This window comes from Helianthus annuus, chromosome 5 (genome assembly GCF_002127325.2).
Source record: "Helianthus annuus cultivar XRQ/B chromosome 5, HanXRQr2.0-SUNRISE, whole genome shotgun sequence".
Classification (NCBI taxonomy): Eukaryota; Viridiplantae; Streptophyta; class Magnoliopsida; order Asterales; family Asteraceae; genus Helianthus; species Helianthus annuus.
The window spans coordinates 50,117,321-50,189,409 of NC_035437.2; the positions used below are offsets into that span (position 1 = coordinate 50,117,321).

A 72,089-nucleotide genomic window follows, 5' to 3' on the forward strand; every position below is an offset into this window, starting at 1 on the left:
TTAAGATTAAACTGTTCCGTACTAATGGTCTTCAGTCGCTTAGTCCGGACCTTGCCGTACCAGTGGTGGAATCCATTAAGAAGGAGGTGGAAAATTTTGTTTTAGACCGAGGTTTTTATATTGTTATTGCGGACTCCTCAAAAACCGAACAGGTAATGGTTATTTAATGAATTGGTTTATTTTAATATGTCCAGCCTATTAGCATGAACTAATGTAATCCCTGTTTTTAATTTACAGTCTCTTCCTTTATGGTATAATAAGTTTGATAACTTGAAGGGGTATCCGATTGGTCCTGTACTTATCACAAATGAAGATGGCAATGAGTGGACTGTTTCTGTTAAATCTACTTCCAATGGGTATTGTTTCTCGAATGGTTGGTCTGCTATGGTTCGTGATGTTGGTCTAGAGGATAAAGATGTTATTGTTTTCCATGTGGTTGATGCTCAGAAGCTAAAGTTCACTCATTTTAAGGCTGATGGTCTTTCCTGTGTTAAGAACAAGTTTTATGTTGAGATGTTATTTCCCGAGAACGCTAACTTGGTAATTTATACTTTTACTACTTATGATGAAGAACCAACTGACCTTTTTATTGACGATTGCATTTATTATTTATTTAGTGGTTGCCGAAAGAGTTTATGAACAGGTACTTCAAAGCGGACACATTGGACGATAACTTTTCAATTTGTTTTGGTAGTACATACATGTGGAGTGTTAAAGTGAACAGGCTCTGGGGATCCGACTACTTCACTCATGATTTTTCACAAATCACCAAAGATCTTCATCTCATATCAGGTGATGTGATCTTTTTTGAGTTGGTTGCGAGACGCATTTTCAACATTCTGCTTTTCCGTCCTAATGGAATACAGTCTGTTTTTCCTGAGTTTGCGAATAGTGTTGGTGTTGAAGAAGAGGAAGACACGGAACAAATGGATGTTAGTGAAGATTGCATATTAGACGAGGGAAATCAAGACATGGAAGATGACATTGTAGACGTTGATCATGTGCCAGTCTTTATTGCTGATCCTGTCCTGGAACCAGGCTTAGTTGACGTTCCACCGATTCCGGCCGTTGTTCATGAAGCCAACGTATACGAACTAAGATGGTGTCTATCTTTTCGTTTGGTAAGTTTTTCATAGTTGAAATGCTTTATTTTAATATTATGTAACTCTTTCAGGGTTGTTATTTTTGTTTAAATTTCTTTATTTTTCCTTACTTTAATGCAGCGGATCCCAAAGGACTTTGCAGCAAATGTAGATTTCTCGGTCCTTGATGACATGGTTGTTCAAACTGAAGACGGTTTTTCAATGACCCTCGGGATCCGGCAGGAAACAGCACGTGGGATACCTCGGTATGCTTTCAGAGGATGGCGGAACTTTATGATGCAGGCTGGGTTGGAAAATGTAGCTGAGTTTCTGCTGCGATATTTTAGGGATCAAAACACGTTGCAAATTCTTAATCCGGACAACTAAGCTATGTATTTATTGAAAGGTGTCGTTAGAAGTAAACATATAATATCGTTACCAACGCTATCCTATGTGTGGTAACAGTTTTGGAACAATTATTACTACATATGTTTTGTTTAGCAATGTTAATGTGAAACGAACATTTTGTTGATGTACTTTTGGGACGTGCTAAAGTGTCTCAAAATATTAGGCTTAACAAAGCACACTTTAAGGCTTCTACGTTTAAATTATTTTATGTGTTTAATTTTTTTGAAGCCACCCGCGAAGCTCGCGGGGTCTTAGGCTAGTATATATATATATAGGGTAAGGTTCATGCGAGAACCACCCTTATTGCGAGAACCAATGTGAACACAAAATAAAATCTAAAAAAATCAAAAAAGCACTCAATTTTTTTTTAAATCGCTATATTTCGTTACAAAAAAAAAAACCTCTTTTTTTGAGTAACAGTTATCCATGCACATGTGCATATGTATCATTACTTCGACAAATTCAGTAATACGTTATCAGAAATAGACAATTGCACTTTAATTTACAATATCATCCGTAATACACTACTTTTTACATTAACAATATTCAAAATGCACATATGCATCATTAGGGATAACCATGATATAACGTGTTTGATACAAAAAGTTTGTGATTTTGAATGGAGAAGTAGGCCCATATACATGTTTTTTGGTTAGTTATATCTAGTGGTTGATGGTTTGGTTATAGTTGTCAATTTATGATGTAATATGTTGATTGGATGGTATAGATGGTGTTTACATACATGTAATAAAGTGAAAATATTGGTAATGGTATTGTATTATGGATGGTAGGAGGTAATGGTATTGTATTATGGATGGTAGGAGGTAATGGTAGTGTATTATGGATGGTATGATAGATGAAAGGGAAAGTGTCTTCAAATTAGTGTTCCAAAACACCTTATTTCATGTTTATACATATAGATGCACATGTGCATTTCTAATATTGGTAATGTAAAAAGTATTGTATTACACATGGTAGTGTAAATGAAAGTGCAATTGTCTAATATTTGTAATGAATTACGGAATTTGTCAAAGAAATGACAAAAATGCACATGTGCATGTTTGTGTATTACGGATGGAATGATAGATGAAAGAGAAAGTAGTGTACCAACACACCTTATTTCATGTTGATACATATAAATGCACATGTGCATTTCTAATATTGTTAACGTAAAAAGTAGTGTATTACACGTGGTAGTGTAAATGAAAGTGTAATTGTCTAATATTTGTAATGGATTACGGAATTTGTCAAAGAAATGATACAAATGCACATGTGCATGGATAACTGTGACTCGAAATTTTTTTTTTGAAAATTTTTTATTATTATAAACGAAATATAGCGATTTTTTCCAAAAAAAAGTAAAAAAAAAAAAATTTTTGGGTGTTTTTTAGATTTTTTTAGGTATTTTTTGGTTGTGTTCACACTGGTTCTCGCAATAAAGGGTGGTTCCTAACGGATCCTTCTATATATATATATAGGAGAAGGATCCATTAGGAACCACCCTTTATTGCGAGAACCGCGAGAACGAGTGTGAACACAAACAGTAATACCTAAAAAAATCTAAAAAACACCAATTTTTTTACTATTTTTTTTTTGGAAAAATCGTTACATTTCATCAATAATAAAAAAAATTCAAAAAAAAAATTCGAGTAACAGTTATCCATGCACATGTGCATTTGTATCGTTTCTTTGACAAATTCCGTAATTCATTACAAATAACAGACAATTGCACTTTCATTTACACTAGCATTCATAATACACTACTTTTTACGTTAACAATAATAGAATTGCACATGTGCATCTATATGTATGAACTTGTTATAACATTAACAACACTAGAAATGCACATGTGCGTCTCTATATATATATGAACATGTTATAACATGTTTTAGTACACCACTTTGAATACACATCCTCTTTCATCTATCATACCATCGATATTACACTACCATTACCTCCTACCATCCGTAATACAATACCATTGCTTTTTACCATCCATAATACAATATTATTACCACTATTTCACTTTATTATATGTACATCAACACCCTTTATATCATCCAAACAACATATTACATCATAAAGTGACAAATATAATCAAACCATCAACCACTAGATATAACTAACCAAAACACATGTATATGGGCCTACTTCATCATTTAAAATCACAAACTTTTTGTACCAAAACACCTTATTTCATGTTGATACATATAGATGCACATGTGCATTTCTATTATTGGTAATGTAAAAAGTAGTGTATTACATATGGTAGTGTAAATAAAAGTGCATTTTTCTACTACTGGTAATATATTATGGAATTTATCCAAGAAATTATACATATGCACATGTGCATCCATAACTGTTACTCGAAAAAAAAAATGTTTTTTTTTGTAACAAAATATAGCGATTTTTATTAGAAAAATATTAAAAAAAAATTGTGGGTTTTTGGGTTTTTTTAGGTATTTTTTGTGTTCACATTGGTTCTCGCGGTTCTCGCAATAATGGTGGTTCTCAAATGAACCTTACCCTATATATATATATATATATATATATATATATATATATATATATATATATAGGGTCAGGATTTAGAGAAAACGGTAGAAAGTGTGAGAACGGTGAGAACGGTTAAGGATCGTCCGATCAAAACAATCTATGGACTAGATGACGCGATGGCGTTTTCGTAAATAACATAACTTTTATTGCTGTGGCGCGCTTCATTAAGGGTAAAAAAGTCTTTTGACTTCTCTACACAAAACGCCATCTAATGAAATAAAACGCCATTAAAATTACCGCCTTAACCTACAATAGCACACACCATCATAAATCTAAAAACGCCATTAGATATAAAACGCCAAACTTAATTATAATAAAATCCCGCCTAAAAAAACCGCCAAAAAACATCCTATATATACAACATCTCAGACATTCCATTAAAACACACAAAAACCCAAACACCATTTTTAATATATACCATTCGTCTTATAAACGCCAAAAAACCCAAACATCAAATATCCTCTAAACCAAAACGTTTATTTGAAATTCAGTTTGGTTGTCGGTATGGTTTTGCTCAATGTAATGGACAAAATCCTTAAGTGATGATATTGTCCATTTCATTGAGTAAAATCTTATTGACTTTATCCTCAATTTCCATATTTATAACGCCAAAACATAGAAAAACATTATTGAGGTTTGTTGTCAATAAAGTTTAGCTGTATGGGATGGACAACATTGTCATACATCTTTCTTAACTGAGGATTAACAATGTTGTCCATCACCATACAACAAAATATTATTGATTTAGCATGATCAAATTTAGAGTTTTAAGGTGCTTTTATTTAGTGGCATTCTTTTTCTCGGTAAAACATCAAAAAGTTAAAAAATCAAACATCGTTCATTGGAAATTCAAAGATTGTTGGCTCAAGGGTGTAAACTCAATAACATTTTGCTGCATGAGATGGACAAATATTCAAGAAAAGAGGTTGATTTCAAACTTTGTGCTTCCACACGGCGACAAAAAAACTACTTCAAAAAACAAAAATCAAAATAAATCATACGAAAGTCGAAACAGCCAGTGAAGATGCTTCAAAAGAAGAAATAGACTAATGATAGTGAAGATTTGGAAGATCAATTGTTTATATATATATTTTTTAATTTTCTATTTCAGTTGATTGTTATATAATAACAACGCCATAAGTAAAAAAAATGCCACATAGCCAAATGCTTGTCAAAACGCCTTCATGCCATAAAACGCCCCAGAAACTACCAAACTATAATAAAATTACTTTGGACAAGTATTATGAAAAAACCCAAAAATTAAAAAAAAATAAAAACCAAACTTGAAAATGTAACTAGAAACAGTAACTACAAAACAGTAAAACTGAAGAGACGAAAAAATTATTATATTAGAATCTAAAACGCCAAACTTGAAAGATGGGACGTGTTACAGACTTCAGAGATAAAAGCTTATAAAAAACAATAATTACAAAACAGTAACTGAAACAACGAATTCTTTATTATAATAATGCACTGCCTAACCTACGCGCCAAAAAGACATCCTATAAAATGATAAGTCTCAGCAACTTCCATTTGATCAAACCAAAAAAACAAATGCCATACCACTCACTGTAAAACGCCAAAAAATTAAGAAAAATCAAAGATGGCTAATATGCTTTCTTCGATATTCAGTATTGTTTAGGGCCGTTCAAATTGCTCGCCGCTCGCTCGATGCTCGTTCGAAAACTGTTCGGAAAATGCTTGTTTGATTTGACGCTAGGATGTAAACGAGCCGCTCTGCTCGGTTCGGTTTGTAAATGAGCCAAGCATGAGCAAAGGTCCGCTCGGCTCGGTTCGGCTCGAATTATTATTTTAATTAGTATATATATACATATACCTATACACATACATATATAAACATGTATACACACACACACACATATATATATATACAAACAAATATAAATTATCTATATATATTAATTTATAACATTGGGAGGAATAGTGATTTTTTTGTCTTTTTATGGTTTTGTCTTATGTGTGTGTGTTTGTAATAAAACTTTGATTTTTTATAATTTTGCCACAAAAATAAATGAGTTTATTTTTTGTTACTTTTGTTTTACGTTTTTTTCCCGGATTTGGTCGAAGTTCGGTTGGTACTTAGCACTGTGTTTGGTGGTCACATTCGGTCCCTTACATTTTTTTTACCCCCTCGACTTCTAATACGTGTCGGTATAAATTCTACTTTGACTACATTTTATGTCATGTGAGTCACTTGGTGCTAGAAACTCGTATTTTTATTCTATGTTTTTCTTGGTTTTGATCGTCATTTGGTTGCTACTTAACATCGTTTTATATCTCCCTACAATGCTGGTAGCACAGTTTGACGTCCCTCACCGCAACGCGGGAGAGCTAAGACTAGTTATACATAATACACACACACCTATATGTATACACACACTTACACATGCATATATACTTAAATATAAATTAAATTTATAATTTTATATGTACCACTCTGTTAGATTTTAGTCAACGATATACAAATTTACAACTATATCTATACGTACTAGCCCAACCACGCCAATAAAAAAATTAGCATTAAAACTAAAATATAACTCTGAACCGATAAAAAATAGTTTGTTCATCGCCTCAATGTTTCATGTCGTTACCCTAAGTTGATCGTCTCCTGCTCTCAACGTAATTGTTCGTGCAATATGATCGTCGCCTCGTCGGCCACAACATTGTTATTAATAAGAAAAATTTTGTGCCATTAATTGTGCATATTTTTAAAGACATAAAAAGTTGAGGCCCAACATTGTCACTATCTCTCTCAGCAAATTTAAATCGGGCGACACGGTTGTCCAAATTGCTCGAATTTCGCTCGATGCTCGCCTGGAATTTTTATTGCTCGAAAAATGCTCGATTGATTTGAGGCTCGGTTTTAAATGAGCCGCTCCGCTCGGTTCGGTTTCTAAACGAGCCAAGCACGAGCAAGGGATTGCTCGGCTCAGCTCGACTCATGAACAGCCCTAGTATTGTTCTTTGTGAAGTTTCATTGAATGGATTGTTGTTAGGTAAGGGGAGTAACTCAGTAAGATTTTGCTGCATGAGATGGAAAAATCTTCAAGAAAAAGATACTGATGACAGTCATATGTCGTTTTGTGTTCTTTATTCTTGAAGAAGGCTTAGATGAGGAGAAGAGATCAATGACACTGAAGAATGGAATGATTATAAAGATGAAGATCAGAACAAAAGCGAAAAACCCACCCACACGTCATAGATCTATGTCCCCAAACATCCACAAAAAGCCACTTCAACAGACGAGCAGGCAAAATAATCAAACCGATGGGTTTGTTAAGTTTTACATAAAACGTCATATATTTGGTAACAGTTCTTGTAGTATTAAAGAAGAGAAGTATTAAAGAAGAGAGAGACTGATGACAGTGAAGATTGCGAAGAGAGATCCGATTAGTATTTTTAATTTATTTTCTTCGCTTCTATTTTTTCCCTGGTTGTAATATTATTTTACAATTGTAAAACGCCAAGATACCACAAACGCCAAAATGTATGTAAAAAATAATAGAACAATAGGCCATCTTGTCTAAAACGCCTTGAAAAAACGCCATTCAGAGAGATATTCTGACCCCTTGGGGTTCTAATGGCATACAATTTGAAAAACGCCATAAACGCCAAAATATTAATACAATGAAACCATTAAAATGTCATATAGTTATTGAATTTGGTTAACGCCAAAAATCTTAAACCCCAAAAATAAAACACTATTGTGAAAAGCGGAACTGGAAAAGCGGAAGATAAAATGACAAAAAAGCCCATACGCCCTAACTATATCACGCGCCACGTGTTGGGCCTGGATGCGTTCTCACCGTTCTCACACTTTTGGGCGCTTTCTACTGATCCTGTTTCTCTCTCTCTCTCTCTATATATATATATATATATATATATATATTTATTTATATAGGGTAGGGATAGTGTACATTAATTCAGAAGTGTGAGAAGTGTATTATAACACTATATAACACCATATAAACACCGTATAACACTATGTAGCACCATATAACACCATATAACACTATGCAACACTATATAACACTATACATCTATCATAGACATGCTATCAGACAAAATATAGTGTTATATTTGTTATATAGTGTCATATAGTGTTACATAGTGTTATATGGTGTTACATAGTGTTATACGAAGTTTATATGGTGCTATATATAGTTATAATACACTTCTCACACTTCTTACACTTCTGGATTAATGTACAAGATCCTCTACCTACCTATATATATATATATATATATATATATGGTAACGTTCATACGAGAACCACATTTATTGCGAGAATCGCGAGAACCAATGTGAACACAACCTAAAATAGCTAAAAAAACTAACCCCCATCCCCCCCCCCCAAAAAAAAAAAAAAAAAAAAAACCTAACCCCCCCCCCCCCCCAAGCTAAAATGCTAAAAACTAAACCCCCAAAAAACCTAGAAAAATCTAAAAAAAACACACACTTATTTTTATATTTTTTACATTAAAATCGCTACTTTTAGTAGCCAAATTTTTTTTTATTTTTTGCTACTAAAAGTTGCGATTTTTTTTATAAAAGAATATTAAAAAAAAATTGTGTGTTTTTTAGCTATTTTTAGGCATTTTTGGTTGTGTTCACATTGGTTCTCGCGGTTCTCGCAATAAAGGGTGGTTCCTAACGGATCCTTTTCCTATATATATATATAGGGTCAGGATTTAGAGAGAATGGTGAAAAGTGTGAGAACGATTTTGGTGGTGACATGTGGCATTGATGTTAAATTACACTAAGGGGTAATATTGTAAAAAAAACCCACTCACATGAACTGGGTGTTCAAAATAAAACGCCATAAAAACACCCAATTCAGAAAAACGCCAAACACTCAAAAGCTATTTTATTAAGCTATAACTTACAACAGCTCAAAAAAAAACATTTTTTTAACCCATAAAACACTCAAAAGCTATTTTTTAAGTTATAATTTACAACAGCTCAAAAAAACCATTTTTTTTAACGCCATAAAAAAGCTATTTTTTGAGCTATAAATTACAACTCAAAAAACCATTTTTATGAGTCAGCTCCTAGTTAAAACGCCATAACTATTTTCAGGGTCCAAAGTGTAACTTATAGTGTGAACAAGTGTAAACAAGTGTGAACACAAGTATTTAATTAGTTTTTTTAGGCAGCTCCTAGTTAAAACGCCATAACAAAAAAAAAAAAAAAACTATATTTTCAGGGTCCAAAGTGTAACTTATAGTGTAAACAAGTGTGAACACAAGTATTTAATTAGTTCAAGCCAGCTCCTAGTTAAAACGCCATAACAAAAAAAAGCTATATTTTCAGGGTCCAAAGTATAACTTATAGTGTGAACAAGTGTAAACAAGTGTGAACACAAGTATTTAATTAGTTTCATCAGAAAAAAACGCCATGAAAATACCTAGTTAAAATGCCATAAAAACACCTAGTTTAGAAAAACGCCATGAAAATACCTAGTCTAAAACGCCATAAAACCCATTTAATTTTTTTCGAATAGTATCTCAATAGTATACTCATTGGAAAGATAAAAAAACGCTAAGTTTTATGGTGTAATTTTTTTCGAAAAATAATCATGTATAAAAAAGTTATTGTCGTTTAAATATGATGGGGGGAAATGACATATGATTAGCATGTGCACCTTTGTTTGGATCTTCCTATTTTACCCCTCCTGTTAGTTCCAAGACCCCTATTATTTACAAAAATGCCACCGCATCAATCTCAGCCACAAACCACTAAGATCTTGTGGCTGAGAATCGTTCTCACTGTTCTCACACTTTGAGACGTTCTCTCCTGATCTTGTTGCTATATATATATATATGTATGTATGTATATATATATATATATATATATATATATATATATATATATATACATAAGATAAGGATTCGTTAGGAACCACCCTTTATTGCGAGAACCAGTGTGAACACAATCAAAAATACCTAAAAATAATTAAAAAAAACCCAAAAAAATATAATTTTTATTAAAATCTATACATTTCTTCATTAAAAAAATTGAACACCAATTATTGTTGCACGTGTGCGTACGTCGTAGTTTATGTTTTTTTTAGTGACAAAATTTCGCGATTTTAATGAAAAAATAAATTTTTTTGTGTGTTTAAAATTTTTTTTAGGTATTTCTGGTTACGTTCACATTGGTTCTCGCAATAAGAGTGGTTCTCGCACTAAGGTTTAAATGAGGACGCTAAATATTGTAAAAACTGTGAAACGAAGAAAAAACCCACAAGAACTTCGTCAAAAACAATTTAAATTCAATTTTTTTACACTTATCATTATTATTCGAATACAATGTTAGAAATTTTAATTCACACATTTAAATTTACGTGAATTCGTAAATAAAGAAAATTTATGTATGTCTAAGTTTGCCATTTACACGTGTGTAAATTTGTTATATTTACATATGTGCAAAAAAAATTAATAAGGGTGATTTGAGAGAATAAATGAATTATTTAATGTTGTAAATTCTTATGTTGATGTTATATTTTAATTACAATGAGGTTTATACTAAAAATGATTTTAATTGGTTTTTTCATTTGTTCTCACGGTATATATATATATATATATATATATATATAGGGTTAGGTTCAAGAGTGAACACTAGTGTAGCTTGCGAACTGAGTGAACTAATCCTGGCCATACACGTGTGTAGATCAATGGCCAGGATTTGCTGTTGAAATACACTAGTGTATTTTACGATTTGATTATGAGATCCTGCCAATACACGTGTGTAGATCAATGGCTAGGATTTGTTCACCTAGTTCGCAAATACACTAGTGTTCACTCTAGTATATATATATATATATATATATAGAGAGAGAGAGAGGGGCCGGTTAACATACAAATACACTAATCGTACATTATGTACGCTACAACAACAACCGTCGGATCATCTCATTTAAAGCGCGTGTTTTACTATTAAATAAATCAAATTAAAATTAATAAAAGAAACCGCCAAGGTTAAAATCGTCCAATTGCAAGATCAAAACCCTGATAATCAGCACACAAATAACTCACAATCATACCGTAAACCCAAAATCAAACACTGCATTCTCCTTCTCCAAAAGTTCCCTGCTACTCTCCGTTGCGATTTCAACTAGGATCATGAATATTGAGAAACGAAGCAAAGCAAACAACGACAGATCACAAGCGAAGAAGATGAATCCAGGTATCGATTGACATTTGCGAAATTATAGTGGAATACACAGGGGTTTATAATCAAATGCGATTTTGTTTGTTTATTAACCTTTTAACTGAAACATATAGTTTTATAAGATTACATATTGTTCGCAACTACAAATTTTGCTAGGGTTTATGGCTGGTATTTGATATCTATTAGGTTTTGCATTATTATCCAGTTTTCTTAATGATACCTGATAGATGTGCGATATCATATAGGGTTTTGTGAGGGTTTTGTATGACATTTGCGATTTCATATGATAAAATATTGTTTGTTGAATGTTTTTTTAGGTTAGATTAAACTTGCGAATGGATATAAAGGCACATGCGATTTCATATGATAAGTTAGTTTTAGTGTTTATGATTTATAAACATTGACTATTTTTGGTAATGCTTAAGTAACAAATGCGAATTCATAACTCATATATGCCAATTCATAACTAGCACATGCGAATTGATACCTAACACGTGCGAATTGATGACTTAGTGTACATGATTAAATGATAAATGCGATTTTGTAAGTGTTTTTTGACTATAGCATGCGATTTTGTAGAAATAGAATTTGATGATGACTTTGAAGGGCCAATATCAACTCTGATAAAAATTAACAAGAATAGAAAGAGAAGGATAGTTGAAAGTTCTGAAGAGGATGAATTTGTTAAGCCACCCACAAAAAAGAAAAAAAGATGAGAGGAAATCAAAGATACAGAAAAAAAAACATTTAGAAAAAGTTAAACCACATAAAACAGAACATAGGGAGTTCTTCAAATACAACAATGAAGCAATACTGCTGAGATGCCAACCTAACTCATACATGGATACTGTGAGAAGATTTTCAAAAAAACAGATTGATGAAGTGAGGGATATGAGATTTGGAGCTATTCTGGATATCAATATCAACCATATTTCGACACGATTGACATATTGGCTAGCCAGAAACTTTAACGAGAAGTTCGATATGCTAAACGTAGGAAAACACCAAATAAAAATAACATCGGAGACAGTTTACGAGGTAATTGGAATACCAAAGGGTCCAAAGAAGTTTGAAATAATAGCCGATAAGAGAAAAGTCAAAAAGCAGGAGAAAATTGAAAAAAGTCAAGAACCGGGAAATGCTGTCAGGGATACATTCATCCGCAAGTGGGGGGAAAACACGAGAATTACCCATGGCTTAATTGCAAATACATTGGAAAATCAAAGAGACGGAGGGAGCCTGTTTAAATTAAATTTCCTTGTATACTGGATGACCTTCTTTGCAGAAATTACAAAGGCAACACTTGCAAATGATAGATGTTTGCTTGGTGTAGAAGATGTTGAGGAAATACATAATCTAGATTGGTGCTCATATCTACTCGACACCTTGCGTCGTACACGAGCGGGCTGGAAGAACTATAAAATACAGTTCGTGGGACCTGTTGCCTTTCTTAGGGTATACATTACTACATTTAATAACATATTTGAAATACTAGTTTGTTTTGTTAAATAATTAAATGATCTTGCGATTTATACAGCTTCTATACACGCATGAGTACAACAAAAGGCTTAACCTGTTTGAGAGAGCCGTGGAGATACCGGTTATTTGTTATATCACATCTTCGGAGATTGATAAAGTCGAAGATCATATTTCGGATAACGGACCTCCATGGATATCAAGTGAGAGTGAAGAAGAAGAAGAAAATGAAGAAGAAAATGAAGAAAAAAATGAAGAAGAAGAGGGTCCTTTGACGGATGATTATACACTACGACCACTGGTTGACACCACAATAAGCTACAAAAAAGGACTGCGCATGCAGTACAGAACAAAGAAACCAGGGAAGAGCCAAAAGATAACGAGAACATTGATGATTTCATGCATTTCAGTTTTGAAATCCATGAAATGTCTCAGTTGAATCTTGAGTTTGGAGTTGGAACACAGACACATAAAATGATGGATTATTGCAACACCCCTGCTCAACTTTCACCATCGGTATTCTACGACACAGCCCACGAACGAGAATTAGAGGCTTCGAGAGCCAACAAAAAGGTAAGCGCAAAAAAAATTAATTTAACTTAATCAATTATATTTAACTTCTAGATTGATAGTATCTTAACTCGAAAAATATTACAGAATCTATTGAAAAAAATGAAAGCAAATGTCAAAAAATACCTTAAAATGGTTCAAGATGTTCAAGTGATGAACAACTTAGTTTCAGAAGCAAAAACTAAGTGTTTTTGGGATCCGGAGATTATGAAGGCTTGTAAGGAGTGGGATGAGACGCTTCAGAATAATCCCATTTGTGTGCCAACTGATTCGGTTCAAGAGCATGAAAATGCAGCCTCTCCTGTTCATCAAGAACCTGAAAATCTAGCTTGTGAAGTTCATCATGAAGTTACTACAAACGAAGAAGGTAGAGAGGATGAAGAAGTTCAAAAAGTAATATCCAATGTTTTGGTGCAAATGGCATCGGAAGGTAAAACATGCGAATTCATTATTAACACATGCGAAAACATGTAAAAAATTCACTAAATTTTATGCACATGTGAAACCTATAAAAACACATGCGATTCTGTCAAAAACACTTCAAATTTGATTTCGCACACGATGTCATGTATACCCCTGCAATTTTGATTCTACTGTATTAAATTAAATAATTTGTATCTATAGGTATACTGCAACCAGATGATGGAGGAGTCACAGACACCCTTATTGCAAACATTCAAACTGTGGAACCGGGTGTATACACTTACCAAACACCCGCCAAGGGTAAGAAAGCACTTTATGTTAGGAGAAAAATTAAACATCACAAATTATTGTATTTCTTAAATTACTCTGGCATGCAGAAACTGGTGAAAACGAAACTGTTATCGAATAAACAGTGAACTTGGCAGAATCTACACAAAACATCCAACAAAAAAGTTCAAGAAAAAGTGCCAGAAAAAGACCCTCAACAACCCGATACGGAACTTGAAGTTGAGAAGGAAAAGGAAGTTGAATGCCCTCAGGTAACGGCTGAGGAATTCAAATTAGTTGAGTTGGTTTTGAGCCTGGGACCCAGCTTGGAAGAAGATAAAGAAAAAAAACCAACTAAGGGGAGAAAAAACTCAAAGCCAAAGCAAGTTCCAAAACAAGTTATGCCAAAAGGGTTAAATGAACTGCGTAGACTATGGGGTGTTTACGGTGCGTCACATGGAAACGTACAAATGAGACCAAAAACCATGGGTGACTGGATTTGTCAAAGAAGATGAAGTAAACAACAGACATAATTCACAACTTCATCTCCTAAGGCACAGATATCTCAGTAAAATCATTCTATCGGAACACAATATGCATCGTCAAGAAATAATTAAAAAGGCCAATGCTTTCGATAAAAGGCCAGACAAAGAGAGGTATATAAGGGATTTGGATAAGATAACCCCAGATAGGATGAGTACATATTTTGGAAAGCCAAAGTAAACTACATTGATGATGGATTTATGTTACATATTTTAAACTTGTTAGTGTTTTTAATTTCACACATATTGGTGTTCTTAAATTGGCATTTGTGTTTTTTATTTCGCATGTGTTATGTTTGAAATCACATGTTTTACAATGAATTATTAAAATTTGCGAAATACAAGCCCATTACATAACACAAGATGCAAATTTATTGGAACATACACCAAAAATAAACAAAAGTTCATTCAAAAGATAACAGAAACTCCATTTTCATCTTCATCGAGCATCTTAATATAGTTATTGCACCAGCCAACTCTTTCAACTGTTTCTCATCCCTCTCACCCAAATCCACCATAAACATAACAACAATTTCTTTAAGACTACTCACTTGCATCTGAGATAGCAAGTTCAGAATTTCTTGTCTTCTCTTCATGTTTTCTGTTACACGAGAAATGTTGGCCTCCAACATCTCTTGACATGATTGATCCTCTTGAATTTGTTGCTGAATCCTTTTCCTCAAATCCTGCTTGATACTTGGTTCAGAAGAAGAGGATGTTGGTAGATCTGCCATTTTTTAATTGGATGTTTGCAATAGTGATAAAAACATAAAGTATATAATAAAAGAAAAATTATTGATATGAATTATTGAAATCAATTATTGAACTGAATTATTTGATTTCAATTATTGAAACGCACTGTGCGAAAATAAAAATAATAGTGCGAAATAAATAGCTACAGTTGATAAATACTTTAAGGTTTGCGAAGTCTCGAATTTAAACATGCGAAATTATATATTAAACTTCATTGTGTGCGAAATGTCTATTTTTAAACATGCAAAATTATACAACTGATCCATTCTTAACTAGTTGGATTATGTTAAAACATCACATGCGATATATCAAAACAACACATGCGATATAGTAACACAACAAGTAAAACCAGAAACACTTATCTTCAACCCCTCATTACAATCTAAAAAAAAAGCTTCAAATCAAATAAAACCCAGAACTCAACCTAATAAAACTATTGACGAATCCTAAATTGACGAATCAAGCATTTTCGGAAACGCGGTTCTGTGAGGAATCAATCAAAAACCCTACAAATCGAATTGATACGAAGAATAATTAAATGGGACGGTTACGAAACGAACTCGATAGCTGCTTATAGTTGACGAAATTCCATGATTAGCACTAGAGACGTTGGAATAGAATGTCTGATATACCCTTATTTACTTAAATTGAATCAGGACACGTGTATGGCTGTGGGTATCGCGTACATAATGTACGATAAGGAGATTTGTACCATACTCTTTACCTATATATATATATATATATATATATATATATATATACAGGAGAAGGATTCGTTAGGAACCACCCTTTATTGCGAGAACCGCGAGAATTAATGTGAACACAACAAAAAATGGCTAAAAAAATCTAAAAAACACAAAAAAATAATATTTTTTTTAACAAATCGCTACTTTTCGTTTATTAAAAAAATGTATTTTTTTGGAGAATAAAACTAGCGATTTTTATTATAATTTTTTTTTGTATAATGTAGATTTTTTTAGATTTTTAATGGGTTTAGCTTTATGGTATATATATATATATATATATATATATATATATATATATATATATATATATATATATATATATATATACAGGAGAAGGATCCGTTAGGAACCACCCTTTATTGCGAGAACCGCGAGAACTAATGTGAACACAACCAAAAATGGCTAAAAAATCTAAAAAACACAAAAAAATAATATTTTTTTAACAAAATCGCTACTTTTCGTTTATTAAAAAAATGTATTTTTTGGAGAATAAAACTAGCGATTTTTATTATAAATTTTTTTTTCTTGTATAATGTAGATTTTTTAAGATTTTTTTTAGATTTATGGTTTAGTTTTTAGCATTTAGCTTGGGAGGTGGGGGATTTGGTTTTTTTAGGTTTTTGGTATATCAAAATATTAAATTTTAAAGTTGGTAATTAGGTACATATTTTGAATCTTAATGTAATTTAAGGGTTACAAAACTAGTAATTACTAGGATTTTGCCCTGCCGCGCTTTGTGGCGGCAAATCAGTATATTCACATAAGTATTGAACACTTTTAATGTAAACAAATTCACAAATTTACGGCCAACTCGACCTGTTCTGACCCGTTACCTAACATTCCCCTCAGAACAGGTATCATGTACACGAAAAGATACCACTATGCCAGTTAGGCTAGGCAACTCAAGGCTAACAGCAACATTCGACGATCATCTCATATCATATCCGGTCTCAAAACCTGATAAAACGCAAAATCACAACCTAAGATATGTGTACTGCTAGGTTATGATCATTGTCTGCATATGGAGAATTATGGAAATAATAAGCAAAACTGACCATAACTAATGTGTAATGCATAGCAGGTTTGACCCAAAAAATGTGAAACCCAATTTATGACTACTGTCATGAAGTTAGTACAAATCTTTTCCCAAGGAATGCACTAATGTAGAAGGTTTGACTGCAATAAAAAAGTCAAAATGAATTCAAGATTAATATCATTAAAGTTTTAAGTGTAATTTTTTATAAGGAGTTGTCTAAATTTAGTAAGTTTGACGCTAAAGTCAAACTAAATTTACGACTACTGTTTGGAAACACTAAAGTGTAAATCTTTCTTAACAAATTGTCTAAATGTAGCATGTTGGACCTCAAAAGTCAAAACAAAATTCAAGATACAGAAAGTAAAATTGCAATTCTCTCTATCGGTCTAACCCCAAAGTAAACTAATTAATCCAATATTACCATCTCTAAAGTCGTAGTATATATCTTATATTAACGAAGAATTGTGTTAAAAATACCCCACTCTCTATTATTACGTTTGGTAACCCCTATCAAGTTGTCAAATCTCTAATATCTTTCATTTTGACGTTTTCATGGGGAGTCGACTAAAAGTTTAGGGCTAGTGGGCTACAACAAAGATATTACAACCACAAACATATCACGATACTGAAAAATTAATTTAACTAAAATCACACCACAATGACCAATCAAATGTAGCTAAGTTTGCCCAATTTATAATCCATAGAAACTGTTTCCTTTTATCTCTAATACCTTTTAACACATATAAGTAAACCCAACGTAATGTAGTGTAGGAGTGTGGAGTGTTGTTTCAATTAGCTTCCTTCTCTCACTTTCACAAACATTGCATTCTATTTATCCATGGAACAATGCAGCTCCAGCTCAACCATTTCTCTCTGTCTTCTTTTTTCCCGTACTTTCCTTTCATGGTGGTCTCCACCACAACAATCATGATGGATAACAAATGCACCCATCTAGCCCGTCCGGTAATCCAACCTTGTATCAGTCGGCCGGTTCTCGCCCTCCCACCGCCTGATCTCTGGGCCGTGTTGGACCGTTGGTTGCTCATTCGACTCCAGCAGCGGTAAATGCGCCACCATGGCTCAACTCTTTTGTAATGGCGCCGGCGGTACACCGCTGGAAATTCTAGTCGACATCACCCTCACCACCTATACACACCATGAGTGAATAAACCTACATATGTTCACCTACATCAACGACATGACATACATACATACATACATATGGATGTGTGCTCTACCACTGTAAAAGTGCTCATTTGCAAAGACAACATATTAATTTCCTTAATTTAAGCAAAGATGAAGAAATTTTGTCAACATAAATCAAACATATGCAACTGGATCAAACTTCCCCAAATCGAGCATAATCAATAATAAGAATAATAATAAGGTAAAGAAACTCTAGAACACAAAGAAGCCTTCATTAGAAGCAAACAGAAAACATCGGTTGAAATTGAATAGATACATACCTGGAGTTTGAAGACTTCTCACCCTTCGGTCATCGGTTTGTGATGGTACACGCGCCAAAGTACGGCCGGCTCCGCCGTAGCAAGGCCGTGGCGCCGTGTTTGGTTAGCAAAACAGGGTGGTCGGCCTCCTCTAGTCCTTTACTATCTCATCTCTGATCTCCTCCCACTCTCTATGCTTCTCTCTCTACAACTCTCTCTCATGCGAGTGGACGTCTGAAAAAAGGCAGAATATGAGGAAGGGATTAAGAATGACATTTGTGGAAGTTGAAGGGCTAGTTTTGTCGGTGGCAGAGTCCACCGACATTTGCTTTTAAGATATAAAGTAATATAGTTACATGTTTATTTAGTAATAAAATATGGATAATAATTTGTAGGATCGGAAACGGTTCACCAAAATAAACATAAGTTCTGTGTTTTGTTTCGTTTACGTGCGGAAACTGTAAATGAAACCGTAATCGTGCACCGCGTAATGTAAATATAAACGATTAAGATTTTTATTACGATTCAAATATCAACCGGATAAAGTTTTGGTACTACTTGACTCCTATTACAAAGCTCCTTTCGAACTCGAACTCAGCAAATGTGAAGAACTCCTTGAAACGCATGACTCTTGGCCTATTTATAGAAGATGTGACTCATGCGCATGACTCTGAAGCGCACGAGTTTTGCATTCATATTGATGCGTATGAGACCTACGCATATATCATGCATGTTGTTGATCAATGTATTATGTCTTGTACTTGTTCGTTGATCTCAGTTTACATTCTTCACCATGCATGCATTCTTTTATATTGTAGGGTTATTGGATTTTATCATCCCAAACTATCGACCTTTGGTCGTTGCCACCCGCAACTAACACTTTGACACCCGACACCCCCAACTTGACTTTTTGTTTGTGCTGGAACCACTCAGTTAAATCTCCACTAACCGGGTTTGTTTTTTATCCGACGTGGCACAAATTTGATGAGTTGGAGCTGATTACGTGGCGATGATGTGTCTTTAACCTTCAATCTCCATCTCTCTGCAGCTTCTTGGGGGGTTTTGCACTCTATCCAATCTGTAAGTTCACATTCACCTTCTTACACTCTTATTTACACACACACACATATGGCTTCAACTTTCTTTACTTCTTTTGATGTATCAAATTCACTAGACCTAAAAGTAAAACACCCTCACCCTTTCAATTATCGAACAAGATTAAAAAAGTCTCCATTTTCTACTGCAATTCCTCCAAATCACCCCCAAAATCACAGGTTCCAGACCTATCAGAAGAACCCAAGAAGCAAAACCCATCTTTAGCTGATCAACTTCAACCCTTATCCACAACAATCCTTTCAGACACCCCACAAAAACCCACCCAATTGTTGAGCAAACCTAAGTCAATCTGGGTCAACCCCACTAAACCTACACCCTTTGTTCTTAATCTTCAAAGACAACAAAGAACTTCTTATTCATATAACCTATAAATTATGGACCTTAAGTTGTTTGCCAAGAAGCTTAATGAGTGTGAGAATAATAAAGATGCTTTCTTGAAGATTCTTGAAGATATCCCACATGCACCCACTAGAGAAAATGCAATTTTGGTGCTTAATAGTTTGAAACCATGGGAAAAGACTGTGCTTTTCTTTGATTGGCTTAAAACCTAAGAGTTTTTTCCTATGGAAACTATATTTTATAATGTTACTATGAAGTCTTTGAGATTTGGAATACAGTTTCAGCTTATTGAAAATCTTGCTGTTGAAATGATTGATAATTAGATTCCGTTGGATAATATTACGTATTCGACGATTTTTACTTGTGCGAAAAGGTCGAATCTTTTCAATAAGGCGCTTGAATGGTTTGAAAGGATGTATAAAAAAGGATTGATGCCTGATGAAGCAGGAGATGAAGGTTAAAGACACATCATTGCCACGTAATCAGCTCTAACTCATCAAATTTGTGCCATGTCGGATAAAAAATAAACCCAGTTAGTGGAGATTTAACTGAGTGGTCCTAGCACAAACAAAAAGTCAAGTTGGGGGTGTCGGGCGTCAAAGTGTTAGTTTCGGGTGGCAACGGCCAAAGGCCGATAGTTAGGGGTGATAAAATCCAATAACCCTATATTGTATCATCAATTATGCATCTTGTTGTATGGTTGTGAATGTATTACTTATCTAGATCTCATATACCCAAACGACTATAACAAATCCTAGCAAAACGCTAACGAAACCTCTATCGGGGAACACATTACACAGACTCAAGACTCTATCCACACTATGCTTATAAGATTTCTAAGCTCTAGACATAAACTTTACTAACAATCTCCCCCTTGGACATAGCTAGAAATATGTGATTTTAAGTCTTGATCTGTCTTGGATAACATCTTCCAATGAAACCGTAATCTCCCCTTGAACGATGCTCTGAATATCTTATAAGATTTAACTTCGATGATCAATCACATGTATCCACATACAAACAGTTTCTCAGCAGTCTCGTTGGTCCGGCTCACATTCAACATTATCAGATTTCTATGGAAAATTTTTTATAGAAAAACTTTTTGGGTTTTTAATATTGAATGCAGAAATGTAAACATACTAAAATGTGATACTTACAGTTTAAACATAATAAATAAATGGGTTATTGGATTTTAACACCCCCAACTATCGGCCTTTGGCCGTTGCCACCCACAACTAATACTTTGACACCCGACACCCCCAACTTGACTTTTTTGTTTGTGCTGGCACCACCCAGTTAAATCTTCACTAACTGGGTTTGTTTTTTATCCTACGTGGCACAGACTAGCTTACATGGACAAGATTATGTGGTGATTATCTTCTCAAGCTTAGTCTGAGTTTCCATAAAAATATTCAACCTCTGAAACTCAAAACTCCATCCTCTGCTTCTCCAACTTCACCATCCCCTGTTGCTTCATATTTTCCATCCTCTCATAAATCTGTCTAAACCGAACAATTGCCCTCACTGATCTCTTATACGCCTTATTCTCCATCCTCTTGTACACCTCTCCAAACCGAACTATCGCCGCAATTACTTATACGCCAAGCAGTGGTTTAGCGGCACGGCGAGATGGTTATATATGACGCCTGAGATTATGTTTACACCAGGTATCGGTGACGACGACATCTACAACGGTATTGGAACAAGAGCGTGCCGCGGGGTATAGGGTTGCTTCATTATGTTGATGGGTAGAAGAGGTGATAATCCATCCTTTACATTCTATCCATAATCATGTCCATTAATTTCATCATGATAAACATTGAAAACATTGACAAATTTCGTCCGTTCTGATTGTGTCTTAGTTGGTGGTGAGTTGAATGGATACAGTAAGGTTTATTGTAGAACAATAAAGATGGTCACCAGCCATTAATTCCGTCATTGAAGCCATTAACATACTCTTTGTGTTCATTTAACATCAATTTGTGTGAAATTAATGAAATAACTTCTAATTTCTGCTAAATTTGTTCGATTTTGCTAGGGTTTTAGGTTAGGTGAGAATGGCATCTACGAAGATTAACACATCACGGCGACAAACGGCGGATGGAAAAGTCATCTCCGGCGAAATCATTACACAATTTTAAAGTCAGATTGTCGCCGGCGACGGCATACGAGGGTGACTGGAAAAGTTTTCTGGTTGTTGAGTTGTTTGGGGTTAATAGAGAAAATTGAGAGTTTGTATATATAAGGTGTTTATCTGTTCTGCTGACATGGATATAATTTTGCCTACATCATCACCATGTAATCAATTCCAACTCATCAAATTTGTGCCACGTCGGATAAAAAACAAGCCTAGTTAATGAAGATTTAACTGGGTGGTGCCAGCACAAACAAAAAGTCAAGTTGGGAGTGCCGGGTGTCAAAGTGTGAGTTGCGGGTGGCAATGGCCAAAGGCCGATAGTTGGGGGTGATAAAATCCAATAACCATAAATAAATAAAACAAGTTTAAATCTTTTGAAAATGAAAATACAATCACAGTGACTTTTCAATAAGTTGTGAAAGTTCACAGACACACCGGTTTCTTATGCTTTTCAGCATTCAACAATTACCGAGTATGTACACAATCACGAAGGACAAAACTAAGTACTATGCTTTCAACCGCGTTTCCCACTAGAACTAGGCTTTTCTATTTGGTTTGTATCGTTTTCGCAAAACGACTAGTCTAACGGAGCCTACCGACACATCTTTAGTGAGATAGTTTAACCATTTTAAACAATACAAACCTTTAGCATGCACTAATAATCCACTGATGTACTATCATTCCTCCTTTTGCAACGATAATCTCATTTTAAAATTTTTCAATGTTTTTGGCACTTTGAAAATTTTCTATTGTATTGGCCTTTTGAAAAATTTATCAATTTGTAATGATATTTTTGAATATTATCAAAATTTTGAATAATATTTTGGGTTATTGGATTTTATCATCCCCAATTATTGGCTATTGGCTGCCGCCACCCCAACTATCACTTTGACGCCTGTCACCCCCAACTTAATACTTAGTGTGTTCTGTCACCACGTTGTTAACTGATTACTAACTTTTGATCTTGTTACTATACTTTTGAGGGTGTCATAGGGATCTTAGGAAGGTTTTAGGGATCCTAGGACACCCCCAAAAATATAGTAACATGATCAAAAGTTAGTATCAGTTAACGACGTGGTGACAAAACACACTAAGTGTTAAGTTGGGGGTGGCGGGCGTCAAAGTGATAATTAGGGGTGGCAGCGGCCAATAGCCAATAGTTAAGGGTGATAAAATCCAATGACCTTAATATTTTTACCCCCTAAAATCAAAAATATCTTTTTGAAATCGAAAATAAGAATCTTCCACTTTAACCAACAACGAGTTTTACGAATGTGAATGCGAGACTACCATTTTCTTTGTGTGGAACACTCAAACCCTTTATCTCATCTCCACTTTTCACTTCTCTAACCTTTGCACGAATAACCACTGCATCTGAATATACTTTTGTACACAGGTTGGTTATCATGCACATGTAAATGAACATAATTAGTTTCGAATTGGCACCCAATCCATATTGGATTTGAGTTGACCAAATTCATCGACATAAGAAACAATAATCCATTCACAATCCCTCTTATCATCGAACAATTTAGAAACTTCTACCATAGTAGAAATTTCTTCTGAAAACTTAGCTTTCCAACTTTGCTGTGGTTTCAACACTATTTGATAAACAACTTTCTTTTCAACTATTCTCTTTACTGACTTCTCTTCTGTTCTAGATTTGTATCTGACGAATACGTTTTACTTGAATAATCACTTTTAGTAGTGTAAAACGATTCTTCAGAACTGTTATCTATATCAACGGTCGTATCCGAGGACAAAATCGTTTCTAGATATGCTCTCGCATTCTTCCTTTTCTTTCTTAACTTGTCTTTCTGCCCTTTCGATAACTTGAATTTATGCTGTAACGCCCAGATTTCCTAATCCGAAAAGTAATGTTATCATACTATTATTTAACAAAATTCGGGCATAACTCGTTCGTATTATGAACAATTCCCTGTATGACCAACTTGTAAGAACTTAAATATGACACAACGGAAAATATGAGCCCAAAAATTTCTTTCTTAAAAAGTCATATTAACTACATGAAGACCCAATTACAACTTGTAATACATTCACAATGTTACATTATATCAAGACTTCATGACCTATTTAAAACAAACTATGTGACCTTTCTTTCCCGTACAACCCTTGCTCTCAACTCGATCTATGTCTGCTTCACTTCGCTAGCGGTAGAGAAAACCCGAACGGCACCTGTTGACACCACATACAACCTAACCATTAGTCATTAACACACCATATAACATTAAACTATATAATAGAAATTCGTAAAGCTTTCTATGGGGTAAACGTGGAATTGTCCAAGCGCTTTCTTAAAAACTCTTTATCCAAGTTCGGTTTCATTCCTTCATGAAACTGACAATCTCATACCTGCATTACATTCCAACTCAAAGCACAACATTAGTAATCGTAAATACTCAAACGCCTTGATAATGTTCTTACATACGTCTGTAGGATCGATTTCAACCTAAACGAGTCGTTCGGAAGAGCTCAGATCCGTTTCAGAGGCGGAAACAAAGAAACGGACGTGTACACAGCTAGAATCCCACTTTAAACCTCTTGTATATTGATTTTACAGCGTTTACATTGACAAGGAACACCGGCAATACCTCGGTATCAGATCTGAACAACGTTACAAATGAAATGACATTCAACCTATATATACTACTTCTGGTCCGCTTATAGAGACAACTACCATAAAAGCGAACCATACATAACCGTATAAGCGAACTCACATAAATTTGCCATAAAAGCGAACCATCCTTGTATGCCGTTCAAGCGAACCACTCAAATGCCGTATAAGCGAATCTCTATGTTGACTTTCATATGAAACTTCTCTTTGTATTGGACCTTTTAACCAAAACTTCTCATTGGACCTTCAATTGGTCCAATCAACACAAATGGCCACTTTAACACTTTCAAAACCTTTGATCTTTTGTCGTTTACTACTTTGATGATTATAATATTGTGATGATCTTGAATTTTGAATATTGATGTAATGATGCAACATATGATGATGTCATCATATGATGTCATCATCAAAGATGATGACATCATGTTTGATCCAAAACCACAACGAACCCGAGACTCGATATTAAGACGAAGACGACAGATGACTGCACTAACAGACTCCCCCTTAGATGTTGACGAGTCTTAAGTGTCGAGTCTTCAATGACTTCAGTCTTTATCAGTGTAAGCATCCTCAAATCTTTCTCTTCTCTTTTCATCATCACCAACAGACTCTCCACGCACAATCTCTACTCAGATGTCTTCAGACTCCCCCTTTCGATATGCTGGGATTGCAGTCTGGCACGTTGTAATCACAAAGTCTTCAGGTATCGGAACCTGGTTTTCTAACACTTCGAAACCTGCACATCCTTTACCCAAAAATAAATCTTCCGATGATAACATGTAAAAATCTAATGAGTCACTTGCAAAAGTTATACAATCAAAGAATGATTTTACAATGTTAATCTTTGAAGAACCACTTGAAGATATATATCATTTTGTTATCAAAACCAACACACTCTCCCAAACCATTTGTTCATCATGTTTAGCACCCGGAATTTTGAAAATCAACTTTTCAATATCAGTTGTCGAAAATCTTTTTGATTTTTAAAAAAAAATTATGCTAAAACACACTGAAAAACTTTTTGGATTTTTGACACAAGAGAAATAAAATGCAATAAAGAAATATTTACAAACATTATTTTTGTGAATTTGTGTAAGAGGATCATATCAGCTTATGAGACAAATCACCAACACCGTTAAGCTTCATTTCATTTTAAGTTCTAAACAATTTACCTAGATTGTCAGTATACTGGTCCACTTAAATTTTCACACAAAGTTCAACTGATCCGAGATACGATATTAATGTTTTAAGAACTTAAACTTATCCGTGTGTCCCACTACTTGAATATACTCCCGTATCCAGATCCCAATATTTAGTCTTACAGGTGAGTATACCACAGATGATATCTGTAAGGGGTTAGGTGCGAAACCGTGAGAGCTCAGGTCAGAACTTCCGTTCAGCAGAGAGATGACGGCTCGACTTTTGGTGGGTCCCCTTTAGAGGATCTTTTTTACAACAGCAATGACTATCAATTTTATTATTTCATCGATTTGCTGAGGGCGGCGCTTTTACAAGCATTTGCAGAAAGTATTATCCGGGGACTAGGTCAGTACTTCCATACAGCAGAAGTCCCGGGATAATACCCCAGATATCACTGAGCATAAAGACCTAGTATCTCAGAATAAGGGACCTTTCAAACAAGATTTCAGGGGTTACCTATATATCCAAGTTTGTGTTAACCCACAGAACAAGCAAGTTTGAAATTTAGGTTTATATATCGTCATAGTTTATTAAATGTGCGAAAACCTACTGACATATCCACAGTAAGATTGTTTATCACTTTTAAACTTTCCAATTCTTTAGCATGTTGTGATAGTCCGCTGATGTACTATCATTTCCTCTTTTTCACAACAAACTCATTTTTGGTTTTATCATGTTTTTGTCTTTTTCAAATTTTCTAATGTTTTTGGATTTTCTGAAATTTTCTACTCCCCCTAAAATGCAAACACATTAACGAAAATTGAAAACAAACTGTACAGAAACATGACAACCGATATCAAATCGCATCAATTCGCCATTCTCTTGGCATAAACAATCAGAACTTCCCCTATCAACAAACTATTTTCTCATTTAGATTTCAAAACACTTAAGTTTGTTTTAATCAAAATGATTTTTCTGGAAAATAAGTTTGGTTGATTTTACCACTTGTAGATATATCAATACTAAGTTCGGGGATGTGGTTCATCATTTTGTCTCTCAATCACTTGTAGGAAAATGCAAGTACAAATTAATGTCCTTGATTTACCATATGCACAAGTTATGCACAATCAAATATACTAACCACTTGTAAACAAACACAAACAAACCTTTTTTACCGTTTGCATGATTGACATTACCGTAGTAAATTCCTCAAGAAAAATGCCGATACCTGCTCCTCGCTTACCAACTTGGAAGCTCCGGCATAGTCCTTCAATCCTGTAAAAATTTTGACAATTTCAAACATTTTCAAATCATCCTAATTAAACATGAAAGATGCTGATTCCTGATCCACGATTACCAACTTGGGATCTCCGGCAAGTCCGGTGTTTTACTCAAACATAATGTCCACCCAAGCTTCACCAGCCTTGGGTGACTTTGGAACACATCTGTCCCACCAACATTTTGATTTATAAAATTCTTTAGCACCTTTTACCTTCTTATCAACCATCTTCCCAAAAACATGTTTGACTTTCCCGTTGAAAGCCTTCTCAACATCAAATTCTCCTTTATTAGCGAAGAATTGATTTGAAATCTCTACCTTTCCAACTTTCTTCATCAAATTTTCTTTTGACAATTTCGGAAAATTCTCATCGTTCATCACAGGAACGGAATTCACAATCCTTTTATCACCCAATGACTCCTCTGATTTTATGGAATCAGATTCATTGTCAAAACTACTTTCAGACTTTACAACCCATTTTTGTTTACTCAAATCGACTTGTCTTTTGTAAAAACGTTTTGAAGTTTCACCAACTTCCAAAGTCGATTTATCAACACATTTCTTTTTCATATCAGAGTTAGAAATCACTCCCTGTTTTGAATAAATGGACTCTTGGCAGTTCCAAGCAATGTGTCCAACTTTTTGACACTTGAAACAGGTTCTTCTATCAACTCTCGAAGCAAACTTCCTCACATTCTTCTTTACTCAAGAAACTCTTGATTTGACTGTTTCAAGAAGGGTTTCTTCTGTTCATCCTCTGAACTTCCTCCTGAAACAAATTTTGTTTTTGGTTTATAAGTTTTCTGATTTTTATAATTTTCTGAAGAATTGAAACCAAGACCTTTCTTTTTGAGATTACCATTATGGTTTGGATTCTTTCGATAACCTGAACCATAATCATAACCCTTTTTCTTGTTCAATCTCTGTTGAACTCTTGAAGTGTACTTTTTAGGTTTTTCAATAAGATTTAAATCTTTTATTTCAGAAATATTAATTTCTGTTAATTTGAAAACCTGTTTGATCATTTCAGTTTTGACACTTCTTATTGGGAATTCCTCATCAGAATATAATTTGTCTGAATCATTCAATGTATATGCTACTTTGATTGATTCGTCATTCAAATTAGATTTTGATAACAGGAATTCTTTATTGTAAACCCTCTTAACCGGCGAACTCGGACTTTTCTCAGACGAACTCGAACTATCAGACTTAGACTCCGACTTTGACTCTTCATCCATATCCAACACCTGATCGACAACTTTCTTAACTAACTCAGACTCATGATCAGTGTCAGACGCTGTGAATGTAACATCAATATTGTCTGGTAATTCATCAGTGATTTCAGACTTTAATTTGATGTTTAGAGCCTTGTCTACTTGTTCCTCATTTGGTATCCTGGGGGAATAACTCTCAAAGATAGGAGGCGGACATCTGTTATACTTGACACTTGGTTTCTTACCAGTATCCTTTTCTTTTTCTTTCTTCTTGAACGCTTCAAGACCTGCAACAGTAGGATAAACACGATCAATCAGATAATCACAAGTAGTATAACTCAAAAGTAATCGGTTGATCCTTTCACTCTCGATCTTCTCAAGTTCCAACTCCTTCTTCAAGTTAGCACAATCTTCGATATAATCATTAATGACACTTTGCTTTGTCATAAAGTTGCACTCATCTTGTCATTTGCTTTTTCAAATTCTGCATTTGCTCTTTTCAAACTGTCAACTGTCCTATTCAATACGTCGTATGACTCTTTAACATACTTCACATCGGACAGTAAGTCTTCCTTCATTTTCTCTAACTCAGCAATCTTTTTATCTTTTTCTTCACAAACTTTGCAAGCTTCTGAACATTTCTCACAAGGCTTTGTGACTTCAACCACCTTTTCGACTTCGACAGTCTTTTCAACTTCTACAATTTTCTCGACTTCGACAATCTTTTCTATTTCAACAATCTTTTCAACAATTTTCTCAACTTCCACGAGTTTTTCGACTTCGACAATTTTATCGACCACTTTCTCTATTTCAACAATCTTCTCTATTGCAATCTCAGCAGTTGCTTCATCTTTTGTTTCTACAGCTTCAGTCTTCGCCTTTTCATCAGCGAGTAACTTTGTTGCTTCTAGCTCTCTCTGCAATCGAGCAATCTTTTTCTGATTCAGCATCTCAACTTTATCTGCATAGAAAAAATTAAAACTGTCAGGATCAATGCTTTTTCTACATTTGTTAAGATACTCTTCCTCATCATCCGTATCAACATCACTTCCAAGATCTGGAAATATCGGAATCCTTTTCTGACAATCCTCATTTTGATCTAGAATCCTGGTAACTAATGCCACATCTGGTTTAGTTCCATTGGGTATATACTTATCCCAGCTAAACCCCTGTGCAACTAACTCATCACTTTGATCTATGATCCCGTAATAAGCTTTCCTATTGGCTTCTTCAATCATTTCCCATGAGCAGTTTGCGGTTCCTTTTGTTGAGGTTTTTGATGAAAGATTGATTTCTGATAATAGTTGCTCTTTTCTTGACTACCAGTTGACTCTTGGTTCTTACATTCTCGTTTAAAGTGACCTTTTCCTTTACATCGGAAACAGGTAACCTTCTACTTGTCAAATCCAAGTGGAGAAGCAGCCATTCCTCGAAACTCGTCTCTGCCAGTAATCTGTTGAAACTTTTCAGCTCTCCTGCAGGCACTAGCTAAGCACCACTTCACATCCATCAGCTCTAGCTCTTCTGCATCAATTTGGTCGTAATCTTCTTTTGTGAGCATTGGATTGCCAATCCTTCCGGCAATCAGGCTTTCATACGACTCTAACATGGCAACAAGAGATGCCATGTGTTGCTTTGCCACCTCAGGAGAAAGATTTTGACCATTCTGGATGTTCAGTGTCACATTGCACTGCAGATTTGTAGAGTTTTGCTTTTGAGGGCTAGATGTGTTGTTGTTTGGATCAAAGCTTGAGAATGATGAAGTAGATCCACCACTTTGAGTTGTAGTACTTGCTTTTGGACTTGCTGAACCATCAGCACTGAATGCGGTACTAATCTTTGGACTTTGACTGGGAGTGGTCTCAAACTTGTTCCCTCGATAGTACAAACTGACGTCTTGCTTTGCATTTGGATTTGTCATGATAGCTGTCTTTTGAATATCCAGCTCCTGCTCTTCGATTTTCTGAATAAACTGAGCCAAATTCATACTCTCAGACTTTCTCATAAGTTTCACAACCATCAAATTGTTCCCCACTTATGTTGTGGTAACGCTTCAGCTAGTTTGTCGACCCACTCATCGTCCTCTTTCTTTATATCCAACCTACCCATTTCCAATACCAAATGACAATACCTATCAATGGTTTGTTTCGTAGTTTCATGATCGAAAGCGGTAAACATGTCAAATGATTTCTTCAATAATGCCTTCTTGTTGTTGATCATATCAGCACTCCCTCTGAATTTCTGAATCAACGCTTCCCAGATGGATCTAGCAGTTCCGTTATGTTGAAGTAAGACAAAGATGTCTTCTTTAACTGCTTGCTGAAGGATGCTGATCATCTTCTCACTAGTGTACTTCAACTTATCAGCTTCAGTAAAATCATTGAAACCCTTTTCCAAACCACGTTCATTCTTTGGCTTCTCGTAATCTTTCAGTAAAGAACACCATGCTTCAAATCTGTAAGCTTGAACCCAGTTCTCGAATCTGTTCTTCCAACCTTGAAAATCTTCAATGTACATGAGTTTTGGCGGTTTTTGATGAGTGCCCGTCTCATTCTCATTATACAACGCTTCAGCAGTGGTTACAGGGGCAACGGGTGTCGCGAACGCATTGTAGAACTCTTCAGCCATGTTTCAGAATGCAGATGATGCTTCGGGAAATTCCAGAAAACACACAAGCAAAAACACAATCAGTTTCAAAATTTATAAATTAATGAAAACGAACTGGTACTCAAACTGGTGAATTTTCTGTGCGGACTGAATGTTGACAAACTGTACGGACTGAATTTGATACACTGTGCTGACTGAACTTGATGTGAATTGAGTTTGTTGTCAAAACACGCGAACTACTGTGACCCGGATTAAATTCAAACAACCAGATCCACTACGGACGAACTGATGGACTTTTCAAACGACGTGATGAACTTTTGACAATTCTGAACTCCAAACTGTACGAACTGGAACTAACTTCCAAGCGAAATAATTTCTATCAAACGGATCGAATCTTTTCAAGCGACTTGAACACACTAAACTAACTCGTGAATATTATTCTTTTGAATTTTGAACTTGGGCCGTAACTGGGCTTGAACTAACACAACCAAAACCTTTACCCAAGTGCCGACAATTTTTAATATGAAACACACTTGAAACTTTGACTGAACCTCATATTCACTTGATGGATCTGACAACAATTAACATGGGCCGACAACACATAAATGGGCGGTGCAAGATTGGGTTTATTGGGCCGAAACTTTAATTGGGGCAGTGCACAATATGGGCGGCACTTTTTGTCAACAATAACAACTATTTATTAGATCTTCAAACTTAGTGGGACGGTGCAATTGATTGTGACAACAGCAACATCAATTCAAACTTAGTGGGGCGGTGCATCAATTCAACAACACATGGGCTTCAGTTAATTGGACCGAATTTTAACAATTAACAACATTAAAATAGGGCCACGTGAACAACAATAGAACCGGTTTTTAACAACAATAAGGCTGTGATTGGACCATATACTTTGTATGGGGCGGTGTATGTGACAACCTGTATTTCGAGCCTATCTTTGTGATTAATGTAACGTATGTGAACGTGTTGTGATTATGTGAACTTTGATTTATTGAATGCTATGCTGGATATTATGTGCATGTTTGTATGTTATTGAATGTTTGTGTTAAACGAGCCCAACCCGATCGCACAAGCCCACTTGGGGGCCGTATTTCTTATATTCGGACCAAAGGGGCAGCCTATGATGGGCCGGCCCACTCCCTTTATACGAATGACACATAGAGGATGGGGTATACCTCTCATTATTCGCAAAAACACTTCACACACAAAACCCTACTTGCTCTCACCTCTCTCTCGAAGCCGGCAGCCCTCCTCTTATTTGGAGCCAAAACTTTCTCGTTTGATCATTGTTGGTTAGTGGCTTTTGTCTTGTGCTATTTATGATTACATATTGTTTATATGATTATTGGAATGGAATATGATTAATAACTTGGTGAGAATATGGATGCATGATATCGATATCATACATACATAGATAATGGATGATTCATTATATACTGATTTATTTCTGACATTGCACATGATTCTTAAATTGGCCATAATTGAGATAAGTGGTATAGAAGATGATAGTAATCGGTCCAATAGTATTAGGACTAGGAGTATGATGGTCGGCCACTGTGTCCTATATATTGCACGAGATTTGCATAGTGTGTACATGTAGATTGGCGGCATGTGTATTGTCAGGGAAATTAATGATCAAATATATGTGTGTACATGTAAATCAAATTGTGGTGTGTCGACTATTTGAGTTTGTCGCTTAGTATGCATGTAATCGGCCCATGCGATCTCTGTGTTAGTTCAATTATCAAGTTAAGAAATTAATAAATGTTGCATATCTTAGTTTGGTCCAATAACCTCTTGAGGTGACTAACAGTGGTCGGCCACAATTGATAAAAAGTTTCGATTTGATGGTTTTCTTCACTGAAATGATGATGACTTGTTATGATATTGGGTTCATATTAATTGATGATTTATTTGTTTGATCGATTAATTAGTTGGATGGAAATTGTTTGCATTGATTGATAAATCTCATAAAAAAAGGAAACAATATAACCGACTAGCATGATTGGCGGAATATAAAACAAATCGCACACGATCAGATCTTATCACATAAGCTTTCTGATCGCACAAGATTGTCCAATCGTACAAGCTTGACTGGATCGCACAAGATTAAAACCAACTGTTTTGGGTCGCACAAGCTTTGGGCTTATTCACAGGTTGGGCCGGGGTATTTAGTGGGTTATGTTAGTGAGTCGCACAAGATATATTGTAATCTTACATGATGTATGTGATCGCACACGGTTGTTGAACTTGTGCGAGCCCAATCTCTTAATCGCACAAGTTGAATACGTTATAACTGTTGAACGTGATGAAGCGTGTTTGCCATGATCTGTATGTGTTTCTTATATGCTAACTTATGTGTTACCTATGTACGCTACTTGAAACCAAAACCTGACTTGTATGGTAACCCTGTTAGGACGTGGTTGACCACTCATAGTCCAAGAAACCCTTTTTGTGTATCTGCCGAGCAAACCAAGGTGAGTTCACACAGCCAAGGCATGGGGTTCCCGGGTGGGAATGGGATTGGATGACTTATTGTATATATTCAGATGGTAGAACCTCACGATAAGATACGGCTAGACTAGTAACACTTATTGAACTGATCTTCGCACACCTGCCAAGGGTTGGCCGCGATATTATGACTGACTTCGCACACCTGCCTTAGGAAGGCCGCGAACTAAATTCACTAATCTTCGCACACCTGCCTGGGAGGCCGCGATACAAATAAACCTAGTCTAGAATACTTGGGAAGAACATCCCTTAATCTTCGCATACCAGCCTGGGAGGCCGCGATGGAAACTAATATGATACATGACATAACGAACGAACATACTACTACTCACACTGTACTATTACTGAACTATTAACTGTGAACTCGCTCAACTAGTTGTTGACTCTCTACTGCATGCCTTGCAGGACCTTAGGTACTTATGGAGCTTGCACAAGGAGGAGCAGGTCGTTGTGGGATATGGATCGTAGACGTTATGATAAACAATTGAACTTATAACTTTACTTTGGGTTTTCATATTATGCTTCCGCTACTTAATTTACGTTTTGTTAAACATCAATCATGTCGTGATGAATTACATTAACTACTTTTAATATTAGATGCTATGTTCGATATGATTGGTGGCTTGATCTTGGTCATGTCACGCCTCCAAGCGGTGGTACTCCGCGTGTGGATTTTGGGGGTGTGACAGATTGGTATCAGAGCCATTGGTTATAGAGAACTTGGTTTTAATATGGGAAAAACGTTTTATTAAAACCAGACTATAACCAGAACAGTGCTCTCAGCGATCCACAACGACGCTTCGCTCCACGTGCAAGACTCGACATCCTAGGTAATATGGATTACGTTTATTGCCTGCATGTTAGAACTACATAGAACTTTGCTCGTAGTACGCTTAGATACACATGACTCTATTACATGAGAATACTTATGTGCTTATACTCTTCTGTCATCGCACTACTCGCGAACCATTCTCACTTATGCTACTTTTACTACTCGATCATGTCTGGACGTGTTAACATGACTCAAGCCCAGTTGACGGCTCTCATTAACGAACAAGTTGCTGCGGCGCTTGCAGCCGCACAAGCAGGAGGTATAACCTGCTATTCCAAACCTATCCTAGGATGTTAGATCTTACTCTCGTGACCCAACTCTCGCGCTTAACCTTGACCTATCTTTCTCGCGCAACGGGTCAGAACGCACAGCAACCTGTCTGCACTTTCAAGAACTTCATGGACTGTCGTCCAAGCACATTCAGTGGCACAGAAGGAGCAGTGGGACTACTCCATTGGTTTGAGAAGCTCGAGTCGGTATTCGAGATGTGTGAATGCCCTGAGGCTTGCAGGGTCAAGTACGCCACTGGTACTTTGGAAGGAATCGCGCTAACCTGGTGGAACGCGCAAGTACAGATCCTAGGGTTGGCAGCTGCTAACGCCACCCCTTGGAACGAATTCAAAGAACTCATCAAATGAGAACACTGCACACGTGATGACATCCACAAGTTGGAGGTGGAGCTCTATCATCTGAAAGTGACAGGGTCGGAAATCGAAGCTTACACGAAACGATCAAACAAACTGGCCATCCTGTGTCCAACCATGGTGGACCCTCCAATCAAACGCATCGAGTTGTACCTCAAGGGTCTAGCATTAGAGATTCAGAGCCACGTTACATCGACAAACCTCGACAATATCCAGGACATTCAGCGTTTTGCTCATCGCCTCACGGATCAGGCGGTGGAACAGAACAAGCTACCAAAGCGCATCAGTGCAACTACTACTGCTACTACTACTCCTGCTGCACCCGATGACAACAAGCAGAAATGGGATGGGGATTCCAGCAAGGGTTCCGCTACCGTTCAGTCTCAAGCACAGCAGCAGCGCAAGAATAGTGAACACCAGAGCCCGGGTCAGCCAACTTCTGGTGGTCAGGGGCAGGGTGGATATCGGGGAATTCACCCACTGTGTAACAAATGCAACAGACACCACAGTGGTTAGTGCAACGAGGGACGTTGCCAGAGGTGTCTAAAGATGGGCCATGAAGCTAAGGATTCAGGAGCCCACGGCCTGCAAATCAGAATCGCCAGCAGCAACAGCAAGCAGAAATCCTATGCAAAGAAAAGATTGCTCGTATTCCTCATTCTGGCCAAGAGCCTCTCGAAATTCAAGGCGACAAGAGTGGTGCAGTGGTTGGCATCATCTCCTTTCTAAAGGCTTAGAAGTGTTTGCGTAAGGGCCACACTGCCATTCTGGCACTCGTTACTGATGCATCAGCGAAGGAAAAGAAATTGGAAGACATTCCAGTTGTACGCGACTTCTCTCAGGTGTTTCCTGAAGACTTACCTGGTCTACCGCCTCATCGCCAGGTTGAATTTCAAATTGAGCTCGCTCCAGGAGCAGCACCTATAGCTCGAGCACCGTATCGTTTAGCTCCAACCGAACTGGAAGAACTGTCAAAGCAGCTACAAGAGCTCTTGGAAAAGGGCTTTATTCGTCCAAGCTCTTCGCCATGGGGAGCTCCAGTATTATTTGTGAAGAAGAAAGACGGTACGTTCAGAATGTGCATAGACTACCGTGAACTGAACAAGGTGACGGTGAAGAACCGTTATCCTCTTCCACGTATAGACGACTTATTCGACCAGTTGCAGGGGTCGAGTTACTACTCCAAGATAGACTTGAGGTCAGGGTATCATCAGCTGAGAGTCTGGGATGAGGACGTCTCCAAAACCGCATTCAGAACTCGCTACGGTCACTACAAGTTCCTTGTCATGCCATTTGGGTTAACGAATGCGCCTGCCGTATTTATGGATCTGATGAACAGGGTGTGCAAGCCGTACTTAGACAAGTTTGTGATTGTCTTCATCGACGATATTCTGATCTACTCCAAGAGTCAGGAGGAACACGAGCAGCACTTACGTCTTATCTTGGAACTTCTTCGAAAGGAACAACTGTATGCCAAGTTTTCAAAATGCGACTTCTAGCTTCGTGAAGTCCACTTCTTAGGCCATGTGGTGAACAGGGATGGGATTCATGTCGATCCATCCAAGGTAGATTCGATCAGGAACTGGCCTGCACCGCGTACACCAACGGAGATACGCCAATTCTTTGGTTTGGCGGGATACTATAGACGGTTCATCAAGGATTTCTCAAAGATTGCTCAGCCGCTTACACTACTGACACAGTAGGGTGTCACCTACCATTGGGGTAATACTCAGGAAACTGCTTTTCAGCACCTAAAGGATAGGCTTTGCAGCGCACCTATTCTCTCTTTACCAGAGGGCACGGACGATTTTGTAGTATACTGTGACGCATCCATCCAGGGTCTTGGATGTGTGTTAATGCAGTGCGACGGTCATTGCTTACGCTTCGCGCCAACTTAAAGTTCATGAACGGAACTACACAACGCACGATTTAGAGCTGGGAGCTGTTTTTTTCGCACTTAAGATATGGCGGCACTACCTGTACGGTACCAGGTGCACAATTTACACCGATCACAGGAGTCTCGAGCATATCCTTAAGCAAAAGGATTTGAACATGCGTCAACGAAGATGGGTCGAACTTTTGAACGATTACGAATGCGCTATTAAGTACCATCCAGGCAAGGCCAATGTTGTGGCTGACGCCCTCAGTTGAAAGGACACCCTACCTAAGCGTGTGCGAGCGCTACAACTTACGATTCAGTCCAGTCTTCCTGCACAGATACGAACCGCTCAGATAGAAGCATTGAAACCCGAAAACGTCAAGGCTGAAGCCTTACGCGGCTCAAGGCAACGAATGGAACAAAAGGAAGACGGCGCCTACTATGTAACGGGGCGTATTTGGGTCCCACTATATGGCGGATTACGGGAACTTGTGATGGATGAAGCACACAAGTCTCGCTACTCGGTACATCCAGGGTTGGATAAAATGTACCACCATCTCAAAACGACATACTGGTGGCCTAGCATGAAAGCCCACATTGCTACATACGTCGGCAAGTGTTTGACATGTGCAAAAGTCAAAGTGGAATATCAAAAACCAGCGGGTCTACTTCAGCAACCCAAAATACCGCAATGGAAATGGGAAGAAATTTCCATGGATTTTGTTACAGGCCTACCCAGATCCCAGCGTGGGAATGATACTATATGGGTGATCGTGGATCGACTCACCAAGTCTGCACACTTCCTGGCTATTAAGGAAACGGATAAGTTCTCCACTCTCGCAGACGTTTATCTTAAAGAAGTTGTTTCGAGGCACGGGGTGCCCACCTCCATCATTTCGGATCGGGATGCACGATTCACGTCAGAGCTATGGCAAGCGATGCACAAATATTTCGGCTCACGGTTAGACATGAGCACAACGTATCACCCTCAGACGGATGGGCAGTCTGAGCGAACGATCCAAACTCTCGAAGACATGCTTCGGGCATGTGTTATTGTTTTCGGCAACGGCTGCGAAAAGCATCTCCCTTTAGTGGAGTTCTCATACAATAACAGCTATCACACCAGCATACAAGCCGCTCCATTCGAGGCATTGTACGGACGTAAATGCCGGTCACCTCTCTGTTGGGCAGAGGTGGGGGATAGTCAGATCACGGGTCCAGAGATCGTAGTGGACGCCACGGAAAAGATTGCGCAGATACGACAACGCATGGCGGCAGCACGCAACTGTCAGAAAGCCTACGCGGACAAGCGTAGGAAGCCTTTGGAATTTCAGGTCGGGGACCGGGTTTTACTTAAAGTTTCACCCTGGAAAGGTGTGGTTTGCTTTGGAAAGCGAGGCAAACTGAATCCGCGGTATGTCGGACCATTTGAAATCATTGAGAAAATAGGCAAAGTGACCTACAAGCTAAACCTACCAGCTGAACTCGGTGCAGTTCACAACGTTTTCCACGTATCGAATCTGAAGAAGTGCCTGTCAGATGAGACCCTCATAATTCCTTTGAAAGAGCTCACTATCGACGAACAGTTACACTTCGTCGAGGAACCAGTTGAAATCACGGACCGGGATGTTAAGGTTCTCAAACACAAGAGAATCCCTCTTGTCCGAGTTCGTTGGAACTCCAAACGTGGCCCAGAGTACACCTGGGAACGCGAAGACCAGATGACAGAAAAGTATCCCCAGTTATTCGAAACCAATGCAACCACTACTGAGGCTGAAGCTACTACTGCGGAATTTCAGGACGAAATTCCAGATCAACGGGGGGAGGATGTGACACCCCAGAAAAACCAGTAAACGAACGATACAACTTACCTAGCTTCCTCAGTGAGTATGTACCAAATTTCGGGACGAAATTTCTTTTAAGTTGGGGATAATGTGACAACCCGTATTTCGAGCCTATCTTTGTGATTAATGTAACGTATGTGAACGTGTTGTGATTATGTGAACTTTGATTTATTGAATGCTATGCTGGATATTATGTGCATGTTTGTATGTTATTGAATGTTTGTGTTAAACGAGCCCAACCCGATCGCACAAGCCCACTTGGGGGCCGTATTTCTTATATTCGGACCAAAGGGGCAGCCCATGATGGGCCGGCCCACTCCCTTTATACGAATGACACATAGAGGATGGGGTATACCTCTCATTATTCGCAAAAATACTTCACACACAAAACCCTACTTGCTCTCACCTCTCTCTCGAAGCCAGCAGCCCTCCTCTTATTTGGAGCCAAAACTTTCTCGTTTGATCATTGTTGGTTAGTGGCTTTTGTCTTGTGCTATTTATGATTACATATTGTTTATATGATTATTGGAATGGAATATGATTAATAACTTGGTGAGAATATGGATGCATGATATCGATATCATACATACATAGATAATGGATGATTCATTATATACTGATTTATTTCTGACATTGCACATGATTCTTAAATTGGCCATAATTGAGATAAGTGGTATAGAAGATGATAGTAATCGGTCCAATAGTATTAGGACTAGGAGTATGATGGTCGGCCACTGTGTCCTATATATTGCACGAGATTTGCATAGTGTGTACATGTAGATTGGCGGCATGTGTATTGTCAGGGAAATTAATGATCAAATATATGTGTGTACATGTAAATCAAATTGTGGTGTGTCGACTATTTGAGTTTGTCGTTTAGTATGCATGTAATCGGCCCATGTGATCTCTGTGTTAGTTCAATTATCAAGTTAAGAAATTAGTAAATGTTGCATATCTTAGTTTGGTCCAATAACCTCTTGAGGTGACTAACAGTGGTCGGCCACAATTGATAAAAAGATTCGATTTGATGGTTTTCTTCACTGAAATGATGATGACTTGTTATGATATTGGGTTCATATTAATTGATGATTTATTTGTTTGATCGATTAATTAGTTGGATGGAAATTGTTTGCATTGATTGATAAATCTCATAAAAAAAGGAAACAATATAACCGACTAGCATGATTGGCGGAATATAAAACAAATCGCACACGATCAGATCTTATCACATAAGCTTTCTGATCGCACAAGATTGTCCAATCGTACAAGCTTGACTGGATTGCACAAGATTAAAACCAACTGTTTTGGGTCGCACAAGCTTTGGGCTTATTCACAGGTTGGGCCGGGGTATTTAGTGGGTTATGTTAGTGAGTCACACAAGATATATTGTAATCGTACATGATGTATGTGATCGCACACGGTTGTTGAACTTGTGCGAGCCCAATCTCTTAATCGCACAAGTTGAATACGTTATAACTGTTGAACGTGATGAAGCGTGTTTGCCATGATCTGTATGTGTTTCTTATATGCTAACTTATGTGTTACCTATGTACGCTACTTGAAACCAAAACCTGACTTGTATGGTAACCCTGTTAGGACGTGGTTGACCACTCATAGTCCAAGAAACCCTTTTTGTGTATCTGCCGAGCAAACCAAGGTGAGTTCACACAGCCAAGGCATGGGGTTCCCGGGTGGGAATGGGATTGGATGACTTATTGTATATATTCAGATGGTAGAACCTCACGATAAGATACAGCTAGACTAGTAACACTTATTGAACTGATCTTCGCACACCTGCCAAGGGTTGGCCGCGATATTATGACTGACTTCGCACACCTGCCTTAGGAAGGCCGCGAACTAAATTCACTAATCTTCGCACACCTGCCTGGGAGGCCGCGATACAAATAAACCTAGTCTAGAATACTTGGGAAGAACATCCCCTAATCTTCGCATACCTGCCTGGGAGGCCGCGATGGAAACTAATACGATACATGACATAACGAACGAACATACTACTACTCACACTGTACTATTACTGAACTATTAACTGTGAACTCGTTCAACTAGTTGTTGACTCTCTGCTGCATGCCTTGCAGGACCTTAGGTACTTATAGAGCTTGCACAAGGAGGAGCAGGTCGTTGTGGGATACGGATCGTAGACGTTATGATAAACAATTGAACTTATAACTTTACTTTGGGTTTTCATATTATGCTTCCGCTACTTAATTTACGTTTTGTTGAACATCAATCATGTCGTGATGAATTACATTAACTACTTTTAATATTAGATGCTATGTTCGATATGATTGGTGGCTTGATCCTGGTAATGTCACGCCTCCAAGCGGTGGTACTCCGCGTGTGGATTTTGGGGGTGTGACAGTGTAAGAGTTTGTTGATTGGGCCAATTAAAGATAATGGGTCGGTTCCTTAATTGTTTTGATGGGCAGTGAAATAAGGCTGTGAACAAGTGGTTGGTTTACATGATGCGGCGGTGTAACAAGATTAGACTTGGGCCAATTTAATGAAGTGTGTCGGTGTAACTAAGACCTTGATTGTGCCGATTTAATCAGTGATGAACTTTTATGTTGCCGACAACCTGTAAGATCAGAGAATCACGTGAAAGTGATGACATAAAAGCGAAACAGAATTCAAACCTTTTGAGCGGACCCTATTAAAACCCAATAAGCGAACCAAACATTGATTTGGAGCGAACCTGTTTCTGTTACCTATGAGCGAACCTTATGTATTGAACAATGAGCGGACCTAAGTGATGTTACAAAAAGCGAACCTAGTTCATTTTTGAGCGAACCTATGCAATTGTTTGGAGCGGACCTCGGTGTTCTAAAGGCAAATCTATAGTGACGTCAGCAAAACACGAACCGAGTGCAAGCGAAAACTCAATTTGAACCAGAAATAAGTCGATTTTAGTTCTGAAATTCTCAAAGTTTTGTTAATTCATGATTCCGCACACACTGTGTGAATTTAAAGCAATTCTGACCGTAAAAAGTTTTGTTTTTTCGAAAAAGAAAGGTGTAGAAACAGAAAAATGATGAAAAACGAGCTGTATATGCGAGATCTCCTCCTCCTTGGCTCTGATACCAATTGTAGGATCGATTTCGACCTAAACGAGTCGTTCGGAAGAGCTTAGATCCGTTTCAGAGGCGGAAACAAAGAAACGGACATGTACACAGCTAGAATCACACTTTAAACCTCTTGTATATTGATTTTACAGCGTTTACATTGACAAGGAACACCGGCAATACCTCGGTATCAGATCTGAACAACGTTGCAAATGAAATGACATTCAACCTATATATACTACTTCTGGTCCGCTTATAGAGACAACTACCATAAAAGCGAACCATACATAACCATATAAGCGAACTCACATAAATTTGCCATAAAAGCGAACCATCCTTGTATGCCGTTCAAGCGAACCACTCAAATGCCGTATAAGCGAATCTCTATGTTGACTTTCATATGAAACTTCTCTTTGTATTGGACCTTTTAACCAAAACTTCTCATTGGACCTTCAATTGGTCCAATCAACACAAATGGCCACTTTAACACTTTCAAAACCTTTGATCTTTTGTCGTTTACTACTTTGATGATTATAATATTGTGATGATCTTGAATTTCGAATATTGATGTAATGATGCAATATATGATGACGTCATCATATGATGTCATCATCAAAGATGATGACATCATGTTTGATCCAAAACCACAACGAACCCGAGACTCGATATTAAGACGAAGACGATAGATGACTGCACCAACAACGTCTCTAGCATTGTACATTCATTCACTCATACATTCACACCTACGCACTTATTATCATACATACATATATATATATATATATATATATATATATATAATGTAAGTATCTATAGAAAACCCACTTTAATTTAGAAAACCTGGGAAACTCAAAGCTCCCGATGTTTTTTTCTTTTGAAAAAATTTACACATGTTATATACATGTTTTTAAGGGTTTTGGGCAAAAAAAATCAAACAAGCGCCGAGTAGATATTTTTAAAAAAAATAAACAAGTTTTGGTGTAACACATGTTACAAATATGTCAGATGAATGTAACATGTGTTACACCAAAACTTGTTTATTTTTTTAAAAAATATCTGCTCGGCGCTTTTTTGAATTTTTTTTCCCAAAACCCTTAAAAACATGCATATAACATGTGTAAATTTTTTCAAAGCAAAAAAACATCGGGAGCTTTGAGTTTCCCGGGTTTTCTAAATTAAAGTGGGTTTTCTATACATCCTTCCCCTATATATATATATATACATATATATATATATATATATACATATATATATATATATACATATACGTACCTTCATACATGCCAACATCCCTTTCATGAATATATACACAAGCTCCTGTTTACCATTTCTTACACATAGGTTTATGCCGGAATGACATATTCATAACTTTACATAGTATAGACGATATACAAATCAATCTACGAGCCTTCTGGATTCCTATACATATATATTTATAAAATTTCCTACACTAACACGAAACAATCGATTCATTCACTAACCGACAACCTTTAACATCATTTATATTCGAAACCATTCTTAACATAATGTATGAGGCCTTGGAAAACCATTTTTAGTCAAGTCTCATGCTCAAAACATCAAAAATTCAGCAAAAAGCCAGCACCACGGTCCCTCGTGGGCCGCGTAAGCCATGGCTTACTATTTCGCGGGGCGCGACAGCTCCACCGTAAGCTACGGTGGCTACCAAATTCGACTTACATGATGGTAGAAACACTTAAGTGATCAACATGCCTGGTTCATGCATTCGTTTAGCCCTTCAATCCTCTTTCAATTTGATGGATTTTGGTGATCTAGGGTTTGACCCCCTTCTCCCTTCTCTCTTGGTCGAACATTTTGACACCTGTGTCACTTCAGCCATCAAACAAATACCAAACCAATGAAATATTGTATTTCATACTTGGGATTTGTATAAACATGTGTATCTTTTGCACATATCAATTCTTGTTCAATTTCGGGCTCTAAATGGCTTTCTGGAAGGTTATATGCGCACTAATGCGTAAATATAACCAGTTTAATGCAACAAACATTCCGGAATAGTGACATAGGCTTAACATACCTTAAATAACCTTTACATAACTTAGGAATAAGTTTTGGATGGTTTGGTATGCCGAAATCAAGTCTATTCGCTTACAGGGACTAAATTCGACAAACTGCGAAAGTATGTCAATTTGTACTGTAACGGACATTCCGGAACTTGGCCATAAGTTAAACATACCCAAAATATCCTTTACATAGCTTAGAAATAGGCTTTGAGGTGTTCGGTGTGCTAAAATAAACTTTTTGGTCATTTAGGGACTAAAGGCGTCAAAAAGTGCATAAGTTTGCATTTTCGCGCATAACTTACGTTCTGAATACTTCCGGACATCCAAAAATTTATGTAAGCATTAAAATATTTTATTTTAGTGTTTGGCATAAGAAAAATCCATTCGTCGCGCAATTTGGATCGTCTTTCGCGCTTATGCGCATTCTGTTGTAATTAAGCGAGCATCGCGATCGTACGACCAAACGAACCGACATCCGGAATATTTTTTAGCATGTTTTGAGTTCCCTACACTTTAACTTCATTTTTGAGCCTTGAAATGAGGTTAACGGGGCTTAAACGTGCCAAAAATGGGACAAAATACATGTTTCTGAAGTGCAGGGACTAAACTGCAAATTCTGAATACTTAGCCATGCGGCCCGCGTAAGCCCATGTGCATATCTTAAGCAGGCCGCCTGAGATGCCCAGTAACAGAAAAACTAGTTTCTGAAACAGCAGCTGGTTTGCACGGTTTTTGGACATGGTTTTGATCATTCTATGGGCCAATTTTGATGGTTTTTGAGAGCCCATGGTATCCAAATACCATCTGCCCACTTGTACGGATGAGATCAAAGCTCAATCTTCGAGAAACGATCCTAACGGCTCTTGAAAATATATAAATACCCAACCCTTTTGCCCATCCTCCTCACATTTAATCTGATTCAAAGCTTTCTAAGTGGAAGTGTATACTTCCTACCTGAAAGCGAATCGGGTTAAATCTTGTGGGGACCTTCTATAAGTATTCTTTCGCGTTTTTCATTCGTTTTAGCATTAAAGTCAAACTGCGTTTGACTTTCTGCATTGACCAGTTTATTGTCAACGCGAAGTTCGTTTGAACTTCATAACGTGAGCGTAATCACGATGGTTATAGTCCCTAGTGACTATACCCACTGATTACCACGTTATCTAGGCTCAGTGACGAGTCGTAGTTTCGGCCAAAATACGTTTCCTCGCGTATTTTGTAACCAAACTACTCTAGGGTATCAAAACCGTTTGTTTTGATACCAAACCTGTTTTCTAACTTTACTAAACATGTTCTAGCATGTTTAGCTCGTCGCTTTTAGATTTGTGCTTGTTTAGGGTCGTAAAGGTAAGCGATCTAATCAATCGTTTATACTTTCGAACCCGACCCATTTGGTCGATCATTAAGATCCAACCAAACACTTTAGGTGACCATAGTTGTATAGGGAATAACCTTCCGAGGTTATACCTTATGGTCACGTCGTTTAAGTAGTTGTATGATAGGTAGTTTATATGCCTTAGGTAAATTACCAAAATGCCCTTTTTACGCATAAATTCATTTAAAGCATATGTAACCTAAATTTTGACATCTAAACTGATTAGGTAACTATATTAGACATATTAAGGCATATTTTACTTGTCATAGGACTAGTTAAACGGTCCGAACGCGTTTTACGCGAACGACGCGTTAAAGTAGCATAAGCTACCTAAACGGGTCGTAATGGGTCGTAAGCACTTAGGATAGGTTTCGTTTTAGTATGTAGGCTTTGTTAAACCATATTACATAAGTTCCCATACTTATTTGCTTTACGAACCCTCGTACTACCCGATCCTCCGATAGGTCCGTTTATTAATGTAGATACCTATATAGGTGCCGTTTGATTCCGTGATCTTCTGGCATTGCTTGGTGGTTATCCTATGACTTCTAAGCAATCTCAAGTGAGTATATAGTACCCTTCTTTTACTATTTTTCAAACATTTTGGGGTGAAACACATGTGCCTACTTGTTACTTTCGTGCTTTCCATCTTTTCATATCATATGCTTGTTATGTTCAATAGTACACATATAGTACATGTTTTCATTGTGTTTTTGCTATGTATGTCCATTGTGTGCATACTTAGTACATCGTTTTACATGACATTTTATGCTACGTATGTTCGTTTAGCGCATACTTAGTATATTGTTTTACATTACCTTTTCACGCTATGTATTTTCATCATACTTAGTGCATTTCATCACATGCTTACATTTTGGGTATAACATTTGGTATGTTTAAATGGGACCATATATATTCATTAACTTTGATCACGCCGCTCGTTAGTAGGTAATGGTACCATAGGAATTGACAACTCCCGTTCTTGACATCCTAGGTATGTTTGGATGTTAGGAATGACCGAATTCGATTAAAACATAACACAGATAGACCTTTAATTTGTTTAAGGGTTTATCACCACAGTCGCAAGGCTTGGATGTATGCATTTTCACAATACCGCATAAATGTTTGTATTCAGTATAGCATGCATTTCCACAAAACATAACAATGATTTAAACCAAGTTTTAGTTCAACATATTGTTTTGTGCATTTTTACCTATGGTTTAGTTGATACATATATCACTTGCCATACATGATATTTTGTTTACACATTACATGATTGACATTTGGCATAGACATTTTGATATTGACATATACATTTCATAAACATTTTGACATGGTTTTCACAAAGACATTTGACAATTGGATTAGACATGGGCAATTTACATTGGTGGTTTGTTTGGGTAAGTGACTTAAGTAACGAGACGTGTGTAATGTGATACAAGCATGGTGGATACGCCGCTGATACTTCCTATATATAAGTGCTTGTACTATATTGTCACACCTCCAAAATCCACCTGCGGAGTATCACCGCTTGGGAGCGTGACTGACCAGGATCAAGCCACCAATCATATAGAACAATACATATAGTAAAAGTAATTGCCATTAAACCAAACCAAATCCATATGAAAGGTGTTCCAAAACAATAGTAAGTTATCATAGTTTAGCGGAAGCGTATAATCAAAACCCAACATAATTAAGTACGTAATGTCATAAGTGTTTAATAAGATAATCATGATCCAAGCCTACAACGACCAGCTCCTCCCTGTGCAAGCTCCATGTATCTAACGACCTGCAAGGCATGTAACAGTGGATCAACAACTAGTTGAGCGAGTTCACAGAAAGTAATTGCGTAACAGTAAGTTCGTATGTAACATGTGGCTCTACTGGGCCGACAGTGCGTTCTATTGGTGGGGGCTTCCCATGTTGTATAACCACTAGACTATTCGTAACCATAAGTGTTCTACATTTCCCGAGAACAGTAACACGTACAAGTTTACGTAGGTTTTACGTAAGTAATCCTTCACAACCGAGGATAGGGTTACGCGGGGGTTTACGTAGGCTTTACGTAAGTGCCTGACACAACCGAGGCAGTAGTGAGTATAAGTTCACGTAGGTTTTACGTGAGTATCCTTCACAACCGAGGATAGCGAGTAGCATAAGTATACGTATGTTTTACGTATGTGTCCTGCACAACCGAGGACGATGGTATGGTAGTCTAGTAATAGTGTATGTACGAATCTAGTCAACCTCATTCCTTTAATCCCATTCCCAAGCCCTTGGGAATCCCATGCCTTAGAAAGGGTGTGAACTCACCTTGGCTTGCTCGGTATGTTAATTACTCGTTTCCAATAAATTCAGTCAAAGCCTAGTATATGTGCGTACACAATCAGTTCGTGTTTGTATTGTTTTCGCATAAGTTAAAGTCATAGAGTGCATGCAAGGTAATGATCACATAACAGCTATACACTTATCCATATCCACAGTTTACATATATGCTCCTTAGTCATGGTTAACAGTTAAGTGTATGGATCAAAATCAAATCATAATTGATGTTATCAACAGGCAAGAATTTACATATACTAATTCCTTATCACACTTTGCATGCATGCCATATCGATACATAACAGTGAAGGGTACCATGTGTAAGAACCCAAGTCATAATACTTGATCATCACTAAACATTAATAATAACAGATATCATCATATAGTCATCCCATGTCATGCTTGCAAATTTACACAAATATAATAACTACTGTTCCATATAAGCTTCATGTCCAAGAAAAGTCGGACTCATGGCCACTACAAAGTTCGGACTACCCTTGCATCAATGAAACTCGGACACCTTCTTGCCTCCTTATAAAATTCGGACAAGGTATGTGTCTTCAAAAAGCTCGGACCATGTGAGGGTTGATGTTAAAAGTCGGATATGGTGTGAGGAGTTAATGCTCGGACAGTGATCAAGGGCCAAGAACTCGGACCACAAGGTAAGGGGGGGTTTCTTGGCTCAAAAGGTTGGACTAGAGGAAAAGTGTAAAGGTTGGACAAGGAGTTTCTCAAGAAACTCGGACCAACATGTGTCAAAGATCGGACAAAGGGGGGTTGCCCCTCGAAACTCGGACAAAAGGCTTATAAGCCTATAGCTCGGACCAAACAAGCCAAAAACTCAGACTACATTCCCTTCCTTTCAAGAATTCGGACAAGATCATAATGAGGTTTAAAAGTCGGACAGAATGCCCTTAACAAAACTCGGACCCTTAACCACATTGCAAAACTCGGACTCCACTTATCAGCATATTAAAATTCGGGCAACCCTCTTGTTATAAAACTCAGACAAAACACATTAGGTTACGAAACTCAGACAAGTATGACAATCCAAAACTCTGCCTAACAATAATGCGTGAATTCCAATTTTTGCACAGAATCAAAGCATCAGTTACAAACTTTATTCATACGATCAAAAACCCTACTTCATATTTCTCAATACAGAATCAACACAACAATCAATATCTCTTCATATCATGCATCAACATCATCGAGAAATCGATTATACAAGTAGTCAATCATCATTATCACAATAATCAGAATCAAATTAAAGCGCAGAACCATTACATGAAAGCTAGGGTTTACAAGCATCAATCAATCAACAATTAATCACAAACAATGATTAAACAATTACCTTGATTCGATTCTAGATGGATTGGTAATCAAACTTGATGCAAAAGAACTTGTGAATCCAAGGATGATGAGGAGATGGTTGTAGAGAGGATTAGAGAGTACAGTGCTTTGGTTTTTGTGCAAATGATTAGTTAAAAGGGATTAGGGTTAACAATGATTAGAGTTTCACTAATTACTGTATGCATCCCTAAGTATCATAATTTACAATAGCACACCATCTCAAAATAGTTCACAGTTTCACCACCACATCCATACATTTGACAAATCTTTCATAATCAACACATATACTTAACTGAATTAAAACGTTACAGTTTCACAGCAACTAATTGTGCAAGCAGACAATTAAACAATCAATAAACGTGCAATAAATGCGTAATAAAAATCTTGGAAATTCAAGTTGTCACATTATCCCCAACTTGAAAGAAATTTCGTCCCGAAATTTAGCATGCGGTTACTGTGGAAGCTAGGTAAGCTGTATTGTTCACTGGTTTTCCTAGGGTGTCACATCATCCCCCCGTTGATTTGGAATTTCGTCCCGAAATTCCGCAGTAGCAGCTTCAGTCTCAGTAGTGGGTGCATTGGTTCTGAATAACTGGGGGTACTTTTCTTTCATTTGGTCTTCGCGTTCCCAGGTGTACTCTGGGCCACGTCGGGAGTTCCAACGAACTCGAACAAGAGGGATTCTCTTGCTTTTGAGGACCTTAACATCCCGGTCCGTGATTTCAACTGGCTCCTCGATGAACTGCAACCGCTCGTCGATAGTGAGTTCCTTAAAAGGAACTATGAGGGTCTCATCTGACAGGCACTTCTTCAGATTCGACACGTGAAATACATTGTGAACTGCACCGAGTTCAGCTGGTAGGTTTAGTCTGTAGGCTACTTTGCCTATTTTCTCAATGATCTCGAACGGTCCGACATACCGCGGATTTAGTTTGCCCCGTTTGCCAAAACGAACCACACCCTTCCAGGGTGAGACTTTAAGTAAAACCCGGTCCCTGACCTGAAATTCCAAAGGCTTCCTACGCTTGTCTGCGTAGGCTTCCTGACGGTCGCGTGCCGCTGTGACAACCCGCAAAATTTCAGGTACTGTACAAATTAATTAACCCTAATTATGTGCTTAATGACTGTGCTTGATTACATCTGACACTTTTAACTGCTTACTGATTTATGTCATATACATACATGTGCATTATTTACATACAGTCACTCCAATTATTTCATATAGACTCTTAGTGTCAAACCGGATGCACAAAGCACAGTTAGCGCAGTAAGCGGATAACTCAGACACATGCTGACAATGCCAGCACTTAGACAGATACTATTTTTAGGCCAGTGTGGGCCAGAGTTAAATCACTACACCAGTATGGAGTATAGGGAAGTGAGAAATATAAGACTATGTCACTAGGTGACAGTTTGAGTGCCGGAAAGTGCCTAAAACGCAATTTAATTACAGAATTCCACATTTTTAATAACAATTCAGTTTTTAACACGCTCATATTATTCATAATATTGACCAAATAGTCCTGGACACTTTCCTAAGTGTTGGAATTAATTTCGTTACAAAAAGATGCACAAAAGACGCTTTACGGGTAAATTAAACGCTTTAACGGAACCATGCGAAACCGAACAACCAGACATTACCCGGGACATGAAAATATTGTTAGAAATATTATTTTAGTATTTTGAATTAATCATGGTCACAAAAATCCCCATGCACCATGCAAACATGACATACACCCACTACTTGTAAATACCCTTAAGCTTTTAGTAAATACCTACTAATTAACAAAATATTTACACTTTACCCCCCCCCATAACCGAAAATCTGCCCCAAATAATTAGTAGATATTTTGTTTAAATCCTTGTAAGAAGAATCTTGCTTCCATTGGTCATTTTCCTTGTCATAATTTCCCTACAAACCTAAGTGCACATTTCCAAGATATACTCATCATTCCCTCAAGATTCACACTTCTCTCTCTCCTCTCCCTCTAAAAATCGGCCCATACCCCCCCCCCCCCCATCTCACCACAACTGATTTTCATCTTCATATACCTTCACAACTTCATCTCTTTCACTAGTAAACTCCATTCAAAGCTCCAAGACCCTCCATAGAAGTAAGAAGTTGAAGTGCTCTCAAGAAGCTTTGTTCAAGGCCTTTCTCACCATCATTTCTTGTCATCTCATCCTAAGATTACAACCCTAGCCTTGTGCTAGTAGTAAGTTCTTTCATACTCTTGCCTCACTTCGATTCTTGTTCGATTGTTGATTGTTTTGCTCACACAAGAACTCAAACAGCTTGCTGAGTTGGATTTCCAGCCAACTTCAACAGGCTGTAACGGGATCATTTTAAGTCGAAAAGTGGATTTTCAAAAGCCTAAAATGAATGTTTTGGAATAACTAAACAAATGGCACTGGAATCATAATTTTTCGAGACCGTTTACTATTTTTAAAAGATTATTTTTGGACAGCAGCTCAAGCCGCATTTTTGTTGCAGAAAAAGTGGGTTACTTTCGGAGTCATAACCTTAAACCTGAATAAAATCAACTCATGAAATTTTTACAGTAGATAGACACCATTGTCAGGACGACCCTCCAACTGGAATTTCGTCAAACGGACTTACGGTTGATTTTTAGCGAATATTTCCGTAAACTGTGATCAGAAGGTAACAAATCTGATTGCAGTCAAGAAAATGATTTTTTATAAAATATGGGTAACGAATTGGACTCTGATATTTTTACACAATAAACTTTGGAACATATGTCATATTCTGTAAAAATTTGGTGATTTTTAGAAAAGGGTAACTATTTTATAAAAATCCTCGAAAACAGCCCTGTTTCGAGTAATAAAGCTGAAATGAAGTATGTAAAGTTTTGTATGTCTATATGTTGGTTTGATTATTGTAAATGAACTATTGATTTCATATAAAAGAAAATGATATGCTATTAAAGCATGGACACCTCTATTTACAGAGGAGACTCTGCCGAAATTTTCCGAGAATCCGAACACTTAGTAAAATCTTCGAGAAAATAGATACGAAATAGTTGTCTAACTATTTTTCTACGAACGCTATTTAAGTTAAAATAATTATTATTGTTTTAACGAAATAATACCAAAGTAACATAAATCAAAACACTAAACTCTAAGCCAAGGCACGGCCCGTTCGTCTAATAGACATTAGTACGTTGTAGGTTGTCGTGTAGCGGGAAGAGTTTAAGTTCGAGTCAAGAAGCACTACGGTGAGTTCATGACCCCCTATTCCTTTACTGTTTTCAGTTTTATACTTCGGGGGTGGAATACATGTTTACAAATTATTTCAGACTTTTATATACATGGTATGGTTAGCTTAGGGAGGGTTTTACACTACTAGATCATGTGAAGGGTGGGCACAACACTTGAGGCCATTAATCCTTGTTATAGGACCAAGGGACACAAGAGTGATAGATCTATTTGGGTGTAGCAAGCCCACACCCGTGAGGCCGGGGCGGCCCATAGTGGTGACTGTGTCTTCCAGCCGGAAGCCCGGTAACAAATATGCTAGGTTTGAGTTTCCCTGCACCTGTTCACACATACCGGTGGCTTTGCAAACCGTCGGTGATCTCTTTTTCCTTATTGCTACATACCAGGGACAAATTTTTACTTACAGACGTACTAAACGGTTTTATATACACAAGACTTACTCATGAACTCGCTCAACCTTTTGTTGACTTTTTAAAACTGCATGTATTTCAGGAAATTAAGTTGGATCTGGCAAGTGATGCATGATTAGCTGCGTACTAAATAAGGATGTCATCCGGAGTCGTAGGTTTGGGAAGTGTAACTCCTTCTTGGACGAGTTGCATTGTCTCAAATCTTTGTGTTGTTGGTAGTCTATCGTCGAGTCTTATGAACTCATTTTTAATCAAGTCATGTTTTGTAAACGTATCTTGTGCTTGATGTTGTTTCAAGACAATATGTTATGCATTTTCAATTATTTTAATGGATGAACATCAAATATTTTATCATATAGCATGTTGTGATTGTTGCTATGGTATTGAGAAGTCACACCAACTAAACCCACGCTTCCGCAAAAGCCAGGGTGTGACAGCTTGGTATCAGAGCCTCGATCATAGCGAACTAAGATTCATTCTCGAGTCTAGACTATGATCACTAGGGCTCTCACGAAAATGTTTTCAAACGTTTTTACAATTGCATACACTAAAAGTCCAGATCCAGGGCACAAACTTTTTACAAACAAAAGGTCACAAATACATTTTTTTTTCTTCAAAATTTTTGACATCAGTCTTAGAGACTGAGGGAGTTCAGTCTTAGAGACTGAGGGATTCAATCTTAGAGATTGGGGATGTTTAGCCTTGGAGGCTGGGGGAAAATTTGGTCTTAGAGGCCAGGGAGTTAGTCTGAGAGACTAGGAAAAATCCAGTCTTAGAGATTGGGTGGGTTAGTCTGGGAAGACTAGGATGCATACATGATCTCATTATTATTTGTTTACATGCTTATCTTATTTGTGTGCATATGTTGTGGATGTGTTACAGACACCATGGCATCATCCGATAGCGGAGTATCCGATGCGAGTGACCCGAGGACTTATACCTCTGATGACGAGATGGATACCGATTCAGGCGTTTTCACCTCAGACTACACGAGCACAGATGAGGACGACTTTCAGCCTTTTGCCCTACCAGACTTCGGAGATGATATACCCTTAGCTGATGGTCCACCAGGGGAGGACCTACCCCTTGTTCCGGTCCCTGCCCCTCTTCCGTTTGCTGCCGTTCCCTTGGGGGAACAGCTCCTCGACGCGATACCTGATGATGACATCGACCTACTCATCGAGGGTCCCCCGGAGGGAGACCAGGATGGTGGGGCCCCGATGGAGGGCGGTGTTCAGCCTGTTGATATTCCTGTTGTTGATCCTGTTGTCCCCATAGTCGAGCTTCCTGATATGGAGGTTCAACCTGATTCATCCGCTTCAGATTCTTTTGAGTCTGTAGCTTCTCATATCCCACCATTGGGATTCGGTTACATCCCTCGCAGGGACGCTGATGAGGAGATGGAGATTGAGCAGCCTGCTGAGGTTCCCGCTCACCCAGATGATCCGATTCCAGCCGTGCTTGCCGATTATCAGCCTGCTCCAGTTGTTTCCGAGCCTGTTCCTGTCACTGATCTTGTTCCTTTTTCTGACGCACCCGTTGTTGCACCACCAGCTGTTGGGATCCCCGATTTAGCACCCATACCTGATCCCATGGCGATATTCGATGATCTTGCCCCGTTTGCTACACACATGGACCCGAGGTACGCCAACTCCAGCAATGGATGGATCGAGGATGATGACTACCCAGCATACGTGGTCCCAGTCACTCCCCCTCCTGCACCTGTCACTGTACCCTTCGATGCCCCCTTGTTTCCTTCGTCCACTTCCGATGCTTACCGCACCGACCTTCCTATCACCTTCATTCAGGACATTCCTCCGCCCCAACCTGGGGAGGGATCGTCGAGCCAGCTTTTCGGGCACACCCCATTCATGCCAGAGGTTAGCCAGTTTTTACCGCAGGTCCCTTATTCAGACTTTGTTCCACCAGTGTCACTTCCTGCACCTCTCGAGACCCAGTTACCATATGTTACTTCACAGTTTGCACCTACCCCACCTGCTACACTCTTGGCTCCAGCCCCGATGGATGAGCCTTTCCTTCGGTTAGTACCCCACGTCATGCCTGTATCCGACCCTTCCCATCCATTCCAGGTCGGATACTCTGTAGAGGACACGCTCGCGTCACTGCAGTCACGGCGGGACGCCTTGAGACAGTGTGTCCAGCGATTGGAGAGGGCTCCACATCCCCATTGTCCCTGCCAGGCTCTGTTTTCAGCATCCCACACATCTTTTCCTCCGTCTCAGGAGTCAGATGTTGCTTCCGTGTTGCGTTTTGCCTATGCACTCGAGGAGGACTTGATGCAGTTGCGCCGATTGATTCTTTCTCGTTTCTCTCCTCCTCCTCCTCCACCGTCAGTTTAGGGGTATACTCAGCGACAGAGATTTCAGGCCAGCTACTTTTAGTGGGAAGACAGTGCTAGAACCAAGATTATGAAGACTTTTTTTGAAGGCCACGATTTTAGTTTTGGTTTATTTGTATTTGTACTCAGACACATATTTTGGCACGTGATAAAATTGTGACACTTTATTGATGGTTTGGTTATGAAACATTAGTTGCAAGTCTTTTAATTTCATGTATCGTTGATTATTTGTTGTGATTATGACATGAGATGTTATGCGAATGATGAATGATACTACATATACGTACGATTATTATACTTACTATGACCTGACCGATGTGGAACATCCTCTAGGAAATGCCTCCTCGACGTGACGCACGCATGCCGACCACCCAGGCAGAACTGCAAGGAATCATCGCTGCCGCTATTGCGCAGTATGCTGCTTCACAAGGAGAGACAAGCGGCAACATTCCGAACAGCAACAACAACCCTCCCAACGGTTGTACCTACAAGCAATTCCTAGATTGTAAGCCCTTGAACTATGACGGCACTGGGGGTGCTGTTGCTTTCGTTAGGTGGACAGAGAAGACGGATTCTGTGATAAGGATGAGCAAGTGTGCTCCCGAGCACCAAGTCACATACATCTCAGGGCTCTTTCTTGATGGTGCCCTATCTTGGTGGAACCTTCAAGTACAGACCCTGGGGGAAGCAGCGGCGTATGCTATGACATGGACTGAGCTGAAGGAGCTCATGAGGAAGAAATACTGCTCTCGGGCCGAGATACAGAAACTAGAAACTGAGTTCTGGCACCTCAAAATGGACGGCCCAAAGATTGCTGAATATGTGCAAAGGTTTCACGACTTGTCACGCGTTGTGCCGTATATGGTTGAGCCTGAGTTTAAACGCATTGAGCGTTTCATTTGGGGATTGGCACCCCAAATCATGAGCATGGTAACGACGTCCAAGCCCCCAACGATTACCGAAGCTATTGATCTCAGTGTGGCACTTACAGAGGAAGCCATCAGATTGAACAAATTTTCAATCTCTGAACCGAAAGAGAAGGAAGCACATGTTGAATCGTCGCCAAGTGAGAACAAGAGGAAGTTCTCAAATTTCAAAAAGGGCACAAGCAGTGTTAGCAAGAGGGAAGGAGGAAGCGCACCAGCCAGGGCCGGAAATGGTGCCGAAAACAGAGGAAGAGGATACATGGGCACTCTGCCCAAGTGTGGTACATGTCAGTTCCATCATCCCGGCCCGTGCCGACTCAGAAGGTGCGAATCTTGCGGAAGGACAGGCCATTCAAAGGAGACGTGTTGGGTTGGATCAGGCCAAGGTGGCCAAAGGGGTTACAATAACAACAACCGCGGTAATGGAAACAGACCGCAAGGAGGTAATGAGGGAAACGGAAATCGTGGGAATGCCCCGAATCAAGCTGGTAACCGGGGAACAAACGGAAATCGAAACGGGAATGGTAATGGCAATGGCCGAGGGCCAGGATGCTTCAACTGCGGGGACGTTGGGCACTTCAAAAGAGAATGCCCAAAGCTAAATCAAGCGCAAGGCCGAGTTTTTAACATCGGTGCGAGGGAAGCACGCCAAGATCCGAATGTTGTCACTGGTACGTTCCCTATAAATCAACGCTATGCATCTGTTCTTTTTGACACTGGTGCCGATTATAGTTTCGTATCGTTAGACTTTAAGAATATGCTTGGGGTAACTACTAGTAAGTTAGACGTTCCATACTCAATTGAATTGGCAAATGGAGACCTAGTTGAAACGGGTGAAGTTATCAGGGGATGTATAATAGAATTGGGAGGACACAAATTTTCGCTAGATCTACTGCCCGTCGAGTTGGGAAGCTTCGACGTGGTAATAGGGATGGATTGGCTGTCTAGCAACAAAGCCGAAGTGGTTTGTCATGAAAAGATCGTCCGCATCCCGGCGGAGAATGGAGAGACGATTGTAGTTCATGGAGAGAAGCGCGATACGCCATTAAGGATCATTAGCTGCTTGAAAGCTAGGAAGTGTTTGAAGAAAGGATGTGTTGCCTTCTTGGCACATATCGTTGATAAGGAGGCCGCCGAGCCAAGGATCGAAGACATCCCTGTCGTAAGGGAATATCCTGAAGTCTTTCCAGAAGACTTGCCAGGATTGCCGCCTCCAAGACAAGTCGAATTCCACATTGACTTAGTTCCAGGCGCCGCGCCTGTTGCTAAGGCACCCTATCGACTTGCACCATCGGAGATGCAAGAGCTGTCAACGCAACTCCAAGAGCTGTTAGATAAAGGATTCATCAGACCAAGCTTCTCACCTTGGGGAGCTCCAGTTTTGTTCGTTAAGAAGAAGGACGGAAGTTTTCGCATGTGTATAGACTACCGCGAACTCAACAAGTTGACTGTCAAGAACAGATATCCTTTGCCAAGGATCGATGACCTGTTCGATCAACTACAAGGTTCTAGTTTTTACTCAAAGATCGATCTACGATCAGGTTACCATCAGTTGAGAATACAAGAGGAAAGTATTCCCAAAACTGCTTTTAGAACTCGATATGGACATTACGAGTTTCTGGTTATGCCGTTTGGGTTGACAAACGCTCCAGCAGTTTTCATGGACTTGATGAACAGAGTCTGCAAGCCATACCTCGACAAGTTCGTAATCGTATTTATTGATGATATTTTGATCTACTCAAAGACGAAGGAAGAGCACGAGCAACACTTGCGAGCTATTCTAGAGCTGCTTAAGAAGGAGAAGTTGTACGCTAAGTTCTCGAAATGTGAGTTTTGGTTACGCGAAGTCCAGTTTCTTGGACATGTGGTTAATGGAAAAGGAATCCATGTGGATCCCACCAAGATCGAGGCGATCAAGGATTGGGAGTCCCCGAAGACGCCAACCGAGATTCGGCAATTCTTAGGTTTGGCGGGGTATTATCGTAGATTCATTGAAGATTTTTCTAAGATCGCTCAACCTCTGACCGCACTTACTCAGAAAGACAAGAAGTTTGATTGGAGCGACAAGCAAGAAGAAGCGTTTCAGTTGTTGAAGAACAAGCTTTGCGACGCGCCGATTTTATCCCTACCCGAAGGAACGGACGACTTCGTGGTATATTGTGACGCCTCGCGTCAGGGTTTAGGCTGCGTGTTGATGCAGCGACAGAAGGTTATAGCTTATGCTTCGCGCCAGCTGAAAGTTCACGAGAAGAACTACACCACGCATGACTTGGAGTTAGGCGCTGTAGTGTTCGCATTGAAGATCTGGCGACACTATCTGTATGGAACAAGATGTACAATCTTCACTGATCATAAGAGTCTACAGCACATCTTCGATCAAAAGGAGCTTAATATGAGACAGAGACGCTGGGTTGAACTATTGAACGACTACGACTGTGAGATCAAGTATCACCCAGGGAAGGCGAATGTAGTTGCTGACGCCCTAAGTCGAAAAGAAAGGATTAAGCCCATAAGGGTTAGGGCTTTAGAGATGATTGTCCAGACAGATCTCTCGTTGCGCATTCGTGCCGCACAGAGAGAAGCCTTGAAAGAAAGCAATATCGAGAATGAGTATCTCCGTGGGATGGAGAAACAATTGGTACCAAATGAGGAAGGAACCTTGTGTTTTATGAGACGAATTTGGGTTCCTCTGTGTGGAGGATTAAGAAAAGTTATATTCGATGAGGCTCACAAGTCACGGTACTCGATTCATCCAGGAGCGGATAAAATGTACCAAGATCTCAAGGATTTCTATTGGTGGCCCAGGATGAAAGGCGATGTTGCAGTATACGTCAGCAAATGTTTAACTTGCGCCAAGGTGAAGGTTGAGTACCAAAAACCCTCAGGTCTTCTGCAGCAACCTGAAATACCCAAATGGAAATGGGAACAGATTTCCATGGACTTCATCACAAAACTGCCAAGGACGCCCAAGGGTCATGATACAATTTGGGTAATTGTAGACCGACTGACAAAGTCTGCGCACTTCCTGCCAATCAAGGAGAAGGACAACACGAGTAAACTGGCCGAAGTATACATGAGAGAGATTGTTGCACGTCATGGAGTGCCTCTCTCGATTATCTCTGATAGAGATGGACGCTTCGTATCAAGGATTTGGCAATCCTTCCAAGAAGCTTTTGGTTCTCAGTTAAACTTGAGTACAGCATTTCACCCACAAACGGATGGCCAAAGTGAGAGAACTATTCAGACATTAGAGGATATGTTAAGAGCATGTGTTATGGACCTAGGCGGTAGCTGGGACAATCACTTACCCTTGGTCGAATTCTCGTACAACAACAGCTACCACACAAGCATTGGAGCAGCACCATTCGAAGCTCTCTACGGACGCAAGTGTCGATCACCACTATGTTGGGCTGATGCGGGTGATAGGCAGCTTGTTGGCCCCGAAATCATCCAAGAGACGACAGACAAGATCGCACAGATTCGAAAACGCATCGAGGCAGCTCGCGACAGACAAAAAGCCTATGCGGATCCAAAGAGGAAGCCCCTGGAATTCCAAGTTGGGGATATGGTTTTGTTAAAGGTTTCACCCTGGAAGGGTGTGGCACGCTTTGGAAAGCGTGGGAAGTTGAATCCGCGTTACATTGGTCCTTTTAGAATCCTGCGAAGGATTGGGCTTGTAGCCTACAAGTTGGACCTACCTGCTGAACTCAACGGTGTTCACGATACATTCCATGTATCAAATTTGAGGAAGAGTCCGACACAAGAGACAGTTGTCATTCCTGCTGACGAGGTTCATATCGACGACACACTCCACTTTGTGGAGGAACCGGTTGAAGTTACGGATTGGAAGATTAATAAGACACGTCGGAGCAGTGTCAAGCTAGTCAAAGTTCGATGGAATGCACGACACGGCCCAGAATTCACGTGGGAACGTGAGGATCGTATGAAGGCCAAATATCCACATTTATTTCCCAAGACCCCTGCAACTAGGAGTAGGACATAAAATTTCGGGACGAAATTTTCTTAACAGGGGGAGAATGTGACAACCCGCAAAATTTCAGGTACTGTACAAATTAATTAACCCTAATTATGTGCTTAATGACTGTGCTTGATTACATCTGACACTTTTAACTGCTTACTGATTTATGTCATATACATACATGTGCATTATTTACATACAGTCACTCCAATTATTTCATATAGACTCTTAGTGTCAAACCGGATGCACAAAGCACAGTTAGCGCAGTAAGCGGATAACTCAGACACATGCTGACAATGCCAGCACTTAGACAGATACTATTTTTAGGCCAGTGTGGGCCAGAGTTAAATCACTACACCAGTATGGAGTATAGGGAAGTGAGAAATATAAGACTATGTCACTAGGTGACAGTTTGAGTGCCGGAAAGTGCCTAAAACGCAATTTAATTACAGAATTCCACATTTTTAATAACAATTCAGTTTTTAACACGCTCATATTATTCATAATATTGACCAAATAGTCCTGGACACTTTCCTAAGTGTTGGAATTAATTTCGTTACAAAAAGATGCACAAAAGACGCTTTACGGGTAAATTAAACGCTTTAACGGAACCATGCGAAACCGAACAACCAGACATTACCCGGGACATGAAAATATTGTTAGAAATATTATTTTAGTATTTTGAATTAATCATGGTCACAAAAATCCCCATGCACCATGCAAACATGACATACACCCACTACTTGTAAATACCCTTAAGCTTTTAGTAAATACCTACTAATTAACAAAATATTTACACTTTACCCCCCCCCATAACCGAAAATCTGCCCCAAATAATTAGTAGATATTTTGTTTAAATCCTTGTAAGAAGAATCTTGCTTCCATTGGTCATTTTCCTTGTCATAATTTCCCTACAAACCTAAGTGCACATTTCCAAGATATACTCATCATTCCCTCAAGATTCACACTTCTCTCTCTCCTCTCCCTCTAAAAATCGGCCCATACCCCCCCCCCATCTCACCACAACTGATTTTCATCTTCATATACCTTCACAACTTCATCTCTTTCACTAGTAAACTCCATTCAAAGCTCCAAGACCCTCCATAGAAGTAAGAAGTTGAAGTGCTCTCAAGAAGCTTTGTTCAAGGCCTTTCTCACCATCATTTCTTGTCATCTCATCCTAAGATTACAACCCTAGCCTTGTGCTAGTAGTAAGTTCTTTCATACTCTTGCCTCACTTCGATTCTTGTTCGATTGTTGATTGTTTTGCTCACACAAGAACTCAAACAGCTTGCTGAGTTGGATTTCCAGCCAACTTCAACAGGCTGTAACGGGATCATTTTAAGTCGAAAAGTGGATTTTCAAAAGCCTAAAATGAATGTTTTGGAATAACTAAACAAATGGCACTGGAATCATAATTTTTCGAGACCGTTTACTATTTTTAAAAGATTATTTTTGGACAGCAGCTCAAGCCGCATTTTTGTTGCAGAAAAAGTGGGTTACTTTCGGAGTCATAACCTTAAACCTGAATAAAATCAACTCATGAAATTTTTACAGTAGATAGACACCATTGTCAGGACGACCCTCCAACTGGAATTTCGTCAAACGGACTTACGGTTGATTTTTAGCGAATATTTCCGTAAACTGTGATCAGAAGGTAACAAATCTGATTGCAGTCAAGAAAATGATTTTTTATAAAATATGGGTAACGAATTGGACTCTGATATTTTTACACAATAAACTTTGGAACATATGTCATATTCTGTAAAAATTTGGTGATTTTTAGAAAAGGGTAACTATTTTATAAAAATCCTCGAAAACAGCCCTGTTTCGAGTAATAAAGCTGAAATGAAGTATGTAAAGTTTTGTATGTCTATATGTTGGTTTGATTATTGTAAATGAACTATTGATTTCATATAAAAGAAAATGATATGCTATTAAAGCATGGACACCTCTATTTACAGAGGAGACTCTGCCGAAATTTTCCGAGAATCCGAACACTTAGTAAAATCTTCGAGAAAATAGATACGAAATAGTTGTCTAACTATTTTTCTACGAACGCTATTTAAGTTAAAATAATTATTATTGTTTTAACGAAATAATACCAAAGTAACATAAATCAAAACACTAAACTCTAAGCCAAGGCACGGCCCGTTCGTCTAATAGACATTAGTACGTTGTAGGTTGTCGTGTAGCGGGAAGAGTTTAAGTTCGAGTCAAGAAGCACTACGGTGAGTTCATGACCCCCTATTCCTTTACTGTTTTCAGTTTTATACTTCGGGGGTGGAATACATGTTTACAAATTATTTCAGACTTTTATATACATGGTATGGTTAGCTTAGGGAGGGTTTTACACTACTAGATCATGTGAAGGGTGGGCACAACACTTGAGGCCATTAATCCTTGTTATAGGACCAAGGGACACAAGAGTGATAGATCTATTTGGGTGTAGCAAGCCCACACCCGTGAGGCCGGGGCGGCCCATAGTGGTGACTGTGTCTTCCAGCCGGAAGCCCGGTAACAAATATGCTAGGTTTGAGTTTCCCTGCACCTGTTCACACATACCGGTGGCTTTGCAAACCGTCGGTGATCTCTTTTTCCTTATTGCTACATACCAGGGACAAATTTTTACTTACAGACGTACTAAACGGTTTTATATACACAAGACTTACTCATGAACTCGCTCAACCTTTTGTTGACTTTTTAAAACTGCATGTATTTCAGGAAATTAAGTTGGATCTGGCAAGTGATGCATGATTAGCTGCGTACTAAATAAGGATGTCATCCGGAGTCGTAGGTTTGGGAAGTGTAACTCCTTCTTGGACGAGTTGCATTGTCTCAAATCTTTGTGTTGTTGGTAGTCTATCGTCGAGTCTTATGAACTCATTTTTAATCAAGTCATGTTTTGTAAACGTATCTTGTGCTTGATGTTGTTTCAAGACAATATGTTATGCATTTTCAATTATTTTAATGGATGAACATCAAATATTTTATCATATAGCATGTTGTGATTGTTGCTATGGTATTGAGAAGTCACACCAACTAAACCCACGCTTCCGCAAAAGCCAGGGTGTGACAGCCGCCGCCATGCGTTGTCGTATCTGTGCAATCTTTTCCGTGGCGTCCACTACAATCTCTGGACCCGTGATCTGACTATCCCCCACCTCTGCCCAACAGAGAGGTGACCGGCATTTACGTCCGTACAATGCCTCGAATGGAGCGGCTTGTATGCTGGTGTGATAACTATTATTATATGAAAACTCCACCAAAGGGAGATGCTTTTCCCAGCCATTGCCGAAATCGATAACACACGCTCGAAGCATGTCTTCTAGAGTTTGAATTGTGCGCTCAGACTGCCCATCCGTCTGAGGATGATATGCTGTGCTCATGTCTAATCGTGAGCCAAAAGATTTGTGCATCGCTTGCCATAGCTCTGACGTGAATCGTGCATCCCGATCCGAAATGATAGAGGTTGGCACTCCGTGCCTCGAAACAACTTCTTTCAAGTAGACGTCTGCTAAGGTAGAGAACTTATCTGTTTCCTTAATAGCCAGGAAATGAGCAGACTTTGTGAGTCGATCTACGATCACCCAGATAGTATCATTCCCACGCTGGGATCTAGGCAGGCCAGTAACAAAATCCATGGAAATTTCTTCCCATTTCCATTGCGGTATCTTGGGCTGCTGAAGTAGGCCCGCTGGTTTCTGATACTCCACTTTGACCTTTGCACATGTCAAACACTTGCCGACGTAAGTAGCGATGTGGGCTTTCATGCTAGGCCACCAGTATGTAGTTCTGATGTCGTGATACATTTTATCCGAACCTGGATGTATCGAGTAGCGAGACTTATGAGCTTCATCCATCACAAGTTCTCGTAAACCGCCAAAAAGTGGGACCCAAATACGCCCCGTTACATAGTAGGCGCCGTCTTCCTTTTGTTCCATTCGTTGCCTTGAGCCGCGTAAGGCTTCAGCTTTGACGTTTTCGGGCTTTAATGCTTCCATCTGAGCAGTTCGTATCTGTGCAGGAAGACTGGACTGAATAGTGAGCTGCAAGGCTCGTACACGTCTAGGTAGAGTGTCTTTCCGACTGAGAGCGTCAGCCACAACATTGGCTTTGCCTGGATGGTACTTGATGGCGCATTCGTAATCATTAAGTAGTCGACCCATCGTCGTTGACGCATGTTCAATTCCTTCTGCTTGAAGATATGCTCAAGACTCCTGTGATCGGTGTAAATAGTGCACTTGGTACCGTACAGGTAGTGTTGCCATATCTTAAGCGCGAAAACAATAGCTCCCAGCTCTAAATCGTGCGTCATGTAGTTCCGTTCATGAACCTTGAGTTGACGAGAGGCGTAGGCAATAACTTTATCCCGCTGCATCAATACACAACCAAGCCCCTGTATCGATGCGTCACAATAAACTACAAAATCATCTGTGCCCTCTGGCAATGAGAGAATAGGTGCGCTGCAAAGCCTATCCTTTAAGTACTGAAAAGCCGTTTCTTGTGTATTACCCCAACGATAGGTAACACCTTTCTGTGTCAACATAGTAAGCGGCTGCGTGATCTTGGAGAAGTCTTTAATAAACCGTCTGTAATACCCCGCCAAACCCAAGAATTGGCGTATTTCCGTCGGTGTACGCGGTGCAGGCCAGTTCCTGATCGAATCTACCTTGGATGGATCGACATGAATCCCATCCATGTTCACCACATGGCCTAGAAAGTGGACTTCAGGAAGCCAGAAGTCGCATTTTGAAAACTTGGCGTACAGCTGTTCCTTCCGAAGGAGTTCCAAGATAAGACGTAAGTGCTGCTCGTGTTCCTCCTGACTCTTGGAGTAGATCAGAATGTCGTCGATGAAGACAATGACGAACTTGTCAAGATAAGGTTTGCACACCCTGTTCATAAGATCCATGAAGACTACAGGCGCGTTCGTAAGCCCAAATGGCATGACTAGAAACTCGTAGTGACCGTAGCGAGTTCTGAATGCTGTCTTAGAGACGTCCTCATCCCGGACTCTCAGCTGATGATAACCTGACCTTAGATCAATCTTAGAGTAGTAACTCGACCCTTGCAACTGGTCGAATAAGTCGTCAATACGAGGAAGAGGATAACGGTTCTTCACTGTGACTTTGTTCAGTTCGCGGTAATCGATGCACATCCTGAAAGTGCCATCCTTCTTTTTCACGAATAGTATTGGAGCTCCCCAAGGCAAAGAGCTTGGACGAATGAAGCCCTTATCCAAGAGCTCTTGTAGTTGCTTTGACAGTTCTTCCAGTTCAGTTGGAGCTAAACGATATGGTGCGCGAGCTATAGGTGCTGCTCCTGGAGCTAGCTCGACTTGAAACTCGACCTGGCGATGAGGCGGTAGACCAGGTAAATCTTCAGGAAACACCTGAGGAAATTCGCGTACAACTGGAATATCCTCTATTCTTTTCTCTTTCGAAGCTGCATCAGTAACCAGTGCCAAGATAGCAGTATGACCCTTTCGTAAACATTTCTGAGCCTTCAAGAAAGAGATGATGCCAACCACAGCACCACTCTTGTCGCCTTGAACTTCGAGAGGTTCCTTCCCCGAACGAGGAATACGAATGATCTTCTCCTTACATAGAATCTCTGCCTGCTGCTTAGATAACCAATCCATGCCGATGACGATGTCGAAACTACCCAGAACTATTGGAATAAGATCAATCGAGAAAACTTGACCCGCTAGAACGATGTTACAACCCTTGACTACATGCGTGGCTTCTACACTTTTACCATTTGCTAGTTCTACGACGTGTTTGGTGTTTAGGGGTGTTGGTGTACGTTTTAACAATTTACTCATTTTCAAGGACATATAACTCGTATCCGCACCCGAATCAAACAAAACAGTAACATAAATATCGTCGAGAAGAAACTTACCCATAACGACGTTGGGATCATTCCTGGCATCACCCTGCCCCAACACGAATGCACGACCCCTTGCTTCATTGCCATTGTTGTTCCCACCGTTGTTGTTGTTGCCATTGCCCTGAGTGTTGTTATGGTTGTTGTTGTTCTGGTTCCTGTTCAGCTGAGGGCAGTGCCTTTTGAAGTGACCCTCTGCACCGCAATGAAAACACCCTTTGTTGCCCTGCTGTTGATTCTGCTGTGCTGGTGGCTGCTGCTGATTCTGATTCGCAGGTCGAGGGCTTCTACAATCTTTGGCCTCATGACCCATCTTGAGGCATCTTTGACAGCGACCCTTGTTACACTGGCCACTGTGGTGTCTGTTGCAGGTGTTACACTTTGGAAGGTTCCCTCGATATCCACCCTGCCTGTGGCTACCTGAAGAGTGCTGACCGGGACTCTGATAACTGTCTGTCTTTCGCTGCTGAACTTGTGACTGCACTGAAGCTGATCCCTTGCTAGAATCCCCATCCCATTTTCTCTTGTTGTCACTGGGAGTAGCAAGTGTAGTAGAAGCAGTAGCGGTAGCAGTAGCGCTGATACGTTTTGGCAGTCTGTTCTAATCCACTGCCTGATCTGTGATGCGGTGAGCAAGGCGCTGAATAGCCTGAATGTTGTCGAGATTAGCCGATGTCACATGGCTCTGAATTTCTGGCGCCAAACCCTTGAGGTACAACTCGATGCGCTTGTATGGAGGGTCCACCATAGTTGGACACAGCACAGCCAACTCGTTCGACCTCTTGGTATAAGCCTCGATTTCTGACCCAGTCATTTTCAAATGATAAAACTCATCCTCCAGCTTGTGGATGTCTTCCCGAGTGCAGTATTCATGTTTAATCAATTCCTTGAAGTCATTCCAAGGGGTGGCGTTAGCAGCTGCCAACCCTAAGATCTGCACTTGTGCGTTCCACCAAGTTAGAGCAATCCCCTCTAAAGTATCAGTGGCATACTTGACCCTGCGAGCCTCAGGGCATTCACACATCTCGAACACAGACTCGAGCTTTTCAAACCAGTGGAGGAGTCCAACCGCTCCCTCCGTGCCACTGAACGTGCTAGGACGACAATCCATGAAATTCTTGAAGGTACACACAGGTTGCTGAACGTGTTGACCTCCTGCGTTTGCAGCTGCAAGTGCCGCAGCAACTTGTTCATTAACGAAAGCCGTCAGCTGGGCCTGTGTCATGTTAATTCGTCCGGCCATTGATCTTCACATCAAAGGCAACATATGTGAGAAAGGTTCGCGAATAGTGCGATGACAGAAGAGTGTAAGCACATAGGTGTTCTCAAGCAATAACAAGTAATGAGCAATGTAATCTAAGCATACTACGAGCAAAGTTCTATGCAATTCTAGCATGTAGGCAATAAACATAAACCTTATTACTTAGGATGTTGAGTCTTGCACGTGGAGCGAAGCGTCGTTGTGGATCATTGAGAGCACTGTTCTGGTTATAGTCTGGTTTTAATAAAAACGTTTTCCCATATTAAAACCAAGTTCTCTATAACCAATGGCTCTGATACCAATCTGTCACACCCCCAAAATCCACCTGCGGAGTATCACCGCTTGGGAGCGTGACTGACCAGGATCAAGCCACCAATCATATAGAACAATACATATAGTAAAAGTAATTGCCATTAAACCAAACCAAATCCATATGAAAGGTGTTCCAAAACAATAGTAAGTTATCATAGTTTAGCGGAAGCGTATAATCAAAACCCAACATAATTAAGTACGTAATGTCATAAGTGTTTAATAAGATAATCATCCACAACGAACAGCTCCTCCCTGTGCAAGCTCCATGTATCTAACGACCTGCAAGGCATGTAACAGTGGATCAACAACTAGTTGAGCGAGTTCACAGAAAGTAAATGCGTAACAGTAAGTTCGTATGTAACATGTGGCTCTACTGGGCCGACAGTGCGTTCTATTGGTGGGGGCTTCCCATGTTGTATAACCACTAGACTATTCGTAACCATAAGTGTTCTACATTTCCCGAGAACAGTAACACGTACAAGTTTACGTAGGTTTTACGTAAGTAATCCTTCACAACCGAGGATAGGGGTACGCGGGGGTTTACGTAGGCTTTACGTAAGTGCCTGACACAACCGAGGCAGTAGTGAGTATAAGTTCACGTAGGTTTTACGTGAGTATCCTTCACAACCGAGGATAGCGAGTAGCATAAGTATACGTAGGTTTTACGTATGTGTCCTGCACAACCGAGGACGATGGTATGGTAGTCTAGTAATAGTGTATGTACGAATCTAGTCAACCTCATTCCTTTAATCCCATTCCCAAGCCCTTGGGAATCCCATGCCTTAGTAAGGGTGTGAACTCACCTTGGCTTGCTCGGTATGTTAATTACTCGTTTCCAATAAATTCAGTCAAAGCCTAGTATATGTGCGTACACAATCAGTTCATGTTTGTATTGTTTTCGCATAAGTTAAAGTCATAGAGTGCATGCAAGGTAATGATCACATAACAGCTATACACTTATCCATATCCACAGTTTACATATATGCTCCTTAGTCATGGTTAACAGTTTAGTGTATGGATCAAAATCAAATCATAATTGATGTCATCAACAGGCAAGAATTTACATATACTAATTCCTTATCACACTTTGCATGCATGCCATATCGATACATAACAGTGAAGGGTACCATGTGTAAGAACCCAAGTCATAATACTTGATCATCACTAAACATTAATAAAAACAGATATCATCATATAGTCATCCCATGTCATGCTTGCAAATTTACACAAATATAATAACTACTGTTCCATATAAGCTTCATGTCCAAGAAAAGTCGGACTCATGGCCACTACAAAGTTCGGACTACCCTTGCATCAATGAAACTCGGACAACTTCTTGCCTCCTTATAAAAGTCGGACAAGGTATGTGTCTTCAAAAAGCTCGGACCATGTGAGGGTTGATGTTAAAAGTCGGATATGGTGTGAGGAGTTAATGCTCGGACAGTGATCAAGGGCCAAGAACTCGGACCACAAGGTAAGGGAGGGTTTCTTGGCTCAAAAGGTCGGACTAGAGGAAAAGTGTAAAGGTCGGACAAGGAGTTTCTCAAGAAACTCGGACCAACATGTGTCAAAGATCGGACAAAGGGGGGTTGCCCCTCAAAACTCAGACAAAAGGCTTATAAGCCTATAGCTCGGACCAAACAAGCCAAAAACTCAGACTACATTCCCTTCCTTTCAAGAATTCGGACAAGATCATAATGAGGTTTAAAAGTCGGACAGAATGCCCTTAACAAAACTCGGACCCTTAACCACACTGCAAAACTCGGACTCCACTTATCAGCATATTAAAATTCGGGCAACCCTCTTGTTATAAAACTCAGACAAAACACATTAGGTTACGAAACTCAGACAAGTATGACAATCCAAAACTCTGCCTAACAATAGTGCGTGAATTCCAATTTTTGCACAGAATCAAAGCATCAGTTACAAACTTTATTCATACGATCAAAAACCCTACTTCATATTTCTCAATACAGAATCAACACAACAATCAATATCTCTTCATATCATGCATCAACATCATCGAGAAATCGATTATACAAGTAGTCAATCATCATTATCACAATAATCAGAATCAAATTAAAGCGCAGAACCATTACATGAAAGCTAGGGTTTACAAGCATCAATCAATCAACAATTAATCACAAACAATGATTAAACAATTACCTTGATTCGATTCTAGATGGATTGGTAATCAAACTTGATGCAAAAGAACTTGTGAATCCAAGGATGATGAGGAGATGGTTGTAGAGAGGATTAGAGAGTACAGTGCTTTGGTTTTTGTGCAAATGATTAGTGAAAAGGGATTAGGGTTAACAATGATTAGAGTTTCACTAATTACTCTATGCATCCCTAAGTATCATAATTTACAATAGCACACCATCTCAAAATAGTTCACAGTTTCACCACCACATTCATACATTTGACAAATCTTTCATAATCAACACATATACTTAACTGAATCAAAACGTTACAGTTTCACAGCAACTAATTGTGCAAGCAAACAATTAAACAATCAATAAACGTGCAATAAATGCGTAATAAAAATCTTGGAAATTCAAGTTGTCACATATATTACATGTCGTAGTGTTATTTAAATCATTTAATTTGGGTTTACACATTTTACACAAATAACATATTTTTCACAAGACATTGTTTTACAAACAACTTATTTTATACAAATTCATTTTTACTTGGTTATTCATTTAACCTTACACTACTCTTTTACATATCATCTACCTTATTATCGCTTTTCAAACGTTTTATAAAAGCAACACTTAAACTGGATTCATGACAAGTTTTCATTAAGCATTTTCTTAAACCTAAGTCATGAATCCTATTTTCACAAAACCTATGTACTCGCTGGCATTTTTATGCTGATGTATTTTCACATGTGTTTCAGGTACAATAGTTGATGAAATTTGATGATGATATTGATGCATGCTCACATAGGATTGGACGAGGCCTTAGTGACATTAAAAAGATGCAAGACTAGTTAAATTTTGTATGACTTCTTTGTTTGATAAGACATTGTAACTCTTAAATCAATAAAACAGCATTTCAATTTCCATGTGTTATGAAACAATGATTCTGTTACAATACTCCCACACGATTCCGCCACGTTTTGTTGTTTTACGTGGTCGGGGTGTGACAGAAAAGTTGGTATCAGAGCTCATGGTTATAGGGAATTAGGTTATTAGTAATGCTTTGACCTACTCTATAACCTTCCTAGGACCCTAACGCGAGTTTACTTGCGTTTAGTCATAAAACAACACCGTCACTTATCCTTAGGTGACAACCACAACAAGAACATAAATTTGATCCGCTTTGAAAACTAATCATCTGTTCTAGGATGATTGATTACTAGGTTTTGAACCCTTTGTTATAAGGTTTTGAACCCTTCCAGTTTGACTCATATTTGGCTTAGTGCCTTTCGAGTTTTCAAAATCCCGTCCAAGTTTGGGTCTAAATGATGTGAACACGTGCAAATTGGAAGAGTGAATGCCTGTACTCTGAGTTTTCTGTCTAAGGCTAGAGTGTTCGTACAAATCCGCAGTATCGGACCAGTCACTCTTACCTGGGAACTCTTGGGGTGAGTGTTCACTTATAGGCGAGCATGTCTTCAGCGATACATTATTATGACCCGCTTGCCTTGATTTGTCACCGTCTCATTTGTTTGCCTTAGGTAACAAACAAATGATCGCAATTCGTATGCATTGCCTTTCTGTTTTGTTTTTCAGATAACATTTCATTTGTTTCTTCCTATATCTTTCATTTCCTTCTAGAATGTCTCTTCATCTCAACAATGGTCAAATGTTCGAGCAAACAGCCAAATTTTCCCAGCAAATAGGAGAAGTAATACTGAAGTATGTGGATCTAGGCATTTCCATGTCTCGTCTTAAAAATGGAGCCACTCAAGAGTCACTGAAGGAAGTAGAAATCAAGCCTGCACCAAAATCAAGGAAGCGTAAGGCTTCAAAGAAACCCGCAGCAGATGCACCTAATTCAGCAGGACCTAGCCAAAAGGCAACACCACCTGCTAAGAAGCAATACAAGGGAACGGCACCACTATGCGGCAAATGTAACGGGCATCACCAAGCTCACCTGCAGTGTCGTGTGTGTGTATCATGTGGGCGAATTAGTCACCTGGCAAGTACTTGTCGTATCAACCCAAGCCAAGGTGGTCCAAGTCAACCACAAGCCAACCCTATCCGAGCTCGTTTTCCACGTGGATCATGTTACAACTGTGGCGAAACGAGCCATTTCAGGAACAAATGCCCAAAGATTGTCAATGCAAATCCAACCCTTGGATGAGCATTTGGCCGAGCAAAGGATATTGCCGTCTTATGCCTTTGTTTCTTTTGTTTTCTTATATTGTGAAACAATCTGTTTTGTTCATAAATAAAAGTCGCTGTTCGCAATTCTGATATACAAATGTAGTTACATGTATGTATGGCATTTCCCTATGATATCTACATCAAGGAACTATGTTCTTTACAAACTACTCTTGTGATTCTCCCTTTCAAGTGATCGCTCATGATTTCCTCAAAATTTTAAGTACTCGTTTAATTCTAGGAGACGAAGTACATGAAATAAAGTGACATTATGAGTAATCGTGCTTTTTGCGCATCTGTGCCTTTGAATCCTTGGTTAGATAACTAAGGGTATTTTCAAATCTCATACCCATTACGTTCTGATTTATTAACATGCATAACATAAGTTTTCAAAACAACCTTCATGATTTCAAAAACATTTTATATATAGTTCAAAAACATTTTTAATATAGTGTATTTACTTAACATATCAAATGCATGATTTCAAAAAACATTGCCTATATTTTCAAAAACAACC

General features: G+C 38.8%; 1 protein-coding gene and 1 long non-coding RNA gene across 2 annotated transcripts; one reads left to right on the top strand and one right to left on the bottom strand.

The window, feature by feature from the left end:
* Positions 1-17,668: 17,668 nt before the first annotated feature.
* On the bottom strand, positions 17,669-18,744 carry LOC110938910. The gene is made up of 2 exons (XR_002591805.2): positions 18,520-18,744; positions 17,669-18,224 (listed from the first exon to the last, which is right to left on the bottom strand). It is a non-coding gene; the product is annotated as an uncharacterized LOC110938910 (long non-coding RNA).
* A 34,655-nt stretch (positions 18,745-53,399) lies between these two features.
* On the top strand, positions 53,400-54,872 carry LOC110943300 (SH3 domain-containing protein C23A1.17-like). The gene has a single exon (XM_022185049.1). The coding sequence runs from the start codon at positions 53,400-53,402 to the stop codon at positions 54,870-54,872; it is 1,473 nt and encodes a 490-aa protein (XP_022040741.1).
* The last annotated feature ends 17,217 nt before the right edge of the window (positions 54,873-72,089 follow it).

Excerpts from the sequence above, each read along its gene's own strand:
- LOC110943300 (XM_022185049.1), top strand. The coding sequence starts at position 53,400 with ATGGCATCATCCGATAGCGGAGTATCCGATGCGAGTGACCCGAGGACT.